The sequence below is a fragment of the Abramis brama genome (assembly GCF_963993115.1).
Source record: "Abramis brama genome assembly, chromosome: 25".
In the NCBI taxonomy this organism is placed as follows: Eukaryota; Metazoa; Chordata; class Actinopteri; order Cypriniformes; family Leuciscidae; genus Abramis; species Abramis brama.
Window position 1 is genome coordinate 20839591 of NC_139987.1, and position 65260 is coordinate 20904850.

At 40.0% G+C, this 65260-nt stretch overlaps 1 protein-coding gene, 1 long non-coding RNA gene and 1 pseudogene across 3 annotated transcripts; all 3 read left to right on the forward strand.

Moving 5' to 3' along the window:
* Positions 1–1842: 1842 nt before the first annotated feature.
* On the forward strand, positions 1843–11282 carry LOC311076904 (collagenase 3-like; the record flags this gene model as incomplete). Its single annotated transcript, XM_084105418.1, has 8 exons — positions 1843–1950; positions 7214–7455; positions 8010–8158; positions 8970–9073; positions 10436–10616; positions 10700–10829; positions 10918–11045; positions 11149–11282. 8 exons carry the CDS (start codon positions 1843–1845, stop codon positions 11280–11282), a joined length of 1176 nt encoding a protein of 391 aa, XP_083961544.1.
* Positions 11283–30991: 19709 nt separating this feature from the next.
* LOC311076905 (collagenase 3-like) lies at positions 30992–41364 on the forward strand (annotated as a pseudogene). The gene is made up of 6 exons: positions 30992–31093; positions 31185–31433; positions 40426–40570; positions 40676–40801; positions 40889–41050; positions 41216–41364. The product of its transcript is annotated as a collagenase 3-like (transcript).
* LOC311077029 lies at positions 35288–35904 on the forward strand. The gene is made up of 3 exons (XR_014604735.1): positions 35288–35406; positions 35534–35629; positions 35814–35904. It is a non-coding gene; the product is annotated as an uncharacterized lncRNA (long non-coding RNA).
* Positions 41365–65260: the final 23896 nt, after the last annotated feature.

A 65260-nucleotide genomic window follows, 5' to 3' on the forward strand; every position in this document is an offset into this window, starting at 1 on the left:
AAGGGGAGGGATGGGGGGCCAGGTCCGTGCGGGGAAACAGACACAAGGGGCAACAGACTCCATGAGGACCAGGGAAACATAGACAGTAGAACGGGGAAACAGATGAAAACAAATAGTTCATCAGGCGGTCGAGGCAAGGGGAACAGTTCATCAGGCGATCGAGGCAAGGGGAACAGTTCATCAGGCGGTCGGGGCAAGGGGAACGGACCATCGGGTTGCCGGGGCAATGCGAAAAGTTCATCTGGCGGCCAGGGCGGAAGCACTGGAATCCGCTCTGGGTCGGCTGGGCAGGCGACTGGCTCCGGCTCTGGATCAGCTGGGCAGGCCACTGGCTCCGGCTCTGGATCGGCTGGGCAGGCCACTGGCTCCGGCTCTGGGTCGGCTGGGCAGGCCACTGGCTCCGGCTCTGGATCAGCTGGGCAGGCCACTGGCTCCGGCTCTGGATCAGCTGGGCAGGCCACTGGCTCCGGCTCTGGATCAGCTGGGCAGGTCTCTGGCTCCGGCTCTGGATCAGCTGGGCAGGTCTCTGGCTCCGGCTCTGGATCAGCTGGGCAGGTCTCTGGCTCCGGCTCTGGATCAGCTGGGCAGGTCTCTGGCTCCGGCTCTGGATCAGCTGGGCAGGTCTCTGGCTCCGGCTCTGGATCCGGCAGGACTAGCAGCGTGGGCGGGGCCGGCAGGGCGAGCAGCGTGGGCCGGCAGGGCGAGCAGCGCGGGCGGGGCCGGCAGGGCTAGCAGCCCATGGACGGCCTCCGGGGCGGCCCTCCTCACCGCGGTAGCAGCAACGACCTCCGAGACAGCTTCCTTCTCCGCAGCCGCCGTGGCTTCAGAGACAGCTTCCTCCCTCTCTGCAACAGCGACTTCCAGGGCATTGGGGGAATCGGGGGTCTTCCTCCTCCTCCGCTTACGACGGTGAGGTGCAGGCTCTGAGCTGGGCTCTGGGGTTTGAGCGGTGGCGATGCGGTGTCTGGGCTGGGCAGCGGCGATGCGGTGTCTGGGCTGGGCAGCGGCGATGCGGTGTCTGGGCTGGGCAGCGGCGATGCGGTGTCTGGGCTGGGCAGCGGCGATGCGGTGTCTGGGCTGGGCAGCGGCGATGCGGTGTCTGGGCTGGGCAGCGGCGATGCGGTGTCTGGGCTGGGCAGCGGCGATGCGGTGTCTGGGCTGGGCAGCGGCGATGCGGTGTCTGGGCTGGGCAGCGGCGATGCGGTGTCTGGGCTGGGCAGCGGCGATGCGGTGTCTGGGCTGGGCAGCGGCGATGCGGTGTCTGGGCTGGGCAGCGGCGAAGCCTTCCTTGAGCTGGGCAGCGGCGAAGCCTTCCTTGAGCTGGGCAGCGGCGAAGCCTTCCTTGAGCTGGGCAGCGGCGAAGCCTTCCTTGAGCTGGGCAGCGGCGAAGCCTTCCTTGAGCTGGGCAGCGGCGAAGCCCTCTCTGAGCTGGGCAGCGATGCAGCTCTCTCTGAGCTGGGCAGCGATGCAGCTCTCTCTGAGCTGGGCAGCGATGCAGCTCTCTCTGAGCTGGGCAGCGATGCAGCTCTCTCTGAGCTGGGCAGCGATGCAGCTCTCTCTGAGCTGGGCAGCGATGATGCATGGGAGGCTGTTGTATCCCGCTGGCTTCGATGGTGGAGATACATCGTGAACCTCACAAAATCCAAAATTTCCAGCCCCTTCATTTCCCATTGGGGCAATGGATCGTCCAAACAACCATTAAGGATATCCTTCAGGGAGGCGTCATTGTGGCCTAGGTCTTGTGCCATTCTGAAGAAGGTTTTAGAAAATTCACTTACAGCTTGACCCCGTTGGCGTAAGCCCATCAATTCCTGAAACCTTCTCCTCCTCTCCTTCTGAGTGATGGTGGAAGGAGCCTCAACCACCGAACTGCTGGATCCCTTCATCTTGGTGGATCAATCTGTCACGACCGCACAGAGAGAAAAGAGCACGGGATCCAAATGCAGTGTGGTGAGGCTTTATTTCAGGGCAATCCAAAAATCAAGGTCCAAACACAGGCAGTGGTCGAAAATCCAGACAGGCAATATCAAAACAACAAACAGGCAAGGAAAACCACGAGAACTGGAGTGGTGTGACATACAACATTGATCCACAAAGAACACAAGACAAACAGGGCATTAAATACATGCATGACGAGGGGAAAACGAGAGACAGCTGGTGATTACAATTATTAACACCTGAGTGTAATACACAGACAGGAATTGTGGGAGTTGAAGTTCATGTGCATGACACCGTGGGGAAAAGGAGGACATCTAGTGGAAACACGGGGAACACAACCAGACACTGTGACACCGGCAGGTCCGGTTCTGGACTTGGTGGTGTTGTAAAGTTTTCTTTGATCGAAGCAGAGACCAGTGAGACAGTCGGGATCGCGTTCAACAGAAGTTGTTCTTTATTGAGAACTCCGCTGTACGCTGCTGTAGAAACTTCCAACATGATCTAACTCAAACATTATACATTTACAGTTATATACCTTCCAAGGGGGAGGGACTTTTGGAGGTGGAGACAAATTCAAACAAAGCATGTAAATGATTATACAGGTTAAGGTAACACCCTAGACTGTGAGGGTCTGGCCAATCCTAATTCAATCAGCATAAGGCTCCAAGAGCCATTTGGGTCCGAAAGCCATTTGCAGAACAAAAGGTGAGATTCTCAGTGAAAGTCATTCAACCTAACTATTCAACGTCTGGGCTCCGAAAGGTGAGAATCAAGTGATCTGACTCATTTAAAACACAATAGAGAAAACAGGTCTGGCAGGAATGGAGACTCTTGCTGGAGACTCAATAATCACCTGAAATCAGTCTACTAAATTTTATCAGTTTAGATACTATTGCAGTGGAAAAACTAAATTAAACATTTAATAAAAATGTAATCCAACAGTCGAGATCGGCGCTCCCAAACACCGGCCCGTGACACCTTAGTGTAGTTATTCCACTCGAATAACGATGGAACACAGCCTACTGCTAAAACCCGTCTACCCTTAGCCGTAGTGTGGATGTCATTCTCGTGGAAATGTCGGCTGCATACCTTGGTATGGGTGGTCACCGAAAATCGTGCCCTCCTTATTTTGTGCAGCCACTGCGCATGAAGGTTGGTGTCCTTCGGGAAACAGTGGAAGCTCAAATGGGTGTTATATCGACTTGAAGCAGAGCAAAGTGGCACACAACAGTGCTCCTTAGATCCACCAACAGTTCTTTGAAATTTAGATGCGTCACGCACATTATATCTTTTCTTTCGTACAACAGCAGCACTCATCTTGTTTGTTTATAGTGGATGCGGAAGAAGACAGGAAGTAAACCGGAAACTGATATGCCGGCTTCTGACAATAACGGAAGTTCGTCACGACGCTTGTGCACGTAGCCTATTCAAGGGCTCTGCCGTCTGCCCTTTTAAGAGAGTAGGGCATAGGTAAAGCCATAGACAGTATAAGAAGCTCACGAGCAATAAGCACGTCCCAGCCGTCCGTCCGTCACTTATTGGGTTCCCCGGAAACATTTCCATTGTGTTCTGTCCTATTTGCAGCGCGTTTCTGTATTTGTTTGTGTTGTGAACTTTTGCAGCGCGTTTCTGTATTTGGTTGTGTTGTGAACTTTTGCAGAGCGTTTCTGTATTTGGTTGTGTTGTGAGTATTTGGAGCACACATGTGTTGTGAAACTGATGAAGATGTTTTCTTAATTTGCGGGTGTTTTTTCTATTTGCATGTGTTTTCTTCAGTTGCAGCGCGTTGAGCTCTCTCGGCCACCATACATATGACTATGAGGAGAGTCTCTGCATGAAAGACCCGCGACTGCAGATCAACCATAGACTGTAAAAAATATGGACAAAGCGTCTGTGACGTCACCCATAGACTTTCTGAAGAACGGGTTTGAAGCCGTTTATGGGGGGTATGGGCGGCGCCATCTTGGAAAATCTTGGGAAATCCTAACCCCGCCCACCTTCTGACGCAGCGCGCGTCACTCAGCTCGCTCTGCTACTCCGGTTATCTCTGTGTATTTTAGGCAACGAAATATGTTATAAAACACCACACTAACTCTTTTCGTTTTCATTTAAAGAAATCTTAAACATTATAGCCACACAAATTCAGGCAACGCGTATTGATTATATTCACTGCACATAACGTTTGCCTATTTTTAAAAAAACAAAATATAAAACACAAACCTGCCTTTTTTTCGTTTTAAATATAATATAAAAATATTAAACATTTTAATATGGTCCAGGCAATATGTGCATTTGTACTAAACAACAGATTTTGCAGTAAACAACATTACAGATCATATTCGTTGTATTAAAATTTAAAATGACAAACTCAACCCAGTCTCTTTTTGTTAAATTTAAGTTTTATCAATATTAGCTATTATAAAAGTATAAGTAAAAGGTACAAGAAGCTATACAAATAAAGCAAACAATTCAGTCAAACATAACGTACAAAGTCAGCGCTCGATCTAGTCTAACCATAACGTTACAACGGTAAAGTTAAATAGCTTATAAAGTTATGAAACTTCCCCTCAGCCTAAACGATTGGCCAGGGAACAAATTATAGATTTACCAGACCAAAAATCGCCCGTTAGATATACACAAGTCGAATTATATCTCATGTTTAACCACTACAGAGACGCCAGAGTGCGCGGCAAACCTCAGAACGACTAGCCGAGGAAAGGCTGTTCCAGGCGGGGTACGTGAGCGCCGAGCGCCCGGTCCATCGCTGGATCTCACAACTGGATACAATTTTCATAAATCTTTAAATAAACCACAGATTTGAGCTTTAAACAACTACATTCTTGCCTGAAAAACTCTTAAAACTACATTTCATGATACAGAAACAGTAGTATTATATGTCAACTGTATTAAAAAATGGCGCTTCTTATGTTGTCATTCTCCGTGGCGCTGCCTTGTCAGCTGTCAATCAAGCTGTCAATCAAAGTTAACCACGCCCTTATTTTCATAAATTTTATATCTAAATACGATCTAAACTAACGAGTTAGAAAAAAATTCACAGCCCTCATGGTTGTCAGGCACTCGGAACCTATCGAAAAATACAATAAAAGTCCATGGGACCAACCTGTAAAAACATGAATTTATGCTGTGAAAACGGACATTTTAACATGGGGGCTATGGACATTTGCTCCCTTTTGGGACCTCGCCCTAGTGGATTTTCGATGTATTGCAGTTTTTCGCACTTCCGGGTAGGCTTCATTTTTCAGATCAGAATGTTGCCGCTTGAGATCAACGTGCTATTGCATTTCTCTCCGATACAGTAGGAAATTAAATTAAATGTGGAGGATTTTATCTTTGACAATATGATTGACAGGTCAGTTTACGTGACAGGATGCGTGTAACTAAGTGACAGAGAGCAACTGTTAAAGACGCTATTTTATGACGTGATAGTCCCAAGCTTGTCTACTCTTCTGCTACACACTCAAAAGTATGTACTTTTTTTTAACAAAAAGAGTAGGCTACATACTTTTAAGGTGTAGTAAAAGTAGGCGAATTGAGACGCAGCATTAGTGTGGGTTTAGTGTGCATTAAGGTATGGAAGACCAAACCTGCAGAAATTAAAAATGAATAAATGAATAAATAAATGAATAAATAAATAAATAGATAAATAAATTGATAAGTATGGAATGCCAAACCTGACTTAATAATACATAAATACATACATAAATAAATATGCGAAGAAATGTAAAAAAAAACTAAATTAAATGACTATTTATACTTTTATATCCTTATTTATGTATAATTATATTTTTTTCCACATTTATTTATTTATGCATTTATTTATTTCCACGTTTATTCATTTCCACATTTATTTATTTATACATTTATTTATTTATATAGTTATTTATTTATACATTTATTGCTCTGTATGTTAAAGGGATACTCCACTTTTTTTGGAAATAGGCTCATGTAACGGGTACTTCGGACTCAATAGCCAATATTAATATGTCATTAATATTAGCTATAATTAAATTAATAACTATGGAAATAAGCAGTTTAGGCTAGTTAGGTCACAGAAGTCTAAATTCGGCTACAGGAGCTGGTAGTCAGTAATAACACAGAAACATGAATTTAAGTTTAGTACAGGTACCATGTATTGAAAAGTGATTAAACAAAATATTTACAAACAAAAATAATGAAAATAGAAAAAAAAGATATATATATTTACAGACTACAGTTGAACCAGTTATAGTTATGTGCACTTTGTGGTTATTGTTCAAATAAGATATGACAATAGAAATTACAACAAATGCCACACACAAGAAACAAAAAGAAAAAAAACTGTCCCAGCGATGTTTGGTTTCCTCAAGACCAACGCGACAACCCACAAGAGGTTTATGAGAGTTTGTATCGATAAGTCCATAGGTTATTGTTCGTTAAGGAAAAAGGATGTGCATGTGGGACTGAAGCGCTAGTCTGTGGAGAAGTGTGTGGGAAACAGGCTGCGGACAACCTTCCTACCAGACCAGTAGGGTGGCTGTTCAGTGGATGCTGCACAGATGGTAGGCTCCCAGCCGTAGTAGTTCAGCTCGCCATCATTCATCCCCAAACAGAGGAAAAAAACCTGGCCTGTAGTGCAACAACAGGACCAGTAAATAATAAGGCTAAATTGGAACTAAAGTTACATTAAACTTTAGCTGATTCCACACTCAAACATCATATAAACTACAATTAATAAACATTAAATACTTAAATACTTTACAACTCCCCCAGAGTTAAACAGCTGAGTTTTACCGTTTTCGAATCCATTCAGCCGATCTCCGGGTCTGGCGGTACCACTTTTAGCATAGCTTAGCATGGATCATTGAATCGGACAAGACCATTAGCATCTCTCTCAAAAAAATGACCAAAGAGTTTCGATATTTTTCAACAATGCTGCCTTTAAAAGCCCAGACTTGTTTACCTATAAATAAATACAGGCCATAAGTTTGTTTGTTACAGGCCATTTTTTTGGTAGCTATAATGAGATGTTGAAGTAGATGGACAAAGGAAATCCCAAACAACTGGCTGATGGATTTCCAGCACTGACTGGAGAAGTTACAGGAGCCTATCTGATCGACGGTAGGTGTTTCTAACTTCCTTTTCTACAGATCTGTAACAATACAAAAGACTCACTGACTTCTAGTGTTCTTTTTTTTCATATAGGACTAATAATTTTGTTGGTCATTACTCTTACATTACAATTCCTCCTATAATTCCATGTTTTTTTTCTCTTTAGCATTACCTGAAGAGTTTTTACAATCTAACAGATGTAAAAAAAACTGTCTTCCAACGAAGTGCCAGTCCACAGACTGAGAAGATGAAAGAGATGCAAAGGTTTTTTGGAATCAAGGTCACTGACACGCTGGACCAAGAAACACTGGAGGTGATGAAGAAGCCCCGCTGTGGAGTTCCAGATGTTGCTGCGTACTCTACGTTTGGAGGCAGACCCAAATGGCAGACCAACAAGCTCACATACAGGTGTGTATAATATCAGTTCTCTTGGTGTCACAGAAAAAAGAGAAGCAGAAACCGACTGTCATGATCCTGCCATCTAGTTTTTGTCTGTCTTTAGTCTTGAGGCAGGATTATGACAGACCAATGTTTTGTGTACAAGCACATGGGCATTTGTTTGGGCCATGTGCACTTAACCCTGCCCCCTTGTTATCCTTGTTTAGTCATTATTGTTTCACCGTTATCACCTGTTACCCTCTTCATTGGCTTTCTATTTAATCCCCTCATGTTTTTCTGTCCTGTGTCGGTTCATTGTCATTCTATGTGTGACCTGCCTGTGTTTGTACTATTGCTAAGAGTTTCTTTTCAAGTAAGAGTTATATGAAGTATATCCCAGTTCTTAGTTTAGTTATTGTCTTGCTTGTTAGTTAGTCAGTCAGTCTTCCTTACCTCTGTTTTACCCCCTTGTGGGCTTTGTTTTCCCTGTTTTTTGTTATAAATAAACCTTGTGTGATCGCATACTGTCTGCTATTGGGTTCATCCTCCAGTCCCGTGACACCGACTGTGGTCCTTTTCCTCAGGATTGTGAACTACACCCCTGACATGTCAGTAGCAGAGGTGGATGATTCCATCAAAAGAGCCCTACAAGTGTGGGCAGACGTCACTGCTTTGAGATTCACCCATATCTACAGAGGCACAGCTGACATCATGATCTCCTTTGGAACAAAATGTAAGTTTTACTCCTCCTTTTTACTTTTATGTCCATCTATCATCTATCTATCTTCAGTGTAAGTAATTTTAATTGATGATATTTAGTGCAGGGCAATTAGTCCAATCAATCGTAAGCTTGCTTGGCGAACAGCTTTGGAGAATTTGATGTTTCCCCATTCAAAGAGATAAGAGCTGTTAGTACTTGCGTGACTGAAAACATTTCTGCCAAGAGAAATGACTTGCCTTAAGGGGACTTTGATTGAGTGTGTGTGTAGAGGCTGCTCACTGTAAAGCCAATGGGTGGAACTTGATGTCCAACCCCTCTGTGGATGTAATGTGTGGAGTTTGAAGGTCACGCCACACCCTAACCCTACCTATAACCCTATCCCTAAACCTAAATTAGGTCAAGTTCCACCTATTACATCGAGAGAGGGGGAGCTGGATGTCAGTTAGCTTTGCATTGAGCACCACTTGGACAATGTAAAGGCGGAACTAAAAAACGGGTACTGCATGTGAAGTGCGACACTGCACCAACCAATGGCGCCATTAAATTGCACTTGTAAAATAATTTATTGAATATATGTCTGTTAATTACTGTACACCAAATTGAAGAATCCCAATTCACTTGAATTTGTCATTTTAAATGGTTAAATAGCTTAATTCATGATTTAACAGCCATATATGAAGATGGGTGCATCAGCAGGATTATTAATTGCATCAATATTTCTTTGAAGTATGTCTTATCTGAAGCCCAGGTTCTTCGATTTATAAGAATTAAAAAAGACCTAAATTCTTTATTAAACATTAAATGTAAAACATCTTTCCTACAGATCATGGCGACACTTTCCCATTTGATGGACCACAAGGCGTTTTGGCTCATGCTTTCGCTCCCTCACCTGGACTTGGTGGAGATGCACATTTCGTGATTGAAAAAGTGCAATGACTTCATTACCTTGGCACTCCTTAGATTTGTTTAAATGTGTTTTTAACTTGTACCTAATCTCCATCCATCTTCCGCTTATCCGTGGCCGGGTCGCGGGGGCAGCAGTCTAAGCAGAGATGCCCAGACTTCCCTCTCCCTAGACACTTCCTCCAGCTCTTCCGGGGGGACACCGAGGCGTTCCCAGGCCAGCCGGGAGACATAGTCTCTCCAGCGTGTCCTAGGTCTTCCCCGGGGTCTCCTCCCAGTGGGACGCGCCTGGAACACCTTCCCGGGAAGACGTCCAGGAGGCATCCGGAACAGATGCCCGAGCCACCTCAGCTGACCCCTCTCGATGTGGAGGAGCAGCGGCTCTACTCTGAGCTCCTCCCGAGTGACCGAGCTTCTTACCCTATCTCTAAGGGATCGCCCAGCCACCCTGCGGAGAAGGCTCATTTCGGCCGCCTGTATCCGGGATCTTGTCCTTTCGGTCATGACCCACAGCTCATGACCATAGGTGAGAGTAGGAACGTAGATTGACCGGTAAATCGAGAGCTTCGCCTTGCGGCTCAGCTCTTTCTTCACCACGACAGACCGGTACATCGACCGCATTACTGCAGAAGCTGCACCGATTTGTCTGTCAATCTCCCGTTCCATCCTTCCCTCACCATCCTTCCCTCACTCGTGAACAAAACCCCAAGATACTTAAACTCCTCCACTTGAGGGAGGAACTCTCCACCAACCTGAAGTGGGCAAGCCACCCTTTTCCGACTGAGGACCACGGCCTCGGATTTGGAGGTGCTGATTCTCATCCCAGCCGCTTCACACTCAGCTGCAAACCGTCTCAGTGCATGCTGAAGGTCCTGGTTTGAGGCCAACACGACAACATCATCCGCAAAGAGCAGAGACGAAATCGTGTTGTCACCAAACCTGACACCCTCCGGCCCCTGGCTGCGCCTAGAAATTCTGTCCATAAAAATTATGAACAGAACCGGCGACAAAGGGCAGCCCTGCCGGAGTCCAACATGCACCGGGAACAAGTCTGACTTACTGCCGGCAATGCGAACCAAGCTCCTGCTTCGGTCGTACAGGGACCGGACAGCCCTTAGCAAAGGACCCCATACTCCCGGAGCACCCTCCACAGGCCGCCGCGAGGGACACAGTCGAATGCCTTCTCCAAATCCACAAAGCACATGTGGACTGGTTGGGCAAACTCCCATGAACCCTCCAGCACCCTGTAGAGGGTATAGAGCTGGTCCAGTGTTCCACGGCCTGGACGAAAACCACACTGTTCCTTCTGAATCCGAGGTTCTACTATCGGCCATATTCTCCTCTCCAGTACCCTGGCATTTGTTACTTATTTGTACCTAATCTGTTCTACTTAACTTCTCTGCAGGTTTTGTCCTGTTCTTGGTGGCTGCCCATGAATTTGGTCACTCTTTGGGTCTTTCTCATTCCGACGTTCCTGGCGCTCTGATGTTTCCCACATACAGCTTCAGGGATCCGGGTTGTTTCTCTCTGCCCTCTGATGACATCAGAGGGATTCAGTCGCTCTATGGTAATAAGATCTTCAAGAGTACATCTATAATGTTTGTGTCAAACATATTCAGTCGTTTGTTTACTATGTGGTATTTCCTTCAGGCTCAAACAGAGACAGAACCCCCATCCAACCTGATCCAAAATTACCAACGACTCCTAATGCTTGTGACCCTGACCTGATCTTTGATGCTGTTACAACTATTAGGGGAGAAACAATGTTCTTCAAGGACAGGTAATGCACAAAAACAAATAAAAAAATTGTGGATTTTTATATAGACCTAAAATGTTTAAATGAAATGACTACATGTGTCTTCCTACAGCTTTTTCTGGCATAGTCCTCGAAGCAGAGGTGTGGCGCAACTGATCAAGAGTTTCTGGCCCAACTCTCCGGACAATATAGATGCTGCTTACGAAAATCCAGTGCAAGGAAAAGTTATCTTTTTCAAAGGTATTTTCTCAAACAATCTGGGAATGCTTAAACCACAATCACATTTACAATCTCTGTATCCATGCTCAGAAAACCTCTTAGCATAGCTGGTCTTTGTTTACAGGTAGACAAGTCTGGGCTTTTAATGGAAACAATGTTGAGCCGGGCTATCCCAAGCTTCTCAGCCGCTTTGGTCTGCCATTATCCGCAAGAAAAGTTAATGCTGCCGTCCACGACAAAAACGCTTCTCTTCGTTGACAAGATGTATTACAGGTTGGTCAAGTGCCAAAGCATAAACAAAAACCCTTGGATTTTACTCTGAAAAAAACTCTTGGAAAAAAACTGTTGGAATATTACATTTCTCTTTTTTGGGGTAGCTATGATGAGAGGACGAAGAAGATGGACACAGGGTATCCCAAACGACTGGCAGATGGATTCCCAGGGATGACCGGAGAGGTTACAGCAGCCCACCTGTCCAAAGGTAAGTGTTTTTAACCAATTTTCTACAAGCATTAAAGTACAATGATTAGACCTCATAAAGATAATGATTTTTTCTTCCAGGTTACATTTATCTCTACAGCGGGACAAAGATGTATATGTTCACATCCAACAGTAAGAGGCTTCTCCGTGTGCTGAGGAGCAATTACTTCCTGTCCTGTTAGTCAAGATTTAATTAAAAATGGAATGCAGCAGTTAAAGCAATGTAAAAACATATGTTGTTGTCATAACTTATTGATCATATTTTTTTTTTTACGTTGTATACCACTTTGCATTATGCACATGCATTTCTTTTTTTAAAAAGAAATGCATGTGCATAATCCATTGTTCATTGAATCTGTCTGTTGTTCAAATTTGTTATTGGACTCTAATATATCTGTTAACTAGTTTTAAAAGAATGTTTATTTACAGAATCTGTTTAATGTTATTTTCAAATAAACTAAAGTGCCTAATTCAACTCAAGAAGAGTATGTGAGCATGTTCAGATTGGAAGCAATAACTGTTTTTGCCAGGTTAAATACTTTTGAATTTAATGTTCAGAGACGACTTACTGAGCAGACTCAGATTGTAAATCCAATATCAGTAATCGGCTTTGTAAAATCTTGAATATCAAACCATCTTAACTCTCAATAATAAATAAATCTCTAAAGCTTTATAAAAGGTCATACTTTTTGTCAAGGCATGTTGATGCTTGTTGAAGTTGATATATTATTAGGCGTTTCTGAGTATAGAGCTATGAGGGATAGATTAGTCTCTCATCGCTATGTGTTTGTAGTTCAATAAAAACAAGTAGAAATTCTGTTAAAGGATCACTGGGACATATATGGACAAACTTCCTGTGGTTACATTTTAGGGCATAAGTGTTTTGGATACCTCTGTTAAACAGCCTCAGGGTTGTGTTTTTGCATTTGCGTCTTTCATTTGTCATTCATGTCAGGATTTAGAAAACTCATATAGGCACTGGATGTGCCCTGAAGGGAATTCCAGTGGTTATGTAAAACTTCAATCAAAGCCTAAAAAAAAAAAGAACATCACTTCTGTCCTGTCATTGTCTATAAAAATGTAATGCTTATTAAATTAAACGTTTACAGGCCACAAGCTCTGCCCACTTTGAAAAGAAATTTGTCTGGAGTGCATGATGTAAAAATAATAATTGGTATATACTTTGCAAATAACACATTATATGAACTGTATTCAAATTTAAATATTATAGCTGGACCTTTAAGAAAAGTAATAAAAAATAAAAATAAAAAAAACATCTAGGTATCTAAATGACATGTTTAACAAAAAGCAGCCCACTTTATCTGCATTCACTTTACCTGCATTCACTATATATGTATATATATATATATATATATATATATATATATATACAGTGAGGAAAATAAGTATTTGAACACCCTGCTATTTTGCAAGTTCTCCCACTTAGAAATCATGGAGGGGTCTGAAATTGTCATCGTAGGTGCATGTCCACTGTGAGAGACATAATCTAAAAAAAAAAATCCAGAAATCACAATGTATGATTTTTTAACTATTTATTTGTATGATACAGCTGCAAATAAGTATTTGAACACCTGAGAAAATCAATGTTAATATTTGGTACAGTAGCCTTTGTTTGCAATTACAGAGGTCAAACGTTTCCTGTAGTTTTTCACCAGGTTTGCACACACTGCAGGAGGGATTTTGGCCCACTCCTCCACACAGATCTTCTCTAGATCAAGTCAGGTTTCTGGGCTGTCGCTGAGAAACACGGAGTTTGAGCTCCCTCCAAAGATTCTCTATTGGGTTTAGGTCTGGAGACTGGCTAGGCCACGCCAGAACCTTGATATGCTTCTTACAGAGCCACTCTTTGGTTATCCTGGCTGTGTGCTTCGGGTCATTGTCATGTTGGAAGACCCAGCCTCGACCCATCTTCAATGCTCTAACTGAGGAAAGGAGGTTGTTCCCCAAAATCTCGCAATACATGACCCCGGTCATCCTCTCCTTAATACAGTGCAGTCGCCCTGTCCCATGTGCAGAAAAACACCCCCAAAGCATGATGCTACCACCCCCATGCTTCACAGTAGGGATGGTGTTCTTGGGATGGTACTCATCATTCTTCTTCCTCCAAACACGTTTAGTGGAATTATGACCAAAAAGTTCTATTTTGGTCTCATCTGACCACATGACTTTCTCCCATGACTCCTCTGGATCATCCAAATGGTCATTGGCAAACTTAAGACGGGCCTTGACATGTGCTGGTTTAAGCAGGGGAACCTTCCGTGCCATGCATGATTTCAAACCATGACGTCTTAGTGTATTACCAACAGTAACCTTGGAAACGGTGGTCCCAGCTCTTTTCAGGTCATTGACCAGCTCCTCCCGTGTAGTTCTGGGCTGATTTCTCACCTTTCTTAGGATCATTGAGACCCCACGAGGTGAGATCTTGCATGGAGCCCCAGTCCGAGGGAGATTGACAGTCATGTTTAGCTTCTTCCATTTTCTAATGATTGCTCCAACAGTGGACCTTTTTTCACCAAGCTGCTTGGCAATTTCCCCGTAGCCGTTTCCAGCCTTGTGGAGGTGTACAATTTTGTCTCTAGTGTCTTTGGACAGCTCTTTGGTCTTGGCCATGTTAGTAGTTGGATTCTTACTGATTGTATGGGGTGGACAGGTGTCTTTATGCAGCTAATGACCTCAAACAGGTGCATCTAATTTAGGATAATAAATGGAGTGGAGGTGGACATTTTAAAGACAGACTAACAGGTCTTTGAGGGTCAGAATTCTAGCTGATAGACAGGTGTTCAAATACTTATTTGCAGCTGTATCATACAAATAAATAGTTCAATCAAATCACTCGTAGCTGCCTGCACGTGCACGTGCACTTTCCCTGGCCTCTCCCTCACGGCTGCAACTTGCGCTCTCTTCATCTACTCTATAACATAAAAAGGGGACAGAAAGGTTGTATTTCTTTGTGCGTATAGAATAACAGAAACAATAAAGGTGAAAATGCACTACGCTATACCTCCTCAGATTGGGTTGCGCTGGAGGCCCGGCGCTGACATATTTCGCGGAGGATTTCACTGCTGCCAACACTCTCGGCTTTCCCATTATGAATTTGTGGAATTCTCCACAGCTCATTTGTAAATTCATTTTTACTTTAATTTCGCTGCGGACCAGGTCAATTGAACATCTGTTTCTAACATCAGTCCAGGCACCTTTCATGATGGAAAACACCCGCTCTGAGTAAGCATTGCTCACGGGAATGCTCAGGACGAAGGACAGCAGCTTAGAATACTGTGGGAATGCAGACCTGCTCTTTAGCGCTTGGGCCCAAAGCTCACCTACAGGGTGGCTGTGTGTCGCCAGTTTTGGCAAGACATCCTGCAGAGCACAATTCTCGTTGTAGAGCTCATCCATGTCAAGATCCTCATTCATTTGAAGGGCGGATACAACTGTGGTCAATTGCCGGTAGCTTATGTCTTGCCTTTCCTTAAGGTTGAAACACTGGAGGTTGAACAGGTGCCCAGTTTCGGAGAAGTTGAACCATTTCTCCAGGTATTGCTCTGCGGTATCATAGAAGCTGATAAATTCTTCACGGAGCCTGTCAACCCTTAAAGTAACAGAGGACGCGAAGACACGGTCAACTTTTGCTCCGAAGAAAGCATCTTTTTTGCGCTGCTGGAGTTTGGTTCGGAGGCCGTTCATCAGCGCGTAGACTTCAACTGAGGTGAGATTGTCACTCTCAAGACTCAGCACAGCACCAGAGAAAATCTTTAGAACATTTTGCAAGAAAAAGAGAGTGACCTGCAGCTCGCTGCATTCATCTTCCTCTCCATGCTCGTTACCCCGGAGCGCATCCCAGATGACACGGGGGCACTCTTCGCCTCCCAAGGACAAGAAGTAGCTCTGCACAGCTGGCCAGGTGTTGACAAGTCGGTCAATTGCAGGGAGCAGGCTCAACCAGCGTGTCGGGACGTGGCGCAACAAGGTAAGGTAGTCCATGTCAGCAAATTCAAACATTTCTTTCAGGGTTGCGACTCTCTTGGCAGAACAGCTAAAATGATTGAATGATTTAATCACTATAGACTCTACATCTGTTTTCAGCACATTGCTGGCACGTTTTACTGCATTATGTATTATGTGAGCTGGACAGTTTGCTGGCAGGATCTTGCTGTTGTGTTGTTTTAGATTTTGGAAAATGGAGTGCTTTCTGCCGTAATTCACAGGCGCATTGTCAGCTGAGAAGGCCGATACGTTATGTATGCTGAGTTTGTGTTCTGCTAACTTCTGCAGTAAGGTGTCTGTCACAGCATCTGCGCTCTCGGCTGCCTGTTCAAAGAAATCCAGAACCCTGTTTTGGATACCTTGCTCGGGGGTCCAGAATCTTACTGAGATGGGAAATGTTTTCACATTGCCTTTATTAGAGGCATCAGTTGCAATAGAAAAATACATGTCCTTTGACTCAAGGCTCTGGGAGAAGTCAGACGCGAGCGGTGCCAGTATGTTTGTGACAAGTGCTTCTGCTTTTGTGCGACCGCAGCAGATGTGTTTAGCTATAGCCGAGTCAGAATAAAGTTTTGGCGTTAACTTCATAGCACAGTCAAGTGATCTGTATGACTGTTGGTGGGTCACACAGTGGAACACAGAGGTCAGCTCAGCAGCAGCTATTTTATTATACATAGAATCATCCTCCCGTCTAAAGAAGGATGAGACCAAAGTGTTGGTCTGTACAGTTGTGCTGTTAGTTATATGTAGTTTGCTGCTAGCATGCAGCCTGATGTCACACTCCCCCCCGTGCGAAATACCAAACTCCTTCCTACATACATTGCAAAACGCTTTATTTGCATCACGTGAAACTGCAGTAATCCAAGGGTATTTCCCTACCCAGTCCTCCCGATACCTGCAGAGACGTTTTTGCTTTTTAGCTACGTGTTCATCGGGTCCCGGGACACCAGCCTGAGCCTCCATTTCAAGAATGAATGAATGAATGAAATTCCCGCCTTGCCGCCTACGTACACTCTCAGAAAAAAAAGGTACAAAAGCTGTTACTGTGGCGGTACCTTTTCAAAAGGTACACTTTTGTACCTAAAGAGTGCATATTAGTCCCTCAAAGGTACATATTGGTACCAAAAGGTACATATTGGTACCAAAAGTGTACATATTAGTACCTAAATGGTACATAATAGTACCCTTTTGAAGGGTACTACTGTCCCAGCGACAGCTTTTGTACCTTTTTTTCTGAGAGTGAAGTCTACGTATAGCAGGGGTCTCCAACCTTTTTTCATTTGAGAGCTACTTTTTTAAAAGGAAAGTGGCCGAGAGCTACTCATGTAATACAATACTTAAATCTCTTAAATAATGTCTCATAACTCTCATATTAACAACTATCAAAACTGTTTTAGACCTAAAATAGTTTTTGTAGGCCTAAATATGTCAGAATCAGAGATTATTTTTTAGTTGATCATAACTAGAGATGCAATGGCATGACCATTTCATTTCATGGTTATAGTAACAAAAATGATCACGGTTATCACGGAATCCTGTTCAAAAAGTATTACTACACAATGAAATCAATTCACCAAGTTTTATGTCAAAAACCAGCAAATAACAAATAAAATTAGCATCAATGTGTACTTTTTTAAACATTAAAATAATAACATTAAAAATTATAGCCAGATTTTAAAAGAGTGTCTTGCAACGTTATCTACTGACATGCATCAAGTTCAAATCAAGTTTTGACAAAAAAGGTTTTATAAAAAGATAAACCTCACATTTTTCAGCCTTTAAATAATTTTTTATAAAAAGAATGAGTCAAAAAAGATAAATTACTGACATTTACAATGCACATGATTAGCTTATCTTTTATTATTAATAGTAAGATTCGGTCCGATTTGCCCGTGGCGTCTGTCGTTACTATGCAACCATGACGCTCTCCACAAGTGCATGTGTTTTGACGCTCTCCACAACGACAAAGATTTCCACCACCGAAAAATGCTTGCTGTAGCTTTGCTACAAGATTTATTTACGGAGAAGAGAAAAACACCTGTAGTGTTTGGGTGCACCCCCATCCTTCATGTTGACTGAGCTTTCAATGCTGTTACGGAGAGGGTGAAGCTGATTGGTTGGTTCTTGTCATGACTTGCGGTGCGTTTATGGCATTCTGAAAAGTTGCGATTTTTTTCATCCCGCTGCGCCTGGAATTCTATATAATATTCAGAGAATTCTATAACTACTCGAGAGTCTGCTCTTGAGACTTTGTTCTAATTTTCGGGACAATTAGGGCAGGATTCGGGATTCGGGACAACTGCTTGGATTTCGGGACTGTCCTGAATTTTTCGGGACGTCTGGTCACCCTAGTGACGACAGGTGACGGTGATGATGAAGATTGACTAATTAACTAAACACAGGTGACAGAACTGAACTGATGATGATGATGATGATGATGATACTAATGACAAAGAAAACAAACAGAAAGTCCATGAAAACGTGACATAACTCCCCCCTCCCGCTAGGAGGTGGGCATCCTGGAGTCCGTGACGGGGAGGTGAACCGGGTGAAGAATGGACGGACTCCAGGATGGTCCAGACGACCAAGGCGGAGCAGACTAGTCAGGGGACCATGGCGGAGTAGGAGACCACGCCTCGGGCGGTCCAGGCGGGGACGACCCTTCAGGCGGCCGTGGCGGTCCAGGCGGGGACAACCCTTCAGGCGGCCGTGGCGGTCCAGGCTGAGGAGGTGGCCGTGGCGAAGAGGGCTCTGTGCTGGGCGGCGGTGAGGACCCTTCGGGTGGCCCTGGCGAAGAGGGCTCTGTGCTGGGCGGCGGTGAGGACCCTTCGGGTGGCCCTGGCGAAGAGGGCTCTGTGCTGGGCGGCGAAGAGGGCTCTGTGCTGGGCGGCGAAGAGGGCTCTGTGCTGGGCGGCGAAGAGGGCTCTGTGCTGGGCGGCGAAGAGGGCTCTGTGCTGGGCGGCGAAGAGGGCTCTGTGCTGGGCGGCGAAGAGGGCTCTGTGCTGGGCGGCGAAGAGGGCTCTGTGCTGGGCGGCGAAGAGGGCTCTGTGCTGGGCGGCGAAGAGGGCTCTGTGCTGGGCGGCGAAGAGGGCTCTGTGCTGGGCGGCGAAGAGGGCTCTGTGCTGGGTGCTCGGGATGAAGATGGGTGGCGTGGCGAAGATGGCTGGTGACTGCGGTTGAGTGGTGATGTCCTCTTCAGCTTCACCTACGGTGAAGGCTGAACCACTCAACCACCGCACATGATCCAGGTAGGCGACAAAGGTTCCCGGGAAAGTGGTTGCTTGGGCTCGCTGGTGCAGATGATCAAGTCCATACCAAAAGACTTAAGGACATCATCTGCCCAGCTTACCCCAGCAGAGAGCTCCAAGAATTCAGCAACGTAATCCTCAATAAGGCATCCGTCTTAGAAGGTGGTGAGGAGTGAGTGAATTGGGGTGAGCGGAGTGAGGAGAATTCCCATCTTAAAAGCTTTCCTCTTACTTTTTAGGGTCGGTCAATCTGTAACGTCTCAAGGTAGAAGAAGATGAAGTTCCAGGCAAAGATCCAAAATACTCAATATTTATTTAAACTGACGAATACTTGAAACAGTGAGCGTGCACAGACAGAGTGCTAACAGCACAAGCACAAACATTGACCGACAACTGAAGAGTGACAAGGGAGAACTTAAATACACAGAAGATAATGGGTGACGACAGGTGACGGTGATGATGAAGATTGACTAATTAACTAAACACAGGTGACAGAACTGAACTAATGATGATGATGATACTAATGACAAAGAAAACAAACAAAGTCCATGAAAACGTGACAATATGAAAGCTGAATAAATAAGCTTTCCATTGATGTAAGATTAGTTAAGAACAATATTTGGCCGATACAACCGAAAATCTGGAATCTGAGGGTGCTACAAAATCGAAACATTGAGAAAATCGATATTGCTATATTCACTCACAAAAAAAAATGTTGTATACATTTACGGTAGGACATTTACAAAATATGAAACATGATCTTTATTTAATATCCTAATGATTTTTGGAATAAAAGAAAAATCGATAATTTTGACCCATACAATGTATTGTTGGCTATTGCCACAAATACCCTGTGCGACTTGTGACTGGTTTTGTGATCCAGGGTCACTAATGATTTGCTGCTCAAAAACATTTCTGATTATTATCAATGTTCATATTTTTGTGGAAACTGTGATACATTTTATATGTCAGGATTATTTGATGAATAGAAAGTTCAAAAGAACAGCATTTATTTGAAATAGAATCTTTCATAACATTATAGCCTAAATATCTTTACTGTTACTTTTTATTAACTGAATGTGCCCTTGATTAATAAAAGTATTAATTACTTTAAAAAAAACTATTGACCCCAAATGTTACCTGTATACAATACTTTTGTGAAATAATTTATATCTATAACATTATTATTTGTTAGAAAGAAATTCGAAGTCAAGTTAAATTAAATGGTGCACTTGTGTTTGTGATGTGATGTTTATTAAAATAAATATATTTATAAAATGTTTATGTTCAGGAAAATTCTGTGAAATCAAATTTTTTGTATTAAATGTATTGTTCATTGATCTCTTTAAATTGATTTTTAACTATATAAGGTCTTTGTGTTGTTTGGAGCGACCACTCATCATGTGGTGCGACCAATAAAAGCAATCACTGTGTAGGAGCCATTTATGTTGATTGTTTGCATAATATTTTATTTTGTTTGGATATATTTATATTAGTATTTTGGACACTGGGTGACAGTGATTAGATGCAGATGGTTGTATATAGGGAGCATAGGTGACAGGAAGTGGGAGCCACAGGTAAGGGCAGGGACGGACTGACAATCTGTGCGTTCTGGAAAAGTCCAGAACGGCCGTCCAACCGAGGGCCGTCGGCAAAAAAAATAAAAATAAAAAATCTAATAAAGCAATATGAACAGCCAACAGCAGGGGCACTAATACGATCACTTAATTATAGGCTATATGTGTAAAAAAAAAACTGAGGAAGAAGAGTCGGCCTACTAGCAACTAACAGAAAGTTAGTTTTATAAGGCTGCACTTTTAAATTTGCTTACATTATATTTTAATAGTTAAGTTATAGTATCGGTCTCCAACCTGGTGCCTGTGAGTTGCCCGCTAAACACATTCTATAAATAGCCCCAATAGCGATCCACTGTACATCGGGGTTCCAGACTTCGAATAAATGGTATCATTTTGCGACCTTTTCAACTGAAGGGTTAGACCGTTTCAATTTGAACTTTTGCCTCTACAAAATTACCCAACTCTCTTTGATTATACGCTGTCATTTGCGTTGCATATGAGAAACATCAAATGGCAAAACTTGAAAAAAAAAAAAAAAAAAAAGCGGAACAAAACTCTCTGATCTGAGCAGCGCAGAGCATTATCAGCTCGGCCAAATAACAGCGATCGCGGCCAAAGCAGATCTCGATCAAGCGAACATTATTACACAGAGCTGCGCGATCCACTGAGAAGCAGTTCAATTCAGCGCAGAATTATCTATCTCTATTATAAACCCACAGATGACTATGTGATTTAAGCTTGTTAAAAGATGAAACAGCGCTGATATTCTCAACACATTGACGCAAAAAAACAGAAGAAACATTGTTCCAAGAACAAACCAGTTAGAAGACATTTCACTCCACAACTTATGAATTAACTTTAGTAAAACAAACTTTTTTTGGCAGAAATGTGCCTGTATATATTCATATTAACAATGCTGTTATATTAATATAGGCTAGTCATGTATAAATGTATTAAATGTAAGTAGTAGCCTAGTGTTTTTGTTTGTTATGGCAGTTATGGCAGTTCATTTATTTATTTATTTTTGCATTTATATTTATACTAAATATTTGGGCTACTGTTTTTTATAACACATACAATAGGTTTATAGAAAAATAGATGGATTTTTTTTTTATTATTTTATTTTTTTTTTTTTTAACGCTTGTAAGTCTGAACCAGAATATCAAGATATTTTATTATTTTGCATATGATGGTGAAAAGTAAAAAAGCACCACCATGTTATATGTATAATAAATATTGGAGTATAACAAATAAAAATCCCTTCTAGATTATTTTATCCCTTGAGGTAGCCCTCGCACACAAAAAGGTTGGAGACCCCTCACCCCTGGTGGTATATAGTAACTATATGTTTCATAATTACAAGTTTGTGTAATTTGGGGTTTCTGTAGCCAGTGACATTTCATTATTTGTAGCCTATTTTATGGCATTGTACATTTTTGTTTTTATTTGAAGGCTGAGGCTTCATTAATAAACACAACCCCAATTATCATCATTGGTTTTGAGATGTTACTTGCTGTGAATAGCTTGTCTGATAGGCTACAGTATTGTGGCATAGTATCAGGACATGTGTCTGTCGCGCACGGCTAGGGGCGAATGGCCGGATGATGGGCCTATTTAGGAGAAAGTCCAGGGCTGTTTTTTATCCCCAGTCCGTCCCTGGGTAAGGGGAGCACACACAGTTCTCACCAGACCACAGACAACAGAGCACGGATTACAGATCAGAGTACACGCAAACAACTGGAAACAAGATAAGAAATCAAGCGGTATGTTCATCTGTTTGTACAATTTACTACAATAAACCACAAACCTCAACTGCAATAATCTCTGGAAAATCTTTGTGTCTCTGCGTAAAAACTTAACTCCTACCTGTGCATGATGGCAAAGCTAGAGGTTCAGCGAGGCAAGGAATGCCATTACATAAGTGAGAACTATGCTCTATGAGTGAAAATTGAGCCTGTAAAAGTATTGGAACTGGATAAAGATTGTTTTCACGGAAGAACTGATTGTTTTCTTTCATAAAACTGGACGCCGTCATTCCCAATCTACCGAACATTGACGCCACCTGTGCGGAGCTGATTGACGGAGATTGGAAACTCCGAACGACAACGCGCAGGCAGAGGGGTATGTGCAACATTAAGCTTTATTGGAAAAGCCGAAACAGCTACAGTAATGGATTTCGTTGACTTAAGCATATACTGTCATCACAATATCAGCTATCTGAAACATTCTGTCATAGGCGTGTGGTTTACTGGATCACGCTAAAAGTGAAACAAATATGTCTCTTGTCATGTCTGACGTTCGGTCACAAGATGGCGATGTTGCACTGGATTCTGAAAAAGAAAAAAAGGGTAATTAAACACACTGCTAAAGGTTTGGAAATGTTCATTGAAAACTGTCAGAGAATAAGAAACTTGAAATGTAAACAAGCTAAGAAGTTAATTGAATTGCTGAAAGAGCTCATGAAATCAAAGGAGAATGCAAATGAAGTGCAATCTAACTTGGTTAAATTAATCAACATCTGTGATGAAGCCAAAAGAAATCATGAGTCATTGGTGAAGTTACCACTGAGTGAAAATGAACTTGAAAGGCAAAATCACTGGTTTCAACAAAAAATGGAAACTTTTGATGGTTTTATACAATATGTAAATTTGTGGTTTTCAGAGGTTGGGTGGCATAAAAAACACACTATTGCTGAAAGTGTAAACACAGATGACATTGGACCGGATGACAGTGTTTCTAATGTGTCAAAACATAAATCAAACCACAAATCAAGTTCTTCATCACGTGCATCTTCAACATCCTCTGCTCGCATTAAAGCCCAGGCAGAAAAGGCTGCTCTCATGGAACGGGTTGCCACTCTGCAGAAAAGGCATGACCTTGAGGCACAGGAAGAACAACTAAAAAGGAAGAAAGAACAACTGGAATTAGAGACTGAACTGGCAGCAACCAATGCAAAAATTAATGTACTTGAATCAATGGAATCAAGAAACAGCTCAAGAGTATCTGATGGGATGAACTCGTATTTGAGAAAAGGAACTGCTCAAAAGAAAACGTCAGTCAAATTAAATCCACAAGCAAATTTACCTATTTACCTGATCAAGTGCAACAAAGACAGAATGTGCGGATGGGAACTGAATCTTCTTCCCAGCAACAGGTTGTTCGACCAAAGGAAAGAGCTGATGGATCATCTGTTAGAGCTCAGGATATGACTCATCTAACACAACAACCTGTGTTTAATGATGATAATCAAGGTGATATCTATCACATAATTCAAAGGCAAAGTGACATCACAGCTCTTCTCACTCAACAAAATCTCTCTTCTACTTTACCACCAAGAGACATTCCTGTTTATGATGGTGATCCATTGCAATATGGAGTTTTCATCAGGGCATTTGAGAGAGGAGTGGAAAGAAAGACCGATGATTACAGTGACTGTCTGCATTTCCTAGAGCAATACACCAGAGGGCATCCAAAAGATTTAGTCCACAGCTGCCAACATTTGTCTTCAGCTGAGGGCTATAAAAGAGCAAAAGATCTGCTTAAAGAACATTTTGGTAATGAACATAAGATTGCCACAGCATACATGGACAAAGCATTTGCCTGGCCAGCGATCAAGCCAGAGGATGTGAAAGCATTGCAAGCGTTTTCATTATTCCTGAGAGGTTGTTGCAATGCAGTGGAACAGCTCACCTATATGGAGGAGTTGAATGTTGCTTCCAGTATGAAGACCATTCTTCTGAAACTGCCTTACAAGCTCAGAGACAAGTGGAGGAATGGGGCATGTCAGCTCCAAGAACAACATGGACGTCGAGCTAGTTTCTCTGACTTGGTAGACTTCATGGAGAGACAAGTGAAGATATTGTCAGATCCACTTTATGGAAACATCCAGCATGCTAAGACAATTACTTCTGTCAAAAGCTCCACCTTTGTCAGAGCAAGAGAAAAGCCACCGAGACCAAGAGGAAGCAGTTTTGCAACTACTGTAACACCTGTAGAAACAGAAAAACAAGAAAAAATGACAACAAATGGAACAAAAAATGTATCTGCCACTAATTCTCAAAATTGCTGTTTGTTCTGTGATAGAGGTGGTCACACATTGGTGTGGTGTCCACAAATCAGGAAAAAGATGCACAGGGAAAAAATAGACTTCTTAAAGAAAAGGGGAGTCTGTTTTGGTTGTTTGAAGGTAGGACACATGAGCAAAGACTGCAATAGTCGTTTGACTTGTGACGTGTGCAATAAAAATATACTCGAAAAATTTAAGTATCATTAATATTAAAAATTAATATTACCCCAGAATGAATTGCATTGCTATCCCACCCCAAAACATACAATAATAACAACAATAAATGCTGACCAATACTTAATTATATTACTTTTTACTGAAAATGATAAAATTCAATAAAACAAACAAAATGTAATGCATGTCATATGACATAGCTATGCATGAATACACTCTAGATGTGTATATAGTGAACATATCTAAATTTTCATTCAAACAATTAATTGAAGCATTCATAAAATAATTATATTTTATTTACTGACAACAATGAGAAATATTAATAAATTAGTAAAAAGAATGAATGAAAGTCACCATCACACAATAAACAAATGCATATACAAGTCAACACATGAAACAAAGCTTTATTCAAACTACAATCATGTATGTAGGCTACAGGCGGTGAACCCCACATCCTTCTGCCATCTCAACACAGCGGTTCCCATTCTGCGGCTTTATTCTGATGAATCAGCTGACCGCCAGAGGTGAGCCGTTCCCTCGTGCCAGAGGTTGTTGCGTGATGTGTTGTGCTTCACAATCTGAGGCAATAAGGGCAGGTGGAGTGATGGAGGGCAGGAGGAGTGATGGTGCGTTGAAACAGATGTGTTCATGTTCAGAATTATTGCACAGCCACGAGCATGCACCAGACGCGGCATCTTGTCCGTGGTTGGCTCTGTATATGACCCTTTAGGATTCCTAGCACCATTTATTCTGCCAGCCAAACTGATTATGCAGGAACTCTGTAAAAAACCTTGGATGGGATGAAAACATACCCCAAACTGTTTCTCAGCAGTGGACAGGATGGTTGGCAGATCTGAACAAGATGACAGAGTTTAGAGTGGACCGTTGCATGAAGCCCACAAGCTTTGGTCAAATCAGAAATGCACAGTTGCACCTCTTTTCAGATGCAAGCGAGAGTGGGTACGGTTTCATATCTTAGACTGGAAAACAATGACAAGGAGGTGCATGTTGCTTTCATGCTAGGGAAAGCAAGAGTATCACCATTAAAGCAAGTAACGATTCCCAGATTGGAGCTCACAGCTGCAGTTCTAGCTGTCAAAGTTGACAGAATGCTTCGGAAGGAATTACAGCTTCAGCTGAACAAATCCATCTTCTGGACTGATAGCCCAACAGTGCTGAAATATATCAACAACGAAACCAAACGTTTCCGAACATTTGTAGCAAATAGGATCTCCTTTGTAAGGGATACTACTGATGTGTCACAATGGAGATATGTTAGCACAAAGGAAAATCCGCCAGATGAAGCCTCTAGGAGGCTAACAGCAAACCGCTTCTTAAGCTGCAAAAGATGGATCAAAGGACCAGAGTTTCTCTGTCAACCAGACAGGAAATGGCAGAAACCTCATTTGGAAACTGCAATCTCTGCCAATGATCCGGAAGTCAAGCAAGACATCACAAGCAACCTCATTGTTAAAGGTCCATTGAAGCCCACCAGCTCTCTGATAAGTTATTTCTCTTCATGGAGAAGTCTGATGACAGCTGTAGCTTGGCTACTTAAAGAAAAAACAACTATCTTACTGCTGACTAGAAAAAGAAAGGAGATTCAGACTGCTGCGAGTAACTTTTAAAGATGAGTCCAGCCAATTAAAGGAGATGCAAGCTTGTAAAGCAACACTCCAAAGACAGTGTTTAAATCCTGAGGATCTGATGCAAGCAGAACGTGCAGTTATTTCTTTCAGTCAAAGACAAAGCTTTGAATAAGAACTGTCTACGCTAGAGGCTGGTAAAAATGGGGTTAAAAGAAGCAGTCATTTGTACAAACTGGACCCGGTGTTGGATGATGGACTTCTGAGAGTAGGTGGTCGCCTGAGTAGACTAGCGATGCCTGAAGAGGCCAAGCATCCAGTTATTCTCTCGAAAGACCTGCACATATCCACACTATTGCTACGACATATCCATGAACAACTTGGCCACGGAGGAAGAAATCATATGCTATCTCGACTCCGTAAAAAATACTGGATTATCAAAGCTAACTCGGCAGCAAGAAGGATCATAACAGACTGTGTTGTGTGCAAACGACAGCGGGGACGAGTTGGAGAACAGAAAATGGCAGACTTACCCCTGGAAAGGATTCTACCAGACAAGCCTCCATTTACAAATGTTGGAGTAGACTACTTCGGTCCTATAGAGATCAAGAGAGGACGAAGTCTTGTTAAAAGATATGGTGTAATCTTCACCTGCATGGCAAGCAGGGCAGTACATCTTGAAGTTGCATATTCTCTTGACACAGACTCCTGCATCCATGCATTACGAAGATTTATTTGTCGACGAGGTCAAGTGTTGTCTTTAAGATCAGACAATGGCACATATTTTATTGGAGCTGAAAGAGAACTGAGAGAAGCACTCAATCTCCAGACTGCTATGCTTCAGAAGGGAATAAAATGGTACTTTAACCCCCCAGCAGGATCGCATCACAGTGGTGTATGGGAGCGTTTGATCCGCATGGTTCGAAATGTGCTGCACTCTGTTCTTAGCCAACAAGTTCTGGATGATGAAGGATTGCAAACTTTAATTTGTGAAGTTGAAGCAATTTTAAATGATCGACCCATTACAAAGCTTTCTGAGGACCCAATGGACCTGGAAGCACTCACCCCAAACCACCTTCTTCTGTTGAAAACCTAGCCAATACTACCGTCTGGACTCTTCGTAAAAGAGGACTTATACCTAAGGCGCAGATGGAGACAAGTGCAATACATGGCAGATCTCTTCTGGAAAAGGTGGACACAGGAGTACTTGACTTTAATCCAAGAACGTCAGCGGTGGTCAAAGGTAAAAAGGAACTTTGCTCCAGTTGACATAGTTGTGGTGGTTGACTCCACTGCACCACGAGGCTCCTGGTTAATGGGCAGAATACTGGAGACGAAAGCAGATGCACAAGGCCTTGTGCGTACCGTTCGGCTTTAGACAAAAAACAATATATTGGAAATACCAATAACAAAGATATGTCTGATTAAAGAGACTGAGATTTAACAAGGACTGATGGTAAAGACCAGATACCACCACGTGCCATGTTCTGGACATCATCTCTGGCCCCCCCCCAAAAAAAGGGTGTAATGTATATCAAATCAAATCAAATCAAGTATATTTGTATAGCGCTTTTCACAATACAGATTGTATCAAAGCAGCTTCACAGTATTAAAAGAAAATAATACAACAAAGTTTGTTTCTAGTGGAATTTATTGATTGATAGAATCAAATTAAATATCCCCAAAATATCCCCAACTGAGCAAGCCAAAGGCAACAGTGGCAAGGAACCGAAAAAACTCCATCAAGTGACCTAATGGTGTCCTAAAACTCCATCAGGTGACCTAATGGAGAAAAAAAAAAACCTTGGGAGAACCCAGGCTCAGTCGGGGGCCAGTTCTCCTCTGGCATTTATGAACTAGAGGCCGGATTGTAGTTTGAAACTGTGAGATTAACAATATTATATGAATGCCTGGCTGAAAAGATGCGTCTTTAATCTAGTTTTAAACTGGGAGAGTGAGTCCGAGCAACGAACAGTATCAGGAAGGCTATTCCAGAGTTTTGGAGCCAAATGTGAAAATGCTCTCCCTCCTTTGGTGGATCTGGATATCCTAGGTATGACCAAAAGCCTTGAATTTATTGATCTTAAAGAGCGCGATGGATTATAGGGTGATAGAAGATCCGTTAAATAGACTGGAGCTAAGCCGTTTAGGGCTTTATAAGTCAGTAGCAATACCTTATAATTAATACGGAACTTTATAGGTAGCCAATGTAGTGATGATAAAATCGGTGTTATATGATATATGTTATATCATATTTTCTTGATCTAGTAAGAACTCTAGCAGCGGCATTTTGGACTAACTGTAGCTTGTTTATTGAGGATGCAGGACAACCGGCTAATAAAGCATTACAGTAATCTAGTCTCGAGGTCATGAATGCATGAACTAACTTTTCTGCATCAGAAACTGATAGCATATTACGTAACTTAGCAATGTTTCTAAGGTGGAAAAAGGCAGTTTTTGTAACATACGAAATATGATTTTCAAAAGACAGGTTACAATCGAGTATAACACCCAGGTCTTTTACTGTAGAGGATAAAGTAACAGGACATCCTACGATGTCAAAGTTGTATTGTGAGAGGTTCTGTGGGCGGTTTTTTGAACCGATAAGTATTACCTCTGTCTTGTCTGGATTTAATAAAAGAAAATTACGCGTCATCCAATCTTTTATATCTTTAACACTGTCAATTTGGATAATTTAGCGTTTTCATCCGGCCGTGATGAAATATATATTTGAGTGTCATCAGCATAACAATGGAAACTAATTCCATGTTTCCTTATAATATTTCCAAGTGGTATCATATATATTGAGAATAACACAGGGCCCAACACAGATCCCTGCGGCACTCCATAGTTTACTGGAATTATGATCGATTTTTCTCCATTTAAATAGACAAAATGGTAGCGGTCTGATAAGTATGATCTAAACCAGCTTAATGCTTGTCCTTGAACACCAGTATAATTTTGTAGTCGATCTAAGAGTATTGTATGATCTATAGTATCGAACGCAGCACTTAGATCAAGTAAAACTAGTATTGAGATGCAGCCTTGGTCAGAAGCTAAGAGTAAATCATTTGTGATTTTAACGAGCGCAGTTTCAGTGCTATGATGCGGCCTGAATCCTGACTGAAACTTTTCATAGATATCATTTTCTTGTATATAGCTCCTTTCATTATTTTTTGGTAATTGTTATTTGTTATATAAGACAATTAGGGGCCGGTGTGTAGGAGCCATTTATGTTTATTGTTTGCATAATATTTTATTTTGTTTGGATATATTTATATTAGTATTTTGGACACTGGGTGACAGTGATTAGATGCACATGGTTGTATATAGGGGGCGAGCGTGACGGTGTTTGGTGTTTTTAGCCCCCAACGGCGCCTTCCAGGCAGCGAGGGGATGGGTAGGTTTAAGGTTGAGGTTAGGGTTAGCTGCCTGGAAGGAGCCATTGGGGGCTAAAAACACCATCGAGCATAGGTGATAGGAAGTGGGAACCACAGGTAAGGGGAGCACACACAGTTCTCACCAGACCACAGACAACAGAGTACAGAGCATGGATTACAGATCAGAGTACACACAAACAACTGGAAACAAGATAAGAAATCAACCGGTATGTTCATCTGTTTGTACAATTTACTACAATAAACCACAAACCTCAACTGCAATAATCTCTGGAAAATCTTTGTGTGTCTGCGTAAAAACTTCACTTCTACCTGTGCATGATGGCAAAGCTAGAGGTTCAGCGAGGCAAGGATTGCCATTACACACTGTATTAAATTTAAAATAAAATATCTTATTTCTGTGGCTGAAATATGAATCACTGATACAGTATGCTTTAGTAAATGATATTTTTAAAACATTTCTATCAGTTTTATGTGATTTACAGGAAAAATAAGTCTGTTAACTAGATTTAAGAAGGCAACTCAGAAATTATAGAACAAAAAATGAGATCATTATTTACAAAAACTCAAAAGAAATGCAAATACTTGGTTTCTAAACACTTTAATTACTAAGAACTTGTAAAAAAACGTTTAAGCATGTTAAGGAAATTAATTAATTTTAAGATAAATCACAGTCGCACCACATGACATTTTTTAAGGCTACGGACAATTCATCTAGATGAAAAAACACTAAAATCACTTAAATTATTTTTTTTAAATGAATTTAGGTGTACACAACATCCTTAATGTTTGAACAATTGCAACAGGTATTTATTTTTATTTTATTTTTATTTTAAAATTGGCCTGTCAAAAATCCTTTGTTTTGCATTAAGGTAAGCTGTCAAACATTTTGAACACATTTCAACCATCTCTCCTTAAAAAAAGTAGTATCTTAATTCCATCATTGCAAGTCATAGTGTTTTAGGCTGCTTGCAATGTTGAAGATAAAAAAAAAAAATAGATCTAAAATAAATAAATTAGATCTTAAGTTATGACATAATATTAATCATACCTTTCTACTCAGAAGCAAAAATGCAAGTCGGAAATTGGAAATGCATCCTGTCTAACCAGAAACGCGGATAAAATAAATTTCCTCCAGGGATGAAAATCACCAGAAGGGGGGATATCAAAAGCCACAATCTTCCTAAAGCGGCCTATTCAGTTGAGTCTTAGGTGAAGTCATCGTCAATACAAACTTTTGTCTGACATGTTTAGACAGGAGATTAAAACCCCCTGAAACTATGAGAGTTTCCCACTCCCACCCCGGCTAATACCACTGCTGATTGGAAATGATAAAACACGGGACAAGCCCCTTTTTAGACGATCTAGACTTATAAAAGACAGAAACAGAGACTCTGGAGGACACTTTCCCTGCAGAGGAAGAGGACTGCAGTATGGGGCACTTGACAGCTCTTGTTCTGACACTTGTGGTGTATTTGTCTCTTTGTGTTGGCGCACCTACGACTGCATCATCAGAAGACCATCAAATAGCAGAGGTCAGTACCCAAATGCCTTATATGTACTCATATGTTTCTTATCTAATCTATACATTAATGTTATAAAACGTTCCTTCCTCGTTCTCCCCAGGCTTATCTGTCACAGTTCTACAGGGACAATAATGCAACTAAATCCCGCAGCAGAACGATGATCCTCCCAGATCTAGAAAATGAACTGAAGGTCATGCAGGAGTTTTTTGGACTGGAGGTCACGGGCAAGCTGGACCCAAACACTCTTGAGACGATGAAGCTGCCACGCTGTGGAGTCACTGATGTGGCCAAATTCAGCCACTTCCAGGGGAGACCCAGTTGGAAGCAGAGTGTTGTAACATACAGGTTGGTTTAGCCTTCCTGTGCCTTCCTGTAGCTCAATCAGTAGAGCAACATCGAGGTCATGGGTTCGATTCCCAGGGAAAGCAAAAAGTGATCAAATGTGCACCTTGAGTGCAATGTCAAAAATGATAAAATAATCTGCCAAATGCATAAATGTGAAATGTTTAGCTCCTTAATGAAATAACAAATCAGACAAGTTTGTTCCCAGAAATTCAACCAATCAGATTAGACCTTGCCAGATATAGAAATGCTTTACAGTTTTCTGTGCAAAATGCATGAGACTGTCAATGAAGGGGTTTGTAGTTCTTCTCTATTGTGACGTATATCTGAGTGAAACTGCTTCCCACCCAACGCAAAACGTCGTCAAACTATGCTCAATCGTTTGTGCTCCGTTTGTGCTGGTTTGTGCTGTAAAAAGTTTCGTTTGTGCTGTTTCGGTTTTTTAGATATTAAAAGAATATTTTTAGGTCATTCTGAGGTCACTCCCCCCCACATGCTCCAAATTCACCCAAAATAGTCTTGTTCGTTTGTGCTTCGTTTGTGCTGGTTTGTGCCGGTAAAATGTTCGTTTGTGCTGCGTTGGGTTTTAAAATATCAGAAATTGAATTATAGACGATGACGTCACCAGCCCCCCCACATGCTCCAAATTCACCCAAAATAGACGCAATCGTTTGTGCTCCGTTTGTGCTGGTTTGTGCTGTAAAAAGTTTCGTTTGTGCTGTTTCGGTTTTTTAGATATTAAAAGAATATTTTTAGGTCATTCTGAGTTCACTCAGCCCCCCACATGCTCCAAATTCACCCAAAATAGTCTCGTTCGTTTGTGCTTCGTTTGTGCTGGTTTGTGCCGGTAAAATTTTCGTTTGTGCTGCGTCGGGTTTTAAAATAACAGAAATTGAATTATAGACGATGACGTCACCAGCCCCCCCACATGCTCCAAATTCACCCAAAATAGACGCAATCGTTTGTGCTTCGTTTGTGCTGGTTTGTGCCGGTAAAAGTTTCGTTTGTGCTGCGTCGGGTTTTAAAATATTAGACATTAAATTATTGTTGATGACGTCACCAACCCAAAATAGTCTCGTTCGTTTGTGCTCCGTTTGTGCACAACTAACTGAATGGGAGAGACACTGAATGAGAGAGAATTCTAGACGGTGCACCAGCCTACTTTTTTTAACAGTAGACTAGTTACCATCGGCAAACCAAATCATAATATTCACTTAGGTTATTATACTGTATGTTGTCCTGTGCGTTTTCAACTTTTAACGAACACGAGGATCACAGGATGTGGATGCAACACAAACTTCAAGGTAAGTGTTTTTACTTACTGTATGTTGTGTTTTGTTAATAACATATGAAAATTGTCACAAATACATGCACCATAATCTGTTTGCTGCGTTTATACTCGTGTGTAAAGGTCTATAGGCTACAGTAGGCTGGGGTGAACAGTTTGGATTCTTCTTCAGTTTGGATTTTTCTCTTAAGCTCACTAAGGCAATTTGTTTTTTTGTTTTTTTTGTTTTTTTGTTTTTTTGATGAAACATACACTGATATTGTGAAATATTATTACAATTTAAAGTAGCTATTTTTGGTTTTAATATAATTACAATGTCATTTATTCCTGTGACCTACTTTTTATTAGACCTACTCCAGTTTTCAATTTCACATGATACTTTAGAAATCATAGTAAAATGTTGATTGTATGCTCAATAATTATTGGTGCTCAGTTAAGAAAGGCTCTTAATTTTGATCAATGTTGATCATCCTTTTTTTTTTTTTTTTATGTCCTTGCTAAATAAAAGTATTATTTTTCATATTACTTAACCAAAATCTTTGAATTGCTGTTTGTATTGGTTTTCAGAAGAAGAAAATAACAACAATAAGCAGCACAACTGTTTTCAACATTGATGTTTCTTGAGCATCAAATTCATAACATCAGTAGCTATATTAGAATGTTTTCTGAAAGATCATGTGACACACTGAACTAATGATGCTAAAATTCAGCTTTGATTACAAGAATAAATTACTTTACTATATATTCACATATAAAACTGCAGTATTACATTGGAATAATATTTCACAATATTATTGTATTTTTGATAAAATAAATATAGCCTTAGTGAGCATAAGGGAAAATTAAACTTTGAGAAACATTAAAAAATAAGCTTTTTAAATCTTTTGACTGGTAGGCTACTGTGTGTGTATCTATGTGTCTGTGTGTATATATCATTTACTTACTACTACTACTATTATTATTATTATTATTATTATTATTATTATTATTATTATTATTATGTATGTGGAAACTCATGACTCAATTAAATCAAAATGATTTAACTTTTGAAATTTAATTATGTACTATCGAACATCCATTAACAAAAAAAAAAAATACCTTTAAAAACTTAAACTTAAAAACACTTAATACTGACAAGTTACAATATGTCTTCAAACCAAAGATACCACACAAAATAATAGACTTGAGTGCAAACTTCCATAAAATAGCACACTACTTCTCCTAACAGGAGTAAGAAAACCAGGGTGTGTGGCATACAAAAAGTTCAACAAAAATAATTTAACTTGTGAAATTAAATATAAATAGTGCAATCAGTCTTTTGTGTATAATACAGCATGTGGGCATATTTTGTTTTTATCTGACGCTCCTGTCACTCCACTTCTCAGGTCGTCATACATCTCCCAGACACATTGAGACCTCCTGCAATAGGCCACATAATGTCCAAGAGCATCCTGGGTTAAGCCTCCTCTAAAAGCAATGACTGCCCGTAAAGTAAATCTCTTTCCCTGCAGCATCAGATCGGAGGGAAATTCACTCAAAGGAAATTCTGTGGAGTTGCTTCCCAGGTCAGTGTCAATCCACATAAGTTCTCCCAGACTGTAACTGTGAGAAACTTTCCCTTCACAGAGCACTTTTTCTGAGGTATCTGGCTTGATTGCAGAGGGACACTGTGACGGACTTTGGATCGGCCTGAGGCAGGGGGACTCCGGAAGGTCAAGGCCTTCTTCCACTGCGGTCTGAAGATGAGCCATGCCAGAAGCCTGCAGTACAGCAACAGAAGTACAAACAAATGCAATTTCCCTTGTGACTTGTTTGCTGAGACCACAATACTGTGAAGAGCACTGTTTTGATAATGAAACACAAGTGCGTTTTGTCATTGACTTTTCAATGATAGTGGAGATGTGGCATTGTGCATCGATTTGGAGGGCACCAGACTTCAGTCGGACAGCTTTGAATATTTCGCTTAGCAGTTCTGCCCTCTGTATGTAGGCCTGTGCATTCAGACCCTTTGTGGTGATGGATTTCACTAGCTGGAGGAGGTTGTTGGAATCCTCATTGCAAACAATATTTTCAAAAGTGACACTATCACAGTAAGCACAACATAAGCATTGACAAAAAGCATCAAATGCACATGTGTTCAGCACAGAGATTCTTGATTTCCTGAGTTTAACAGGCTGTTGATTGTTTCCATTTTTCAACAGGTCCACTTTAAGTCTTTTCCCTCTCACAGATGGATCTGCATGGAGCCATTCAGGACAAGGAGAGAGGTATGAACTCCTCTTCCTCTTTTTGGGTGGAACTGCTAAGCCTCTCCAGTTTTCAACAGCTTCTTCATCTGTTGGATGGATGTTTGTGACAGTGTCAGACTTCCCAGAGCAGGAAGCATCCATTTCTGGCCTTCCATCTACACTGGAGGTTGTGGTTGGTAGTGGATTGACTCCTGTGTCGATCACTGTCGCAACAGCCTTATCCTCTTCACCTTTTTCCACACTCTTGTGTTTTGCAGAAAAAATACGCATGTTGCCTTCAATGAAGGACAGATGTCGAGCAATGAATCGATCCACTCGAATAGGCAAGTGTTCATGCTTGAAAAGGCCGTGTTTGATGTTTTTAAACTCGGCTTCGACATTGGCTGAACTTGCGGTGATTTTGGAGCTCCGGAAGTGAGGGATCATTACCCCTGTCCAGAGAGGTAAGTAATTTGCAAGCCAGATTATATGTGGAATAATCTCAGGGAGGAAGTGCATATTGTCATGATCACCATTAGATGTGGCAAGTGACCTGCTCTCCTCACATATATCTGTTACCCACTGCTGCAGGTCTGTCTGTGTTTGGTCACATGGATCCACTTCCTCCAGGTCCGCACCCTCTACATCTGGAATGATGACACACTCTTCTGCAATTCGGGCTTTTAGGTATTTCTTGCACCTTTCTGAAATGAGGGGGGCTCCAGAGCTGTCACTGCCCTCTGTTTCGCTGAAAGCCACAATAGTAATACATCTTAGTAGCTCTCTTGCATCGTCCATGGATTGTGACATGAGAAGCTGAGCTATTGACCTAACAAAGAAATCTTTAATGCGATGTGTTTTTTTTTTCAAGCAGTCCCACCGGCAGATCATCTTGATGCAGTGTGCAACATCAACCCGCACAAAACAAGGTGGGATTTTTGCTGACTGTCTACCGAGTAAGACACCACAACACTCATTGATGTAGGTCTTAAGATCAGGATGAGAAGTAAAAGCCTTTACCAAAGCTCCGAGCAAAGCCAGAGAAAAGTCACTCACAACCTCTTTTGGAGTAGGTGCACCTGCGTGTATCCATTCTGTCAGCCAATGTGTTATGGCATTAATATCATGTCTCTCTGACAGCATTTGCACCACTGGGACACTTGAGCTCTCACCCCCTGCCACAACACCCTGATATAGGAATATATGGCCAGACTTGCCATTTGGTCTCTGTAGTTTCCTCACCACTGAGCCAGTTGCATCAAAACTCACAGTGGGGTTAGTAGATGTCTTTGATAATGTCTTGTACATATACATTTGTGTTTGACTCCAATAGTGACAGAAAAACTTGTCTAGTCCAATGTCTTTAATGCTACCACTGTGAGGTGCACTGTATTTTAACATCTGCAATGATAGAATAGGATCCTTGTCGCCTAATTCTAAATCATTTCTCTCTTGCTTTGCTTTGCGCAGGGTGGCCAAATTTGGCAGATGACTTGGCTCAGGATCTCCAAAATCCATCAGCTTTGTTGCCTCTGATGCCCTCCATACATGGGGTTCCTTTCTTCCCTCACACAGTTCTTTAGATATCTGCACACGCAAGTTACCAGACATGGCACGCTTGGAACAGCCAGTATGCAGGGAGTCATCAGTGTTTTTCAGCGAACACCTGAACATCATTGTGCTGTTTATTTCAGGCTTTTTGTCACATTTTATGTGAATGTGGCCACGACACTCCTTACAGTTGCCTCTGATAACAATATATTTGTCTGTGACTGATGGATAGACCTTGGCTCTTTTAAAAGCAAATGTGCAGGGGCATTTCACTTCTTGCCAAATGTGATGATTTATCACATGCGTCCAGATACCAGGCTTCAAAACTGTGTATTCCCTTTTTTTTGTTTTAGAGAACTTGTTTTTGTATGTTACTGTTTCAGGCATAAATTCAATCCATTTCTGAAATGGAACTTCAAAATCAAAAGTCCAGCAATCTTTTGGACTGGAGGAAAGGGACCCTGGCTCAAAATCAGTGTCATCACTACTGCCACTTGTTTCATGATCACTTTCATGAGTAAACCCTAAAGCATTCCAGATGTTGTGTCTGTTTAATTTAACAAAAGTGTATAGTGCCTTTGCAGTGATCTTGTTGTCTAGCTGTTTACTAAGCTCTGTCCAGATGCTCTGATTAGGAGTAGCTATGTTGCCATTTTGGACTATGGCCTCTTTCGATGAACACAGGACTGTGAAAATGGAATCCCTATCGACTGCTGGTTTCTTGGGCATCTGGCATAAGCAAAACATAATTACCCTCAATTATCCTGACTCCAAAAAATATCATGTACAGCATAAATTTGTTTTAATATTACTGTATTGGTCTGAATATAAGGATAATATAATATAGTAAGGATAATGTAGATGGATAATATATCTTATATTAGGACCAATATGGTAATGTTGTTGACCCAGATTGTCAGTGTTTATTAAACCGAAAACTCATTGCTAACACTAATATCACTAATTTAGATATGAAATGTTAAATACAGTTGCACATGTGACCCATGGTCGTTTTTTAATACTAAAAGGCAACTTTGTGCAACTGTAATCAGCATTTCATGGCTAAATTAGTAACATAAGTGTTATTAATTAGGTTTCTGTTCAATAACAAGTCTTAGCTCTCTTGAATGTTGTACAATTTTTCTTGAAGCTTCTAATATTGTAACTGACAGTTTTAAAACAATGTATACTTACATTGGCCAGAAATTTGGATTAGTAACGACTTTTGTAGTTTGATTTATATCGACCTTTTCTCCACTAACTCTACACCATTTTATACAAGAGCATTCTTGAACAGAAATGTCATTTGGCCCTAGTGGTGGCAGTGAAGTGTAGCAGATGAGACTCGTAAAAATATAATACAATAAAAAAATATAATACAATAAAATACAACCAGGAGAGACTGAAGTGAAGATAATTGTTTATTGAACACATTATGTGATGACAGAATGTCTTCGTCAATTCTACTTCAAAAGTGTGCTCACCTCGAGGATAGGTTTCCTGTTCTCTTGCCCAAAAATGCTGAAGTTAGATTAAACTACGACTTGATGGCACAAGCGCACAAATTTTGCTCAGAGAGAAAGAGAGTGGCAGAAAAAGCAAGTCTGACATGATGTCTGAACAACATGACGTTTTTAATAAACACTAGGGGCTACAAAAACACTAAGAAGTTGATGTTCTATTTTATTCAGTTAGCCTTGTATAGGCCTAATAAATATCAACATTTAATTTGATTTAATTTCTGATATTTTAAAACCCAACGCAGCACAAACAAAAAATTTACGGCACAAACGAACGAGACTATTTTGGGTAAATTTGGAGCATGTGGGGGGGCTGGTGACGTCATCAACAATAATTTAATGCCTAATATTTTAAAACCCGACGCGGCACAAACGAAACTTTTACCGGCACAAACCAGCACAAACGAAGCACAAACGAATGAGACTATTTTGGGTGAATTTGGAGCATGTGGGGGGGCTGGTGACGTCATCGTCTATAATTCAATTTCTGATATTTTAAAACCCACCGCAGCACAAACGAAAATTTTACCGGCACAAACCAGCACAAACGAAGCACAAACGAATGAGACTATTTTGGGTGAATTTGGAGCATGTGGGGGGCTGAGTGACCTCAGAATGACCACATAATATTATTTTAATATCGAAAAAACCGAAGCAGCACAAACGAAAATTTGTACAGCACAAACGGAGCACAAACGATTGCGTCTATTTTGGGTGAATTTGGAGCATGTGGGGGGGCTGGTGACGTCATCAACAATAATTTAATGTCTAATATTTTAAAACCCAACGCTGCACAAACGAAAATTTTACCGGCACAAACCAGCACAAACGAAGCACAAACGAACGAGACCATTTTGGGTGAATTTGGAGCATGTGGGGGGCTGAGTGACCTCAGAATGACCACATAATATTCTTTTAATATCGAAAAAACCGAAACAGCACAAACGAAACTTTTTACAGCACAAACGGAGCACAAACGATTGCGTCTATTTTGGGTGAATTTGGAGCATGTGGGGGGGCTGGTGACGTCATCGTCTATAATTCAATTTCTAATATTTTAAAACCCGACGCAGCACAAATGAAAATTTTACCGGCACAAACCAGCACAAACGAAGCACAAACGAACGAGATTATTTTGGGTGAATTTGGAGCATGTGGGGGGGCTGAGTGACCTCAGAATGACCTAAAAATATTATTTTAATATCTGAAAAACCGAAACAGCACAAACGAAATTTTTTACAGCACAAACCAGCACAAACGGAGCACAAACGATTGAGCATAGTTTGACGACGTTTTGCGTTGGGTGGGGGGCCAACTTCACGCAGGTGAAAAAATGTAGGGCAGGTTTGGACTGTTGTGGTTTGCTATTGGTCGATCTCATGTGAATGACATGTAGCCCCGCCCTCACACCACTAAACATGTCATCAGAGAAGAGACTAGGGGCCTTATTTTAACGGTCTAAGTGCATGGTCTAAAGCGCACAGCGCAAGTGCATTTAGGGCGTGTCGGAATCCACTTTTGCTAGTTTGACGGCAGGAAAAATGGTCGGCGCACCCGGTGCATGGTCTAAAAGGGTTGTCCCTATTCTCTAAATGTGTAATGGGTGTGTTTTGGCCGTAACGTGCAATAAACCAATCAGAGTCTCATCTCCCATTCCCTTCAAAAGCCAGTTGCGCTTGTGCCATGGCGAATTCGCTATTTATATGGAGGAATTTATATGGAAGTCCAGAGAGGAATCTAATCTGCTCGTGCACAAGGTTAAAGTGCACAAGTAGACCATCTACGGGACAAGCCGGATTCCACCATATCTTTATGTACACAATAATAGTCTTTTACATTATACATTTTATATTTGGCATGTTTGTGTGCTGCTGTGCGTCCCTGTGTGTGTATAGCAGAGTGTACGCACGTTGTTCACCCGCCTATTAGGCTCATATTACTAAAGTGCTCTTTAAATAAAAAACAAAAATACTGTGCCATTGACTTTAGACCAGGTTTCAGTTGGTCAATGGCGCAGTCTATTTCAGTTGCCTCAAAATAGCAACGCACCAACAATGCGCCTGAACACACCTTGTTTTCAGACCTGCACGCCCATTGGCGAACAAATGGGCGCAAATGCATTTGATATTTAAACAACTTGGCGTAGGACGTGAAAATGAAAACTGCGTCGGGCTGAAACTAGCAAAAAACACTTGCGTCGCGCCTTGCGCCGGGTGTATGATAGGGCCCTAGATGTCGCTGCAAGAAGGAGAGGAAGTTATTTTGATTAAACAATATGAGTGCGCATGGAAATGATAATGTGCACTCATTTATAATAAACACTGCAATATTCCATAAAAATATGAATTGTCAATTGGTGTCATGGTGACATTTAAGGATACTAAACATGATTTGCTTCTTTCTCTCTTAGAATCTGAATATACATCACAGTTGAGCCAGAGAGATGTGGATGCCATTATTGCCAAAGCTTTCCAGCTCTACAGTGATGTTATTCCACTCGATTTCAAACAGATCTACAGTGGCACAGCTGATATCATGATTCTCTTCAAAGCTGGATGTAGGTTCTAAACACATATGTGTGTGTATATATATATATATATATATATATATATATATATATATATATATATATATATAAAAATCTTTTTTTTCTTTCTTTTAGATCATGGAGATTTTTACCCATTTGACGGGCCTAATGGGGTTCTGGCTCATGCCAACTCACCCGGTCCAGAGGAGGGAGTAGACACACACTTTGATGATGATTAGACGTGGACCCTAAGTTCACTAGGTGAATGCACAAATCACATAGAATCACATGTTTATGTGTATGTAAATTATTACAAGTTTATTTTAAAAAAATCATTAATTGCTTTAGATATAAACCTGCTTTTGGTGGCTGCTCATGAATTTGGACATGCACTGGGACTAGATCACTCCAAAGACCCTTCAGCTCTCATGTATCTAACTTACCGATACGTCAACACGAATGGCTATACACTTCCCCGTGATGACCGACTTGGGGTCCAGGCCCTGTATGGTAAATGTTTTTTTTAATTTTGTTTTTGTGATACAGAGAACTATACTGTAATAGTAATAAATTAAATTCAATACTTATTATTATTATTATTATTATTATTATTATTATTATGGATAAAACAATCAATAAATATGTATTTTCCACCAATTTTCTATAATGTTTCAGGTGTTCGAATGTCAAAAGATAAACCTGAACCAAAACCAGAACCAAAACCCAATCCTGAACCAAGCCCACCAGAACGGTGCAAGCGTGACTTAGTATTTAATGCAGCAACCAGCGTTCGTGGAGAACTGTACTTCTTTAAAGATGGGTAAGAATATAATTTTAATTTATATATATATATATATGAATATATATATATATATGAATAATAATTTCAATATATATATATATATGGGAAATGCTGAAGATTTAACTTTTTTTTAATCACAAAATTATAAACCTAATGTGGTTTTGGCAATGTCATTGGTGCAAGCACAGCAAAAAAGCCAGTGTACATTTTACTCAATTTCCAAACTTCCTACGGTGCTTTCGCCTCGATCGGTCTAATGGTTTTGAAGATATTGGCAAATGTTTAAGCGCTAAATCACAATGCTACACAAACCGTAAGGTGAAACCTAGCATATTTGGTAACGTTGGACTTGGCAAGGATTTAGGAACTTAAGGAGATGAGTAGGTGGCGCTGCGCCAAAACGCATCATGTTGGAGGGGGAAAAAGGAATCGGGGAAAAAATATTTTTTAGCATAAACATGAGTGCAAATTTGGACAGTTGGTGGCGCTAGAGTGATTGATTTGGAGACTCCAAATTTGCTATGTTGACAGATCAGACTGTCCTCTATCAGTGTGCCAAGTTTCATAAGTTTCCTGCAAGCGGGTCTATGGGCTGCCATAGACTTCCAGAGCAGAATAATAATAATAATAATAATAATAATAATAGGAGGAACGGGAACGGATACAATAAGTGCCTACGCATCTTCGGTGCTTGGCGCCTAATAAAGCAGATAGCAAATTCATTCAACATTAAACAATTCATTTGCACATTCACACAGTATAAAACAATAAATTCTAATTTGCAGTCCCTCCATTAACCACAAGATGGTGACATTCCTTACAGAAACACCGACAAGGAGATCAGAATGCTCTACTTGGTAATATTCTACTAAGAAATATTCAAACCTTTTTCAAAGAAAATATAACTGAAACGTATTATTAACAAATACATGTAATTAGAAGTGTATTGTATATTTCCTTTTCACTACTCAAATCCAAATCAATATCATGATGTTAACTTGAACATTTGGGACAACTCCATCTGGAGAAAGTCTGTTTTCCCACTGGGGGACGCAATTGCACAATTAACTTAGAAGTTTAGCGGTCTGGAAGTTTTTACACATAAATCAGGTACGATGGGTTAAGATGGGAGGGAGGGGTGTTATATTCTTATTATAGGATTAAAGGTATTACAATTCCGTGTAGTAATGTTTCCAATGAGACAAACAACCTCCTCATATTTGGATCAAGAATGTTGCTATTTAAGCTCCCATTACGCCCCTTGGCAGAAGACTACTCTGGCCCTGAGTGTGAGTTGGAGCTGTCCATGAGCTAGGAGCAGGAGAAACTTTTGCTAAGTATTCTGATTAATTATTTTGTCATTTTGCCTCCACGTCCCCCCGATTGCCAGCGAGATTCTCCTCCTGTCCATACGGTAATTTCTCTACTGGGCGACAGAGAGTCGCGTGGTTATGACGCAATCGTTAGCCTATTTTTACAAAAACTGCTTCTACGGGGCCATAACTTAAGATACAAGGTAATGGAGCCTTTTATACATTTTCATGTTTCTTTAGAAATAAATAATGGACAAATGGAGTCTTTAAACGCCTCAGATGTAAAGTTATTCGCTGTCAAAGTGACGCCAAAATGAATGGGAGTCAATGGATTGCTAACAGCAGGTGGGGGTCCGCTAATCAATGGCGGCGCCCAGGGAAGCTTCAGTTTTTTATGAAAGATTACCCCCCTGACTTTTGCCGAGCCCGCAGCAGACTTCTTCCCGACAGTCAAAGCGGCTTAGTTCATGAAAGTGCGGACTAGTAGGAAGACCACGAGTGCTTAGGGTGCCATTTGGGACAGGGCCTCTGTCTTCCCATTAGAAATGGTTGCTGGCGAGTAGCCTAACATTCGCCATCCAGTTACACCTGTTGACCACACGAGGGATCACTCTAAGATTTCTAAATAAAGAAAGGTTGTATTTGATTCTCTTTTACAGTTCCAACCAAAAGTTCTGATACACTGCATGTTTCTCATAATATGACCCTTTGATCTAAAGATTTATACTTAAGTGTGCTTGAAATTTAGACTTATTACAATATAAAATTTATTTAATAAATAATTAAATAATTAATTGGACAAGAGTGAAGAAAAAGCACCCATTAAGGACCCATTACTTAAAAGAATCTAGTTTTGTGAATTTGAATTTTTGAATTTTTTTTGTCTTCACTATTATTCTAAAATGTCATCTAAATGTATCAGTCAACAGGATGACTGGTCTTTGTTTCCCCTTTGGGTCTATCTTAAACTTTCTTTAACATTTTCATGTTAAAGTGAACAAATAAAATGCATTCTAAAATATAGACAGTTGTTCGGAATTCATACACCCGTGTTATTTAAAAAATTAAATGACCCATGAGTCATAAAAAGTAATTAATTTAAACTGCAGCAGTTTAGAAACTATGAAAAGAAGAGTAATCTTTAAACTGATTAATTCAATACACAAAAAAGAAGCTACCATTAAATTAAACTATACGTTACCTTTAGTTTGGTTATCAAGAAAGTGAATTTGTGAAGGGCCTCAGACCTAATTTGTCATATAACACTATTAACTATCTTGCTATTAATAATTTGTTTGAAATAAATTATTTAATATACAAATGTACAAAGCTCCAGACTGCAGTTAACTAAATTATGCCAGGTAATTAGTTGGTGCTGATCTAAGCTTGCAGCTGTTTGTTCGAACTCCCCATATGGTCCGTGTTAGCAGTTGGCATGGTCAGAAATAAATGTAGCTTTGACAGCGAAACCAGATAGAGGAATGTGGGTATCCGGTTTAGATGCTTTTCACGTGTCAGGACAGGAGTCGTTTGATTGGGGTCACTGCACCCAAGTATCATAATTCAGGACCTTGTATGCAACACGAGTCACGACCAATAAAAGAAAACTTTGGATGTCTTGATGACTGTCTTGATAAAAAAAGTATTAAACATTTTTCCTTCAAACACGATAAACAAAGTAATCAAACATTTATGGCTTAAAGAAAATGTAGATTGAAAAGATTGTTCTTTCTACTGCAACCTCATGCAGCTGAATTATTCAGTTTGTGGATAATTTAAAATATTACCTTTGATTTAAAAAGTTAGAAATTATAACAAAGCAAAATTATTTATATGTATCAACTCTAAATGAGGGCAGATCAATGAGTTTTGACATTTCATGTGTTAAAACATTTAATGCACTTTTCTTTCATTTGTAAAATGTATTTTTTAGAACTCAAAACACAATAAATGCTGTGTGTAAATCATGTTCTGCTTTATCTGTTTATTTCTGAGCTAAACACTATATCCCCTGAAGGTATTTAGGGCTGTGAGTGATGAGAAGCTTAGTTGTTGGCTGTTTGTGGCCATCAATTATTGCTGTAGAGAAGCCTCGACGAGCTGCTGAACTCAGGCTATTTACAGTTTCACAATGAGAGCTATTCCAACACAGCAGGTGTGAAGTTGTCAACCTCTTAAAACATCTTAATGTGTTTTAATGAGTCTATGAAGCCAAGCTGCCTTACTGCATACTTCTCTAATATGTTTTGGCACATTACTGACAGTACTTTCATACAGTTCATTCACTCTGAGGGCATTGCAATGTAGGCCTGAATATACTTTACATACACAACTATGTACAGGTCATTCCCACTACAGTCCCTAACAAACGTCTTGCCACTACCATACCTTGAAAATGTCTCACATATTTCTCCACTTTTTGTCTCATGAGATAAAGAAAAAAAGTGATTTTTTAATTTTTAAACATATGTTTTCCCTTATATTTTCTATAGGATTATTTACCATAATTGAACAAGTTTTGACCCCACCCTCTGAATTCCTTTTGAGCCACTTACATCACACAGGCATATATATTACGGCCTGTAAGAGAAATGACCAAGAGAGCAAGTATATATAGTACATGTTTCTGAAGACTGTTTGGCTCGGACAAGACTGAGCTGCAGGGCACAACAGGGCAGTCGTCACGGTTGGCATTTGGCAACATTTGCAGGAACGTGCAAATAGGATGCCAAGCAAGTTTTGAAACATTAAGGAAATTGCTCTGAATGCGGTAAAGACCTTAAAGCATAGCAGATTTGATTTCTTCAATAACATCCGACTTTTGCATGGAATTACAAATGTAATTTATTACTTAAAGCCAATTAGTATTGAATGCATGATGGAAAAAAATATTACAAAATAATATTTTTTTTTACTACTAATTGGCAGTAAATATTGAACATTTATCTAACTGTACTAATAAATATATATATATATATATTATTTCGTTTTAATTTATATATATATATATGTATATGTTTTTTTCAATTTCTTTATAGAAACATGACATTTATTGAATACAAACATCATTGTTGCCCATGCAGGAAAAAATATACCATTTATGATCAATGCCTTTAAGTGGTGTATGGGGAATGTTGACACAGCAAACTTTTATTAATGTTTTTTATGTATGAAAGGTTTTAGCAATATTTTAAGCAAGTAAGTCTATTGTGGAAATACATTTAGTAAAAGCTCAAAAATGGAAAAAGTAACATACAACTAGAATTTCGGGAAAATCTACAAAGAAAATGTCAGTGGTGCATGCCCATGCAAACTTGTTCTGGGTGCTTGCAATAGTGTTACTATCCAGTTGCTAAGGTGTCTTCAGTGGTTGTTAGCATATTGCTATGCTGTTTCTAGAGTGTGCTGGGTGATTGCTATGTGATTAAGTACTGGACTAAAATTGTAGTTATTGATTTGTATAAAATGACAACATGTACAGTACAACAGAAACAAATGAGAAAAGTTTGTATGTGTGTTTATGTGTGAGTATGAGAAATCAATGTGACATGTAAGAACAAATTTTATGTTAAACTTTTCAGGTCAGTGATATAGTTAAGCATTGTCTTATATTGAATGATACCAAAAAAATGAATAAAGAGATGTTTAAATGTGGCAAAAAGGTGTTTGAGACCAACATAACATTGCTAGACAAAAAGCTTTTATGCAGTAGGGCTTGTGCTCTGTCCCATGACTCCGTGAATGCAATAATATCCATTTTCAAAAACTGGGTACAATAAGATGATATTATTCTACTGACCCTTCAACCATCGAACATTAAAAATAAGTTTCAAATATTTCACTGTAGTAATATATATCTGTATTGTGTAACATATGTTGCCTTAATCAAAAATGTTCATTAACTGGAACATTAAGTGATAATATTTCAGTGATTTCCGTAATTTTGACAGTTAATAAATATTGTGTTTTTCTGCTTTAGAAGCATTCCAGTAAACACTTCTCATAAAAATCAATATTATTTTTTGTATTATTATAATAATTATATTATCAATACAATTACATTTTAATGCATCTGTGAAAACAAACCTGGAAGGAGATGTGAGGATTTGTGGAGAAAAACAAGAGATTCTTAGTGCATTTCAGTGAATTATTCATGGTTATTTAATAATTGTTACAGTGGAATACAAAAGAAAAAAAGATAAAAGAGCTCTTGCCATAGATATTCTTGATGTACCATGTCATCCTCAACTGACAGATAAAGATTATTTGTAGCACAACCTTATGATTTGAAATGATTTGTTTCAGTGTTTTTGAGTGGAACTTCTCCAAACCATAAGTGCCTCCCATAATCTAAAAAGTAGTAGGAAAAAGGTGCATAGCCTCTGTAACAACTAACCTCTGCCATAGGAATACACACACATGCATCCACTACATTTACATTTAGTCATTTAGCAGACGCTTTTATCCAAAGCGACCTAAAAATTAGGACTAAATTAAGCGAGTCATCGTGAAGAGGCAAAAACAATGCAAGAAGTGCTCAAAATACAAAGTGCAGGCATTGCTCAGAATAGCATAAGCCAGACAAGGGAGGATTAAGGGAAAAGGAAAGGATTTTTTTTTTTTTTAAGAGGGTAAGTGCTCCACTAGTAGCTATTAGTATGTTCATTCTTAAGAAAAATGGTTTTAAACAGGTTGGTGGAGAGTTCCTGCCTCAAGTGGAGGAGTTCAAGTATCTTGGGGTCTTGTTCACGAGTGAGGGAAGGATGGAACGGGAGATTGACAGACGGATCGGTGCAGCTTCTGCAGTAATGCGATCGGTCTGTCGTGGTGAAGAAAGAGCTGAGCCGCAAGGCGAAGCTCTCGATTTACCGGTCAATCTACATTCCTACTCTCACCTATGGTCATGTGCTGTGGGTCATGACCGAAAGGACAAGATCCCGGATACAGGCGGCCGAAATGAGCTTTCTCCGCAGGGTGGCTGGGCGATCCCTTAGAGATAGGGTGAGAAGCTCGGTCACTCGGGAGGAGCTCAGAGTAGAGCCGCTGCTCCTCCACGTCGAGAGGGGTCAGCTGAGGTGTCTCGGGCATCTGTTCCGGATGCCTCCTGGACGCCTTCCCGGGAAGGTGTTCCGGGCACGTCCCACCGGGAGGAGGCCCCGGGGAAGACCTAGGACACGCTGGAGGGACTATGTCTCCCAGCTGGCCTGGGAACGCCTCGGTGTCCCCCCGGAAGAGCTGGAGGAAGTGTCTAGGGAGAGGGAAGTCTGGGCATCTCTGCTTAGACTGCTGCGCCCGCGACCCGGCCCCGGATAAGCGGAAGAAGATGGGTGTATGTATGTATGTTTTAAACAGTACCCGATTAGGGTCCCTTGGCTTGTAACAATAGCAGAACTATTTTTGCAACTCTTTTTTCCCCCATAAAGAATTATGTTTTGAACTGTGCTATAAAGGACATTAATGGTAATGGTGTAATAAGCAATACATTGTTATAAGCAATAAGCCCCAAAAAGCCATGGTTACAGTGAATTTAGAACAGGTAAGGGTCGTTGTTAAATCAACTAAAACACTGTTCTTAATTCACTGTAAATCACAGCTTCACTGGGCTTATTGCCTTTATAAAATGGTTATTTTGCATACCTGGTAAGGTTTCATAAACACGCAGACACAAAAATGTAAAGCTGCTGATAAACAAAATATTCTTCCGCCATGCAATGTAGTTCTTCAGAAGTGGAATGGTCGCCAAACAACGGACAGACGCCGCAGCACAACACAAGACAGTGGTGCAGTAATACTGATGTAATGAGGCCACAGGTATGTTTGTAGATTAATTTACAACGGCTTTGAACATGGCTCAACCAATTATATTAACTGGAACTATCCATTTTGCAAATAACGTTTTGAATAATAGTTTACCATTTATTGATATTATTATTATTATTTATTGATAATGTTTTGATATCTTCAAAATCCTCAATAATGTCTTTACATCCTTCATTATGTGTGTATTTTGGTATAATTGAGTGCAGATGATAAGGTTGTTGGTCATCTCTCTGGGTAGAAATACACCTGTTTTTTTTTAGTCTTTGCATCTCTTCCATTGAGCAGTTATTGTTATGATAGCCAGAAGAAGCAATTGTAAAATGACAGTATGTGAACCCTTCATGCTGAAATATCCCAAACAGTTGCCTCAATGTTGAAAGCCCAAAATTCTCTGGAATGTAATGCTGTAGTATGTAGATCTGCATTTTTTTTATTTCTATAATAGCCAAATCCATTATTTATAAGAGGATGTCCATATATTTCTGGTCAAGTGTACATTTTCCAGGCTTGCATGCAAAACATTTTTGATGTCTTCTTTTTGTGAAGTTTTGCTGCTACAACATTGTAATTTTCCCACCCACAGAAATGAATAAAAGCGAACCCTACTCACTTACACTTCCAATGAAAGTGTGCGTTAATGGTTTTCATTATTTGTAACTTCACCTTTATAACACAAGTAGATATATTCAAGCTGTATTTATATACTGTACCTGGTAGACAGACAGAAAGTCCACTGGAGAGTTCCTAGTCACTGCAGAACCCATTCAGATCAAGAATATCTGTTTTAACCAGTCTGAGGATTCTGTTGCATTTTATTGAAATGTTCACAAAAATACACAACATAATAAACGGATTACAAATTATCATTGTGTCATTCCATCCAAATCATAACTAAACTTTTAATTTAGGCAAGCTAATTAATTTCCCTGATCATGTTCACAGTGTGTATATCAATTGGTTGTATAAGCTGAAGTTTTTTCAACAATGTACATAAAATCCTAAACCATTCTTTTGCCTTATAAAACAATGAATGAATTAAAACAATGTATAAGAAAACGAAACACCAACATGAGTATCTTCCTGTATGTCTAAAGAAACAAAAGTGTTTTCCAAGCACATGTTTTTGCTAGAGTGGTAGATGAGCTAAAAACACTTTACCCCCCTTTACCATTTACCCTGGCCTCAAGTAACATCAGGTCATTTTTACCATCATGCAAGTCCATCATCATGCAAGTCCAATGTCCCCTTAAGTCCTTCTGATTACATTTCTTTCTTTCACAAAAAGAAGATCAAGGTTGGAGCTAAACTCTGCAGGAAAGTGGCCCTCGAGGACTAGGATTGAGAACCCCTGAAATGAATATTCACATGGGAAAATATACAGTATAAACGGATTAACTGTTTTGCCACTTTCAGTGCAATGTAATCAGAAGACTCGGCCATTACGAATTTTTTAAGTTACTTCTTCCCATACCTTGTTTGCCATGATCACCTGCTTTCCACATGATCTGAAATTTAAAAAAAAATTAAAACAATATGTTCCACTGGGACAATGCAAAACCTCATCTGACTATGATCTGGAAGCTGAGCAGGAAAGGCTAACAGTCTAACAGTTATGTTTTGAGCTGCCATGTGATTTTAGCTATACATTTATAGAAAGTAAATGTATATGATTTACTGTGACTTAGCAGTATCAGTTACACCTAGGTCATCAGTGTCCGGTCACCAGTGTCCGTTTATCTGGATCAATGCAATTTTCATAACCAATGATCAAAAGTATCCTATTATAAAGGGTGCCTATGATGACCCCCAGGCCATCCAAAATGTAGATAAGTTAATTTCTTCATCAGAACACAAGCATTCTATCAATTTTTATTTTATAAGCCTAATATATGCACCTATATGCATTATATAGCTACGTGTTGGCAAGCAGATGTGGCCAGAATATGCAATTCATCATGTGTTCTGGTCTTCATGTTCTAGGCTATCATTATCAACAAAAACAGTAGTTTACTGAATCCGATTTCTTAAAGCTCCAATATGTATTTTTTTTCACCGCTAGGGGTCGCTAACCTCTTACAATAACAAAGGCGTAGGTTGATGACGCATAAGTGGAATAATGGAACTTGTCGTCATGCCGATGGATCTAATAATGTTTATGGATGAGTGAATACATTGATGTTTTTTAACATGACTGTGGTATGAAGCAGATTGCGATTGCTAATGATAGAGAGAGATATCAGCACCACACGCGAGTCCCGTGGATATAAAGGAATAAGTAGTGGTGGGCAGATCGAGGCTTTGTGGAACACTGAAACAGTTGAAGCAAATGGTGACCCCTTGTGGTCAGAACAGTGTAAATGCAACAGAAACCCGTGCCAAACATGCATAAAAACACCTTTTCCAAATCTATTCCAAATCTATTTTTTATTGAAAGTAAAATCTTTCAAATGCAATTATCTAATCATCTAATAATTGTAAATGTGTCGTCATCATGACGTATTCCCAGTGGTGAACGCAAAGCATTTTGGGAATCCGCGGCACAAACATAAGGCGCCAGACTTGATTGCATGGAGGGAAGAACGCAGTGTTCAAGATGCCGTCTACCTGCTGTGTTATAAACTGCAATAGTCGTTCTCACGATAGAAGTGGCATAAAGCTTAAGAACGGAATATCCTTTTATCGTTTTCCAGCGTGGAAAAATAATAGTACAAGCCATGTTTCAGAGGTGACAGAAAGGCGACGAATGGCATGGATAGCAGCAGTAAGGAGGCCCAAGATTACCTTCGATAACACTCCACCACACATGATGGTGTGTTCAAAGCATTTTTACAAAGGTAAGTTACAATTACTCACTGTAAATGTTATGTTGTGGGCAAATAACCAGCGTGTTTTGTTTGACTTAACCAGACCATTTGATTTGACGTTAGGCCAATGTTAACTGTTAACTAGCATGAAATGGCTAGAAAATGAGCTTAAGTTACCAATGTACTAAAGCGTAACGTTAATCAGTTTTATATGTTGTACATCTAGGCTACATAGCAATTTATTTGGTGACTGTGTTTGCAGGCAAACCTGCCTATGAAATGTTGGAGTGTGATCCTGACTGGGCGCCTTCTCTGTACCTCGGCCATACTGAGGTCAAAGCTACGAACACAGACCGGTTCAAGCGGTTTAGGAGAAGAGCGACGAGGTCACAAAAACAGCAACCCCCATCGCTAGGCACTGACAACACTGGTCCTGAGGCTGAGTTGGAAGCTCACATGAATCAACCCCCATCGCCAGGCACTGACCACACTGGTCCTGAGGCTGAGTTGGATAATGCAGCACCTTTATACCCAGGTAAATAGTAAAAGAATACAATATATGTTGCCCCCTGTGTATAGCTAATCTGGATTCCTTAGGAATAGAGGTTGTGATATGACACACAATTTCTTTTTATTGTTACTGTCAGACAACACTACACCTGCAACTGAGATGGAAGGTCCCGTGAATCCACCCCCATCGCCCGGGCACTGTCCACACCGGTCATGAGACTGAGTTGAATGAAGTAGCACATTTGTTCCCAGGTAAATATTGGTAACAGACGCAAGTAGACTCAATATATTTTATGTCCAGTGGTGTTTCTTTATCTAGACCAGTGGTTCTCAATCCTGGTCTCCCTCATTTAACACACCTGATTCAGATCATCATCTCGTTAGGAAAGAGCTCTGAACTGAACTGGGTGTGTCAGATATAGGAGACATATAAAATGTGCAGAGCTGTGGGTCCCCAGGACCAGGATTGAGAACCACTGATCTAGACAAAGGATTGAGCGTAAGTGTAAGTACCTTTCACACAGAGTTGTAGCTTTTCTGACACAAAGGACAGTCATTCTAAGAGGTCATTAGGCATTTGGCATGCTAATGTAACAGTCTTGAAATACTTGGAGCAGCTATCAGTAACAAAAGTATGGTGTGAAAGTCACATCCCTGGGCCCAGTTCTTCAAAAGTGTCATTTGGATCAAAGTGATCCAGATTGATAAATCCCATGTCTTGATGAATGGAATCAAGGATTACTTTTGAACTGGTCCCTGATCACAGATACAAAAACATGGAATTTTCAAATCGGGAACATTTTTATCCAGATTACACTGTTTTGAAAACAGTGGGCCCTGGGCATTAGGCAAGTACAGAGATTTACAGTTTATTCTTCTTATTGTTATTACAATTAGACTACTCTGCACCTGTGGCTGAGATGGAAGGACAAGAGACTCAGCCCGTACCACCAGCCCCAGACAATGCAGGGAGAGAGGAAGATGTAGAAACTGAAACATCAGGGGATGATGGTGCTCCAATGGGGAATGCAGATGAACAGCAGAAGTGCACCATGTGTGGCCTCAGACTCAAAGAAATAATCCGCTTGCAGGAGGAGAATCGAAAACTGAAGGGAGAGCTCTCCAAAAAGGCCCTGGATGAGAATTTTCTCAAAGACAATGATTCAAAGGTGAAGTACTACACTGGCCTTCCATCTTTCAGTCTATTGATGGGTGTGCTGATGCAAATCATTCCCAGTCTACCAAAATCAAAAAAAGAAAGAAAACTCTCCCATTTTCAATTGCTCCTCCTGACCCTTATGCGCTTAAGACTTGATCTGCCTGTCGAACATGTTGCACACCTCTTTGACATTAGCCGACAAACCGCATCCAATCTGTTCATTGAGACCATCAATGTACTGCATGCACACCTCAGCCCTTTGGTGTACTGGCCAAAGCGACATTGTATACAGGCAAGCATGCCACATCAGTATGTAGAGATGTTTGGGAATCGTGTTACTGTTATTATTGACTGCTTCGAGCTTTTCATTGAAAGGGCACAAAATCTACGTGCAAAGGCACAGACATATTCAAATTACAAAAGCAGGCACACAATGAAATATCTCATTGGCATAACACCACAAGGTACTATCTCTTTAATTTCCAAAGGGTGGGGGCGGGGGGTGCCATTGATAAGCAGATCACAGAGAACTGTGGCTTTCTTCAGAAGCTCTCGCCTGGAGACCTAGTGTTAGCGGACCGTGGATTTGATATTAAAGAAAGTGTTGCCCTTGTGGGTGCTACACTGAAAATACCTGCCTTCACCAGGGGCCACAGCCAACTTAATGCAAAAGATGTGGAAGAGACCAGGAAGTTAGCTCATGTCGGGATCCATGTGGAGCGAGTGATAGGGTTTAACATATTAAATGACACAACACGCCTGGGATTTGTGGTGCCTTGTGAGGGGGAGGATAAGACTGCTGGATAAAATTGTGGTTGTGTGCTGTGCTTTGACCAATATGTGTCCAAGTATTGTTGTGAAGCCGTTGTGTTAGAATTATACACCATGCTCACATCTAATATGTAAATATGTTTTTTTGTTTTCCAAAAGATTTTGTAATGTCACTTCTTACATGTGATGATTTTTAGCCATCTCTGTAAATAAAATACACAAAGACTGAATGAAATTCTGCCTCCTTTATCTGTATTAAGGAAGAATTCTGGTAGGGGCTGGTGGGACAACCTTGTGCTTGGGTGTTTTACCTGGCTGTAATGTGGCCAATGTTTTTCTGACTGTGTTCTGTGCTCGTTTTTTGGATTTGTCTGCGGGCTGGGAATCGACTGATGGCACAGGTAGCTCAGCTGAAGGCACAGGGGGTGGGGGTTGAGTGTAGTGACGGGCTACAAGCTCAGGCAGGACAACCTTGTAAAAAAAAAATGTAAAAAAGTGTAAGCAAAATGTCTCCCAAAGTTCTACGTCAGGCATGACACGCACAATTGCAAGGCTTTTGGTCGTCCAAACAACAAAGTCACAGAACTGTGACTCGGTGACAAAGATCTGAGTTTGTACCTGTTTGTAGTACTTGTGAGTCTGCTTCAACTCCATCCTTCCTTTTGTGAACTGCAGACAAAACTCCTGGTCAGTACATGCCTGCAGAATGTTATGGTCCTGGTGCTTAAAAGGGCATTTAATCTCCACGCATCCTTTCCCGCAACATGCACAATGCACAAGTGCATCAGGAGTCGCGCATATTTCGGAGAAAGAAGAATTATGAATCCACAGTGTTCCACTTGCATGTCCCTGTGCCGCAGCTCCGTCTGTGTGAAGTAGGAGACCCTTGCCGTATCCTCTTTTTCTCTCCCCCATTTAATGGCCTCTGGGTCATTGTCAGTCTGTCTCAGTGAAGGTTTCTGTGGATAGCACACCTTCTCCACAGTTGACTTTGCTGGTCTGGTTATGGAGGTGGAGACAACAGCGTGTATGATGGAGGCGGTTATCCTTCCAGCCCGTGTGCTGTGCCATATGTCAGACTTGTGCTGCTGTCTTGTGTTCTTTTCAAGGTGTGTCAGGCCGTCACAGTGTTGAAGCAGGACCGACAAGTCACAGCCATCCATTCGTGGGTCGCGAAGACGCAGCAGTGACTTGGGCAGGACACATGGCTGAATGGGGTCAGCATAGAGGTGGCAGAATTCCTCCATTACAGAGCACAGTCCGGACCTGTGTGCATGCATGAGTTCTGTGAGGGGTTTTAAATCGGCAAGTGTCTTCTGCGGTAAACATGTGCCACCTGAGCGGGTCCGGATCTTGGGTGCTGTGCTGGTGTCTCCACAGACTGACCGATCAAGTGCCTTTTTTCGGGCTGAGCTTGTTGTAAAGTCAATAGTATGGCCAGGCACTCCCTGCACTTTGGTTATATTGGAGGGCATCACCCAGTACGCTTCAACATCTAAACAGCCATGAGTCATACTTACAGCATGTGGGGAAGTGGAGAGCGCTCATTGCACTTGTATGGCTGGCGTGGCAGAGAAGTGCGCACATGTGGCAGCCCTCTTGTACAAGATCGATACAGATGTACTGTCTTTATAAAGTATCTTCTTATTAAACTGTCTGTACACTTACAAAGTTCTCAATGCTTCGGTTTGCATGTAGGGACCCTCATTATGCTACCGTGTTAGTGTGAGGCTATTTTGAGTCTTGTTAGTGGTATTAACTAGCGATTTAATTTACTTACTCTGTGCCCCATATACTAGCGTTATAAGATAACGTTAATCTGTTTTTAGAGATAACTCTTTACATTCAATTTTAATGAAAACACATCCCAGGGAATGATCGACTCGGTAACCATGTGTTAATTACCTCACATAATGTATTTAGTGCATCACTAAGTAGTAGATTTTAGAAGGCAGGCAGCAAATGATGATTGAAAATGTTTTTTTGTAGCTTGATGGAATAGATGGATAGAATTAGGAGTGACCTTTGTCTTGTTTAATAATAATACAAATGATGATGATAATAATAATAATATCATCATCATTGATTTTTTTTTAAATGATTACTATCAATATTAATAATAATAGTTGATTTTTTTTGTTCAAAGGACTTTTAGTTTCATATCTTAAGCTTGTATTTTTAATATACATTATATTTATCAGAACTTTAATATATTCTGTTCTGTTGTGACAATAAAGTTAATTTAAAAAAAAAAAATGTATTTTTAAACTGCATTATATTATTTTAGTAAGGCTGAGGACTCTTAAATAACTACGAATAACTAATGTTAGGGAAAATCTGTTCATATTTTGTTACACGTTTCTGGATTTAAAAAAAAAATATATATATCGGCCGATATATCGGAATATCGGATTTTTAAATTGCCAAATATTTGTATCGGTATCGGCCTTAAAAATCTTTTATCGGTCGGGCTCTAACGTTAACCCTTACGAAAATTAACCATGGTTTAACTACAAAGAAAAAAACTAAACAAAAACATGGAAGGCCTATTTGTAGTAAAACTGTGGATATTAAAATGGTAATAAATCCGCCAAAAACGTGGTTACTACAATTTTACTATAATAAAACCAAGGATATTTTTTAAGAGAAGAGTTTTCAGCTTCCAGACAGTGTTTCAAAATGTCCTGCCATTTTAGAGATTGATTTACTGAGGGATACTATGTATTAACGAAGATTTTATACACAACTGAACGGACTTTGATATGAATAACAAGTCTACTAGCTTGTTTTTATGGAGGACCAAACCTGCAGAAATTAAAAATGAATAAATGAATAAATAAATAAATAGATAAATGAATAAATACCTGTAGATAAATAGATAAATAAATGTGATAATAAGTTTGGAATGCCAAACCAGACTTAATAATAAATAAATAAATATATAAATAAATATGCGAAGAAATTCTTCAGGATTTCAGGATTCTTCAGAAGGAATTATTTCATTATTTATGTATAATTATATTTTTTTCCACATTTATTTTTATATTGACCAAGTTCAGAGGCTGTCATATGTGGATCAACTTACTTTGTGTATTTTTTAACAGTTTCAGTATGAAAAATAACTTTTATATTGATTCAATGGATTAATTGCATTTTAAAAAAAAAGAAGAAAAAAAGTGTCATGGATTTATTGCATTTTGGGGAAAAAATAATCAGTTTTTATAATAAATCTTTGAAAATCCAAATCTGGATTTTAATTTTTTTCATGTTATTATAAGATGCTATGTGAAAGTTTGAAACAGAAATAATGGTTTTCATCTTGCCACTTTCTTGGTAAAGAAACACACATTTTTACTCAAATTAATCAAAATGGATTTGTCACGTTTTGGAACCAAACTCTTCAAATATAGATTAAGCCTTATTAAAGCTACTTAAATTATTCAGTCAACATCAGTGATTTATTTTCCTTTTTCATTTGTTGTTTGATTATCGTTAATGACAGACTGCAGCAGGTATATTAGGCTGCAAATTAAGAGCTAATGTACGGATCTAATATAATGATACACATTTTCTTTTTCAGCTGTGAAAGTTTACTTAAGACATAACCACTTGTGTTTCCTTGAATACTCTCCTGAAATACATTTTTGTGTTTGCATGTTTATGCTTGTATCCAAAGCCAATTTGCTTATCCATTTGGGCTCCGACTCGAAACGCGCACACTGAAATGTGCTTTTTAATGTGTTTTTAATGCGCTTTTTAATGTGCTTTTAATAACACTGTTTAATATCAAACATGTACTGCAGTTTAGTAAGAGTAGACTACATTTTACAACACACACTTATTTGCCTAATTCGGATTTTAAGTTTGGGCATTTAGAGAGAAGCGCAAGTGCACCACAGTGAAGGATTTGGACTAGTTTAAATACAATCGGATTATTAGGGTCCATGTAAACGCAGCTTCTGTCTCCACCTTAAAAGGATTATCAGCCCATGACCTAGACACACATGAAAGACAATACTCATTACACTCAAGAGAACCGCCAAAGAGAAAATGTCAACAAAACTACTACCATCCCTTGTCTTTGCTCATAAATACTTTCCGTATACACAGTTACTCAACATTAAACTTCAGGTTAAATTATGAAACTTGGGGGTGTAAAAATAAATAACCTACAGTATATATGTGGCACACATACTGTACGTGGGAAACAGCTGATAACACATTAAAGCAGAACACATAATTTTTTTATTAGGTTAAAGGTCATACTATGGGTTAAAGCAGTCCAAAAGGACCATGTGTGTTTCACTGGCTGAAATAGAAATGGGATTTTCCAGCATCTAAACTCATGTTTCCATTTAAGAAAGTCCTAATAGAAAATAACTAAAAATATATAAATACCAGATATGAATCTTAAGATGTGGAAAAGCATATTGAGGAGGCTGAAATTACAGCTTGGTTAACTGAAAGGTCAGGCTAAGGGGAATGACTTTGATACTTGCATGAGGTAAGCTTTCCAGCAGGATCAGGGGAAGGTATCTGTATGAGTACTAATGCTGTAAACTGTAAACTCACCTAATGCTGCAAACATACAGAGAGCCCTATCAGCTGGTAGTATTTAAGGTTAAAAATAACTCAAATTAAATATAATGCATTTTTTATTATAATAACAACTTTATTTAATGATATAAGTAAAAATATAATAAATAGTAGAATACACATATTTAGCAAAATACTCTCAATAGTTATTTTTTTCTAGCCAACTAAGGTGCTATAGCAGAGGCGTAGGTTTGATTTTGAGATTGGTGGGGACATCCCCGGAAGCTGAGGATTCAGGAAATTAATAGGATAATGTATTAAGGTTTTTAGTCTACACTGACCTATGTTAATTGAACATTGAATATGTTAATTAATATGTAATAATATGTTACAGGTATAACAAATAATGACAAGGAGGCAGTTTGACAGACTTATTAACTTTACTCCGCTTATAGTGTAATGCAATAATTAATTCTGTAATGTTACAGGTAACAAATAATGACAAGGAGGCAGTTCGTTTTGTTCATGTTTAGGGCCAATATATATTTGTACAAATATTTGTTTTAAAGTAGCTCCTAATGTCTACCTTTCTTTTTTTAGCTGCCATCCTGACTCAGCACATCAAAAAAATTGCCTAATTGACAAACACGTTTGTTTCACTATATTAGTAAGCATTGCAGATATGGAAGTAAAATAATGTCAAATGTTTTTGAAACAAAAAGCCTGTTGAATTGCACTACTTGAAAAAAAATAGGCATTGCATTAACCATGCTTGCATTTTAATATATTTAGGGCTTGCATTTAAAATATATATATGTATTTTTAGGGCTTGCATTTTTATGGGCTGAAATTCAACATGGTTGTATATTTAAGCTGTGAATATTTCAGTTAAAAACATTTCAAACACATTTCCATTATTAAAAATTCAATAATCCATATTCACCTTTCATATTTCACTTCCAAAATATTCAAACTGTTTAAAAATACAATCTATAATATTCAACAGGCAATTTTCGGTCCGTTATATTTCGCTTTGCAAATTCGCTTCCACAAATTCAGTGGTTCAAATTCGACAGTAAATTCAACGGAACTGCAGGAAAAGCAATAGATTTCCGAGCATACTCTCCATCTGCTGTTAGTCGATCTCACCAGCAGGAGGTGCAAAAGCGCGTGTTGTTGACGAAGACCAGCAACAGTTAGAGCAAGCCATTCATTCATAAATCTCATTTAACACCAATGCAAGTGTATTTGTGATTATTATGACGGCGGTTTTATGTTAAATTCAGTGTCTTCATGGTTACTTTTCCTGTGTAGCCTACATGCATCTTTCTCTACCGTGAACAAGATTATAATGTTATTCCCCGATGCGGATATACAGATCCAATGTTACATTTTTGAGGTTGACATGTATTTCTCTTGGTTGTTTAGTTGCCTTAACTTTATATTGTGGCGATGTGCTGCATGCAGGCTATTAGGGTTTCCCTCAATACTTCAGGATTCCCCTGCTGGACATATACAACGCTTAACGTAGCTTAATGGACTAATTACAGTGATATAAAAGACCAATCTCGCAGGCAAGCAGATGGACTCAGAATAACGCGCAAAGTTTAATGCTAAACGTTTCCCAGTGATAGACTGGCATAAAGATGGTTTGACGTTGGACATTCGCACATTTAGGGACCGTCTCTAAAGTGTATACGAATTTGGTATACACGTTTCTAACTTCAATAGCATTTGAATAGAACGACTTACAGTCATAAAAACAACTGTAAAGTGTTCATGTAGGTGTCAGGCATAATGCGCACCCTTTGGATTTTTGATATTTATTCAAATAAATTAAAGTTTGCTATTGAAGTTAGAAACGTGTATGTCAATGTTGTATGCAACTTTTGAGACGGTCCCTAAATGTGCGAATGTCCAAATGTCAAGCCAATTTTACATTAGGCTACATTTAGTCATTTATTTAGCAGACGCTTTTATCCAAAGCGATTTACAGTTAAACTAACAATAGGAGGACAACAATATGCAAGTGCTATGACTCTTCCCAGTTTAAGCTAATACACGTAGGCATAGTCTACTATACATGTACATATATATATATAGTTCATATTCTTAATCCATCTAGCCTATATAGTAGCCTACATCCTACATCCCCAATAAGGTGCGAGTTTGGACTTTTATATCACTGTATTAGTCCATAAGCTACGTTAAGCGTTTTGTCCCGACGGAAGGGGAATCCTTGAGTATGAGGTATTGAGGGAAACCGATAAATAATCCTGTTCATGGTAGAGAAAGCTGATAACATGTAGGCTACACAGGGAAAGTAACAATGAAGTTATTGAATGAAACATAAACACAGCTTTTGTGTCTTTATAATCTTTTCCGCATATATACTGACACATAATCATTTTCATTTTATGAATGAATGGCTTGCTCTAACTGTTGCTGGTCTTCGTCAACAACACGCGCTTTTGCACCACCTACTGGTGAGGTTGACTAACAGCAGATGGAGAGTATGCTCGGCAATCTATTGCTTTTCCTGCAGTTCCTGGACGTCAATGTTGAATTTACTGTCGAATTTGAACCACTGAATTTGTGGAAGCGAATTTGCAAAGCGAAATAAAATGGACCGAAAATTGCCTGTTGAATATTATAGGTTGTATTTTTAAACAGTTTGAATATTTTGGAAGTGAAATATGAAAGGTGAATATGGATTATTGAATTTTTAATAATGAAAATGTGTTTGAAATGTTTTTAATTGAAATATTCACAGCTTAAATATACAACCATGTTGAATTGCAGCCCATAAAAATGTAAGCCCTAAAAATACAATGCATTAAAATGCAAGCATGGTTAATGCAATGGCTATTTTTTTTCAAGTAGTGCAATTCAACAGGCTTTTTATTTCAAAAACATTTGACATTATTTTACTTCCATATGCAGACTTCCACTTTTTTTTATCAAGTTCATAATTCATATTTGATATGACCTAGACCAAGCCCCACCCCCTAAACACAACCCTTACAGAAACTTGTGCAAAACATTAGACTTAAATAGAAACATGATTTGTCAGATTTATACATCTTTTTAAATAGAAAGCACATATAAAATAGCCTGTTGTCATGATCTTTCACTGCTCATCACAAAGTGTACAGACACACACACACATTTTTTTTTATGTATTGTGATATTTATATATATATATATTCTATAAATTTTTTATACTGTATAAACTGTGTAAAAATAGTCTACACGAACCCTACCCATCACAGAAAACTTTTTGCATTTTTAAATTTTCAAAAAACATCACTTGGATAATTTATACGCTGTTTTCCTCATGTGGATCAAAAAATCCTTGTCCCCAGGACAAGGATTACGGATATTGCCATCATTGTGGGGCATTTTACACCCACAAGGGTTTACCAGGACATACAGAGAGAGACAGATGACAGAAAGACAGACACACACACACACACGCACGCACGCACTGAAACACAAAACACCCAACCCCCCCCACACACACACAGTTTGGGTTTGCTACTTATTCCGCGATTGTCATACATTGAAAAAAACTGCACTGTCCCAGAATCAATATTTTACGCGATTTGTCCCGTATTTTTGTTTACAGAGCTATTGATTTCTCCCTCACTTACCGCATCTAGGTTTCGGAGGAATTTTGCCGCTTCTCACAAGCAAATTAAGCTACAGTCTCTCACAAGTTAGAAAGAAAAAGCAAAGCCAATCGGATTAGCGATGTGGGTTCGCGAGGCGGGACTTTTACGAGATCTATTAACCAATTGTGTACCAGGAATTGCGCCTTTTTCACAGAACGCTCTTGTAAGAGTGGTTTTATAATACATATATTTTAATTTATATATAAAATTCGTTTTATATATAAATATATATTTAAAAAAAATCTAAATTATTACAAGGGACAAATCAGTGGTCATTGGTTATTGGTAGTGAGGGACACGTCCCTAGCGTCCCTAGCGTCCCTACTAAATTCTACGCCCCTGTGCTATAGCTATATTATGGTCATTAAATGGCTTTCCTGAGGTAAATATTGTGACATAATTGTTCTCCAGCTGTTTTATTGATCCCTTCCGCGGTTGAAAAACACTGATTGATCGATATTATGTATGAGGAATATGCATTTCGGTAAGTTGTACTGTAGGCTATCTTTCAACATTGTTCATTGTGTTTATTTACTAGCTAGAGTTGATCGGTTCACGTGCCGCTAGGGATCTGTCACGTCACATTAGCCGCTTTCCGACCGGAGGAACCTTTTCACAGTTCCTAGAACTATTGGCTAAAGTACCCGGATGTCGGCGTGTTCGCACCGCAGGAACTAGGAACGATTTTTAGTCCTAGGAACTCCATTTGTAGGAACTAATTTGGGTCCTACTTCAGAGTAGGGTCTAAACCAGCACTATAGGAACTACCCGTGACGTTAGTGTTCGCTGATTGACCGAACGCACGCAGAACACCAGCACCCGCCATTTTTAAAACAGCTAGAATGTAAACACACAGATTGTAGCCTATATATTTACTCCATAAACTAACTATACAAACATGGAAAACAGTGATAGATGGGTCTCTAAACCTTTATGCTGAAGAGAAAATCCAACGCAACTTTGAGGGGACCAAGTCAATCATGATTATGTTTATCTGCCCAGCTAGCAACACTGGACATCAAGGCATAGGTATAACAGTTCTATCTAATAAGATATTAAACAGTACTGTTAGACAGATTGCTAACTAATAAACACAGAGAATGCGAGCATTGTTTGCTCTGGCGTTCTCAGCGCCGCCAAAATAAAGGTCCGCTGCGCCGTCAAAATAAAAGTCACCGTGCTTGCGTCACTCCCTTACCCCTCCTACCAGTTCCTATGGCCACTTGGCCAGTGCGAACGCAAACAGCAAAACCGAGTTTGGGGGAGAGTAGTTCTTAGAACTGTTTAGAAGTGGACAGTTCCTAGAACTAAGTTCCTAGAACTACTTGGTCGGAAAGCGGCTATTAACAAGCGCCAAAACGGTATTGTTTGAATTTCGTTATAAAATTGACAGAATCTGAGAGCTGACATAGACTTAGATTTTTTTTCTATCATAAGTAACCTGCTCTGTCTAGTCTGTCGGTCTCCGTGTCCTCTTTGCTTCACGATTTTTCTGTGCATGAGAAAATGAATGTGTGGCGTGAGAGCGTGTGAAAAGTGTAAATTGCGTGCGGTGAATGCGTGAGAGTTGGCAGCTCTGAATTGCTACGCTGCTGCTGCAGAGCAAGTACCGAGACTTGCTACTGCGAACACCTTCACAGATGTTTATGTGAGCATGTAATACATGCTTCTGTTGCTGCACACGTAAAATACATGAATTAACCCTGTAGTAGATTTATACAGGCAGCTGGGGAGGGGGGAGGGTTCTGAAAGTGCACTACAGACTGTAACAGCAAACAACAATGCCAACTATTTGAATATTTGAGCAGCAAGCTCATTGGCCGCTGATGCAACAGCAACCAATCAGCTGTGCTATGTAAATAACGACATGATTGCTACCAATAAGTTAAAGACCTATCAGCCTGTACCATTCAGACTTTCATGCCAGAACTACAGAATTAGTAGTCACAGAGGAAGGCAAAGAGTGTTGCCACAGTGAGAGGATGGTTGTGGTACTTTTCATTGAGTCTAGTGGGCTTCTGGGTGTTTAAATTAGAATTTTATCAGCCATGGCTCACTTGAACATTCCATCAATGCAAGTCTATGGGATTTTTCTGAGTATTGATCATCATTTTAGGAAAACCGAAAGTCCAATTAGTTAGAAAAGATATAGCAACCCAAGTCAGAACAGTCTGAAGGTCTGAGCCGAGTTTGGTGGATGTAGCTTTATACCTCTAGAAGGAAGCTTTAAGGTGTTGGAAAGTTTTCTTTCATCGACGCAAGACCAGGAGACGTTGGGATCACGTTCAAACAAAGTTATTGTTTATTGAGCACGGCTGCGGTGCTTCCAACATTATCTGACTAAGGGAACTTTACATGGTTTCTTTATAGGCATTTCAGTGGGCTGTCCTTAAAGGTGCTGAACTTACACACAGCCTTTGGGGATGACTACTGAATCAAATCATCTAAAGACAATAGAGGCAATTACCCCCAACTGAGATAATGGTACCCCCCAAATTGTATAAACAACACATGGTCACGAGAACTAAGACTAGGTAAACATTCACACATAGTTCAACTCTTAGTAGAAAGATCAAAGACTAACAAAACCCCTTCAAAGGAAACTGTTAAATCTAATCAGTAAATGGATGCCCTCATGTTCACCTTGAATGCCCAATACAGTATAGTTCACCTTAGTTTTTTATGTGATGTTATGTAAGGAAGTAGGATCAGCAGGTCTAAAACATATTCTTAAATTTGTAACCCTACAAAGGCCACGTACATACTGCAGCTAAATTCAGCTGTCAGTTCACCTTTTAGTGCTTCATCCTGTTCTGTACACACACAGTTTAGTAATTTAAGGTAGTGACAACTGCATTTACAAAAGTTTTACAAAAACTGAACATCCAGTGACGTACAACGAGAGATATGAGAGACGGCAGACGAGATATTCTGTTTACAGCATGGTAATTAGCATTGTTTGCTGGCTTTGACCACTCAAGGGTGAACATGTGGTTTTGAATCATTTTAGTCTCCATGTGGCTGAGGCTTAGACTGTAGCTGTTGAAGACCAAGAAATGTCTACAATCTTTGAATATTTGCAGAAATTATAACGAAGGGATTTTTGCAGGATGGGAATGTGCCATTTTTATCACTACATGGCTTTCTTCTACAAAGAAAAACAAACTTCTTGTGTGTTTTCACTGTATTAGACATATTTTACAGTGTTTTTCTATATTCTTGAACAATATATCTTGTCAGATCTGTAACATATTTTATCGTTTAGCCCAAATTGCTGCCATATTAGCCTTCTACAAGAACTTCCATGGGTGAAAAGGTGAAATGTTTTCTG